Genomic DNA, 64,349 nt, shown 5'->3' with positions numbered 1-64,349 from the left:
AGCCCGCAGAACTCCGAGATCTCACAGAAGTCAACATTACGGAGATCCTCGACACCCATGTACAGCGGTTGAGTGCTCTTGCGAAACGACTGCGGCGTTATGGAGAATGTTCGAAGCGGAAGGAACAAAACCGGATGTTCAACATTAACGAAAGAGAGTTCTACAACTGCATCCGAAACGACAAGCCTGACTATGGAGAAGGCCTTCCGGAGATTGGCGAAGTTACACAGTTCTGGGCCAATCTATGGGAGAACCCTGTCCAGCACAGCGACGATGGGATGTGGTTGGCAGAAGAAGAGCGACAGTGTAATGGAGTTGGAGACATGACCGCGGTCGTAGTAACCGCTCAGGATATACGCGAGGCTACCCGGTATACCAGAAATTGGGCTGCACCAGGACCCGATTTCGTGCACAATTTTTGGTATAAAAAGCTCACGACGATCCACGGGCGGATGGCGGAATGCTTCAACATGGTGCTAGAAGACCCCACGCAGCTACCAGAGTTCATTACCAGGGGTATCACTTATCTTCTGCCGAAGGACCAAAACACAGCTGACCCAGCAAAGTACAGACCAATAACGTGTCTTTCGAGTCTGTACAAAGTGCTGTCGTCGGTGATAGCGAGGAGGATACAAACCCACTGCGATGCCAACAACGTGATGACCGAAGAACAAAAAGGGTGTCGCAAAAACACGCAAGGCTGCAAAGATCAGGTCATTATAGATGCAGTCATTGTGGGTCAAGCCACCGATAAGCAGAGGAACCTGAGCATGGCTTACATCGACTACAAGAAGGCGTACGACTCAGTGCCGCACTCGTACCTTCTTAAGGTGCTGCAGTTGTACAAGGTAGACGGGAACGTCATCAGGCTGATGCAACATGCGATGGGGATGTGGAGCACGTCCCTACAAATCACCGACGGAACAGCTGTGTTGCGGTCCAGAACTCTCAGCATCAGGAGGGGTATATTTCAAGGCGATACCTTCAGTCCGCTATGGTTCTGCCTTGCAATGAACCCCCTCAGCAGAGCACTCAACCAATGCAACTATGGCTACCAACTGAAAAGTGGGGGAAGGAGTACAAGAATAACCCACACCTTCTTTATGGACGACCTGAAGCTGTTTGCGGAATCAGTACAGAGGCTGCATCAACTGTTGCAGCTTGTGACGGTGTTCAGCAACGACATCCGGATGGAGTTTGGAATTGACAAATGTCGGTCAGTCCATCTTCGCCGGGGTCAAGTAGTGGACGCCAGCTGTTTCCGCGTCAACGAACAGGAGGAGATTCGGAATATGGTTGAAGGCGAAGTGTACAAGTACCTCGGCTTCCTGCAACTTAGAGGTATTCGCCACACAGCGATCAAGAAGGAACTGCAGGACAAGTTCTTGCATCGTGTCAACTGTGTTCTGAGGAGCTTTCTGTCAGCCGGCAACAAGGTGAAGGCGATCAACACGTTTGCTGTGCCCCTGTTGACCTTCAGCTTTGGGGTGGTAAAGTGGACCAAGACTGACCTCGAGGCGTTAGAACGAGCAGTACGAGTGGCGTTCACCATGCACCGCATGCGCCATCCAAAGTCGTCCATTGAGAGAGTCACCCTGCCACGCGCAGTAGGAGGAAGAGGCGTCACCGATATCCAGGCACTATGTGTCTCCCAGATCCAGCAGCTGCGGGCATATTTCGTAGAAAGCCAGAACCGTCACGAAATGTACCGCACTGTATGTGAAGCTGACCACGGTTACAGCGCCCTGCATCTGGCGCAGGAGGATTATCAGCTGAACTGCGACATCAAGACCGTCGACGAGATGATCGTAACGTGGAAGCAAAAGGAGTTGCATGGGACGCACCCCCATCAACTGGAACTCGAGCACATCGATAAGGCGGCGTCAAACGCGTGGCTGGTGCGGGGTGACCTGTTCTCAGAAACAGAAGGTTTCATGGTAGCCATCCAGGACCGGGTAATTGCGACGAAGAACTATCGGCGGTACATATTGCACGAGGACGTGAAGGACCGTTGTAGGAAGTGTAATTCAGTAGGGGAAACGATCGAGCATGTCGTTGCAGGCTGTTCAGTGTTAGCTGGATCAGCTTACCTCGATCGTCACAACGAAGTTGCCAAGATTGTGCACCAACAGCTTGCTTTAAAGCACAACTTGGTCGACAGATTTGTACCCTACTAGAAGTACCAGCCGGACCCGGTTCTGGAAAATAGTTGCATAAAGCTGTACTGGGATCGCGAGATCATTACGGACGTCCTCATTCGTGCCAACCGGCCTGACATTGTGGTTTTCGACAAAAGGATGAAGCGAGTAACTCTCATCGACATCGCTGTACCGTTAGACCATAATGTCCAATCAACGTTCTCCGGCAAGATAACCAAGTACCACGACCTAGCGGAGGAGTTGAAGCAGATGTGGCACCAGGAGGACGTCCGTATAGTTCCGGTTGTCCTCTCGGCAACCGGAGTTGTCCCTAAATCTCTCCTGAGGTCTCTAGACGAGCTGGAACTGAAGAAGGACCTGAACAGCATCCTGAAAGCGGTGATTCTTGGAACCTGTAGTATAGTTAGGCGGTTCCTGAATCATCACAACTGAAAGTACATCCAAAAGCAGACTCATTAGGATAAGCTAAAAAACCGGCTAATGAGATCCACAGAGCCTAATCCCCTTTGGCATTCCGATTGCCCGGGGTAGGTGAAAGTTTCCAGCAATTTTTGCTGAGAAGTGCCAAAACTCTATAATAATAATAATAATAATAATAATAATAATAATAATAATAATAATAATAATAATAATAATAATAATAATAATAATAATAATAATAATAATAATAATAATAATAATAATAATAATAATAATAATAATAATAATAATAATAATAATAATAATAATAATAATAATAATAATAATAATAATAATAATAATAATAATAATAATAATAATAATAATAATAATAATAATAATAATAATAATAATAATAATAATAATAATAATAATAATAATAATAATAATAATAATAATAATAATAATAATAATAATAATAATAATAATAATAATAATAATAATAATAATAATAATAATAATAATAATAATAATAATAATAATAATAATAATAATAATAATAATAATAATAATAATAATAATAATAATAATAATAATAATAATAATAATAATAATAATAATAATAATAATAATAATAATAATAATAATAATAATAATAATAATAATAATAATAATAATAATAATAATAATAATAATAATAATAATAATAATAATAATAATAATAATAATAATAATAATAATAATAATAATAATAATAATAATAATAATAATAATAATAATAATAATAATAATAATAATAATAATAATAATAATAATAATAATAATAATAATAATAATAATAATAATAATAATAATAATAATAATAATAATAATAATAATAATAATAATAATAATAATAATAATAATAATAATAATAATAATAATAATAATAATAATAATAATAATAATAATAATAATAATAATAATAATAATAATAATAATAATAATAATAATAATAATAATAATAATAATAATAATAATAATAATAATAATAATAATAATAATAATAATAATAATAATAATAATAATAATAATAATAATAATAATAATAATAATAATAATAATAATAATAATAATAATAATAATAATAATAATAATAATAATAATAATAATAATAATAATAATAATAATAATAATAATAATAATAATAATAATAATAATAATAATAATAATAATAATAATAATAATAATAATAATAATAATAATAATAATAATAATAATAATAATAATAATAATAATAATAATAATAATAATAATAATAATAATAATAATAATAATAATAATAATAATAATAATAATAATAATAATAATAATAATAATAATAATAATAATAATAATAATAATAATAATAATAATAATAATAATAATAATAATAATAATAATAATAATAATAATAATAATAATAATAATAATAATAATAATAATAATAATAATAATAATAATAATAATAATAATAATAATAATAATAATAATAATAATAATAATAATAATAATAATAATAATAATAATAATAATAATAATAATAATAATAATAATAATAATAATAATAATAATAATAATAATAATAATAATAATAATAATAATAATAATAATAATAAAAATAATAATAATAATAAAAATAATAATAATAATAATAATAATAATAATAATAATAATAATAATAATAATAATAATAATAATAATAATAATAATAATAATAATAATAATAATAATAATAATAATAATAATAATAATAATAATAATAATAATAATAATAATAATAATAATAATAATAATAATAATAATAATAATAATAATAATAATAATAATAATTTTGTCTGCACGAGGATGGAGACGGACATGTCCGGAGCGGTCTGTAGTTAGCCTCCATTTAGCCTCCAAAAATAATTTGCTGTTGTAGGGTTTTTGGAGGCTAACTACAAATCGTTGGAGGCTAACTTTTTGGGGCATTGTAGGGAAAAACCAAGAACGCCAATCGAAAGATCAGCTCCTTTCTAATCGGAAAACATATAAAAACTTTGAATTTTCCTTAAAAATAACGAGTTACAAACGAAAAACAATTTTTCCATAGTAACTTGCATGCAAGTTTGGAGGCTAACTACAAATCGTTGGAGGCTAACTATTTGGGGCCTTATAAAGCAAAACCGAGTACGCCAATCGAAAAATCAGATGATTTCCAATCAGAAAACATATAAAAATTTTTCATTTACCTTGAATATTACCAGTTTATTGAAGAAAAACAAATGTGTGACATGCAAATTTGGAGGCTAACTACAGAAATTATGAAAACCTTAAAAGGCTCAGGTTTTTGGCGGAATAAAGTCACAACCCGCAACTTGAAAGTTAGCAGGGACCCTGAGGAAGCGATTGACCTTAAGATATTGAAAATCAGTGTTGGTTTACAAAAAAATTCAATAAAATACGGATTTTGCAATTTTGTTCATAGATTTATCAGATTTTCAAGCACAAGCCCCCACAAAAGTTTGGAGGCTAAGGTTTTGGCAAACCGAAAGGTCACAACCCGCATATTGGGAGTTAGCTGGGACCCTAAGGAAGCGTTTGTGCCCAAGTATTTGAAAATTTGTGCCCAAGTATTTGAAAATCCATGTTTGTTTACTGAAAAAATTTCATGAAATACGGATTTTGCAATTTTGTTCATAGATTTATCAGATTTTCAAGCACAAGCCCCCACAAAAGTTTGGAGGCTAAGGTTTTGGCAAACCGAAAGGTCACAACCCGCACATTGGGAGTTAGCTGGGACCCTAAGGAAGCGTTTGCGCCCAAGTATTTGGAAATCCATGTTTGTTTACTGAAAAAAAAAACATGAAATACGGATTTGCAATTTTGTTCATAGATTTATCAGATTTTCAAGCATCAGATTTTCAAGCACAAGCCCCCACAAAAGTTTGGAGGCTAAGGTTTTGGCAAACCGAAAGGTCACAACCCGCATATTGGGAGTTAGCTGGGACCCTAAGGAAGCGTTTGCGCCCAAGTATTTGAAAATCCATGTTTGTTTACTGAAAAAAATTCATGAAATACGGATTTTGCAATTTTGTTCGTAGATTGATCTGATTTTCAAGCACAAGCCCCCACAAAAGTTTGGAGGCTAAGGTTTTGGCAAACCGAAAGGTCACAACCCGCATATTGGGAGTTAGCTGGGACCCTAAGGAAGCGTTTGCGCCTACGTATTTGAAAATCCATGTTTGTTTACTGAAAAAAAAAATTGAAATACGGATTTTGCAATTTTGTTCATAGATTTATCTGATTTTCAAGCACAAGCCCCCACAAAAGTTTGGAGGCTAAGGTTTTGGCTAACTGAAAGGTCACAACCCAAATATTGGGAGTTAGCTGGGACCCTAAGGAAGCGTTTGCGCCCAAGTATTTGAAAATCCGTGTTGGTTTACTGAAAAAATTTCATGAAATGCGGATTTTGCAATTTTGTTCTTAGATTTATCTGATTTTCAAGCACAAGCCCCCACAAAAGTTTGGAGGCTTAGGTTTTGGCAAACCGAAAGGTCACAACCCGCATATTGGGAGTTAGCTGGGACCCTAAGGAAGCGTTTGCGCCCAAGTATTTGAAAATCCATGTTTGTTTACTGAAAAAAAAAAACATGAAATACGGATTTTGCAATTTTGTTCTTAGATTTATCTGATTTTCAAGCACAAGCCCCCACAAAAGTTTGGAGGCTAAGGTTTTGGCTAACTGAAAGGTCACAACCCGCATATTGGAAGTTAGCTGGGACTCTAAGGAAGCGTTTGCGCCCAAGTATTTGAAAATCCGGGTTGGTTTACTGAAAAAAAATCTTGAAATACGGATTTTGCAATTTTGTTCTTAGATTTATCTGATTTTCAAGCACAAGCCCCCACAAAAGTTTGGAGGCTAAGGTTTTGGCTAACTGAAAGGTCACAACCCGCATATTGGAAGTTAGCTGGGACTCTAAGGAAGCGTTTGCGCCCAAGTATTTGAAAATCCGTGTTGGTTTACAAAAAAAAATCATGAAATGCGGATTTTGCAATTTTGTTCTTAGATTTATCTGATTTTCAAGCACAAGCCCCCACAAAAGTTTGGAGGCTAAGGTTTTGGCAAACCGAAAGGTCACAACCCGCATATTGGGAGTTAGCTGGGACCCTAAGGAAGCGTTTGCGCCCAAGTATTTGAAAATCCATGTTTGTTTACTGAAAAAAAAATAATGAAATACGGATTTTGCAATTTTGTTCTTAGATTTACCTGATTTTCAAGCACAAGCCCACACAAAAGTTTGGAGGCTAAGGTTTTGGCTAACTGAAAGGTCACAACCCGCATATTGGGAGTTAGCTGGGACCCTAAGGAAGCGTTTGCGCCCAAGTATTTCAAAATCCGTTTTGGTTTACTGGAAAAATTTCATGAAATACGGATTTTGCAATTTTGTTCGTAGATTGATCTGATTTTCATGCACAAGCCCCCACAAAAGCTTGGAGGCTAAGGTTTTGGCAAACCGAAAGGTCACAACCCGCATATTGGGAGTTAGCTGGGACCCTAAGGAAGCGTTTACGCCCAAGTATTTGAAAATCCATGTTTGTTTACTGAAAAAAATTTCATGAAATACGGATTTTGAAATTTTGTTCATAGATTGATCTGATTTTCAAGCACAAGCCCAACAAAAGTTTGGAGGCTAAGGTTTTGGCTAACTGAAGGGTTACAACCCGCATATTGGAAGTTGGCTGGGACCCTAAGGAAGCGTTTGCGCCCAATTATTTGAAAATCCGCGTTGGTTTACTAAAAAATTCATGATATGCGGATTTTGCAATTTTGTTCGTAGATTGATCTGATTTTCAAGCACAAGCCCCCACAAAAGTTTGGAGGCTAAGGTTTTGGCAAACCGAAAGGTCACAACCCGCATATTGGGAGTCAGCTGGGACCCTAAGGAAGCGTTTGCGCCCAAATATTTGAAAATCCATGTTTGTTTACTGAAAAAAAATCATTAAATACGGATTTTGCAATTTTGTTCATAGATTTATCTGATTTTCAAGCACAAGCCCCCACAAAAGTTTGGAGGCTAAGGTTTTGGCTAACTGAAAGGTCACAACCCGCATATTGGGAGTCAGCTGGGACCCTAAGGAAGCGTTTGCGCCCAAGTATTTGAAAATCCATGTTTGTTTACCGAAAAAATTTCATGAAATACGGATTTTGCAATTTTGTTCTTAGATTGATCTGATTTTCAAGCACAAGCCCCCACAAAAGTTTGGAGGCTAAGGTTTTGGCAAACCGAAAGGTCACAACCCGCATATTGAGAGTCAGCTGGGACCCTAAGGAAGAGTTTGCGCCCAAGTATTTGAAAATCCATGTTTGTTTACTGAAAAAAAAATCATGAAATACGGATTTTGCAATTTTGTTCTTAGATTTATCTGATTTTCAAGCACAAGCCCCCACAAAAGTTTGGAGGCTAAGGTTTTGGCTAACTGAAAGGTCACAACCCGCATATTGGAAGTTAGCTGGGACTCTAAGGAAGCGTTTGCGCCCAAGTATTTGAAAATCCGGGTTGGTTTACTGAAAAAAAATCTTGAAATACGGATTTTGCAATTTTGTTCTTAGATTTATCTGATTTTCAAGCACAAGCCCCCACAAAAGTTTGGAGGCTAAGGTTTTGGCTAACTGAAAGATCACAACCCGCATATTGGGAGTTAGCTGGGACTCTAAGGAAGCGTTTGCGCCCAAGTATTTGAAAAGCCGGGTTGGTTTACTGAAAAAAAATCTTGAAATACGGATTTTGCAATTTTGTTCTTAGATTTATCTGATTTTCAAGCACAAGCCCCCACAAAAGTTTGGAGGCTAAGGTTTTGGCAAACCGAAAGGTCACAACCCGCATATTGGGAGTTAGCTGGGACCCTAAGGAAGCGTTTGCGCCCAAGTATTTGAAAATCCATGTTTGTTTAATGAAAAAAAAATCATGAAATACGGATTTTGCAATTTTGTTCTTAGATTTATCTGATTTTCAAGCACAAGCCCCCACAAAAGTTTGGAGGCTAAGGTTTTGGCTAACTGAAACGTCACAACCCGCATATTGGGAGTTAGCTGGGACCCTTAGGAAGCGTTTGCGCCCAAGTATTTGAAAATCCATGTTTGTTTACCGAAAAAAATTCATGAAATACGGATTTTGCAATTTTGTTCATAGATTGATCTGATTTTCAAGCACAAGCCCCCACAAAAGTTTGGAGGCTAAGGTTTTGGCTAACTGAAAGGTCATAACCCGCATATTGGGAGTTAGCTGGGACCCTAAGGAAGCGTTTGCGCCCAAGTATTTCAAAATCCGTGTTGGTTTACTGAAAAAATTTCATGAAATACGGATTTTGCAATTTTGTTCTTAGATTTATCTGATTTTCAAGCACAAGCCCCCACAAAAGTTTGGAGGCTAAGGTTTTGGCTAACTGAAAGGTCACAACCCGCATATTGGAAGTTAGCTGGGACTCTAAGGAAGAGTTTGCGCCCAAGTATTTGAAAATCCATGTTTGTTTACTGAAAAAAAAATCATGAAATACGGATTTTGCAATTTTGTTCTTAGATTTATCTGATTTTCAAGCACAAGCCCCCACAAAAGTTTGGAGGCTAAGGTTTTGGCTAACTGAAAGGTCACAACCCGCATATTGGAAGTTAGCTGGGACTCTAAGGAAGCGTTTGCGCCCAAGTATTTGAAAAGCCGGGTTGGTTTACTGAAAAAAAATCTTGAAATACGGATTTTGCAATTTTGTTCTTAGATTTATCTGATTTTCAAGCACAAGCCCCCACAAAAGTTTGGAGGCTAAGGTTTTGGCTAACTGAAAGGTCACAACCCGCATATTGGAAGTTAGCTGGGACTCTAAGGAAGCGTTTGCGCCCAAGTATTTGAAAATCCGGGTTGGTTTACTGAAAAAAAATCTTGAAATACGGATTTTGCAATTTTGTTCGTAGATTTATCTGATTTTCAAGCACAATCCCCCACAAAAGTTTGAAGGCTAAGGTTTTGGCTAACTGAAAGGTCACAACCCGCATATTGGGAGTTAGCTGGGACCCTAAGGAAGCGTTTGCGCACAAGTATTTGAAAATCCGGGTTGGTTTACTGAAAAAAAATCTTGAAATACGGATTTTGCAATTTTGTTCTTAGATTTATCTGATTTTCAAGCACAAGCCCCTACAAAAGTTTGGAGGCTAAGGTTTTGGCTAACTGAAAGGTCACAACCCGCATATTGGGAGTTAGCTGGGACCCTAAGGAAGCGTTTGCGCCCAAGTATTTGAAAATCCGGGTTGGTTTACTGAAAAAAAATCTTGAAATACGGATTTTGCAATTTTGTTCTTAGATTTATCTGATTTTCAAGCACAAGCCCCTACAAAAGTTTGGAGGCTAAGGTTTTGGCTAACTGAAAGGTCACAACCCGCATATTGGGAGTTAGCTGGGACCCTAAGGAAGCGGTTGCGCCCAAGTATTTGAAAATCCGTGTTGGTTTACTACAAAAAATTCATGAAATACGAATTTTGCAATTTTGTTCGTGGATTTATCTGATTTTCAAGCACAATCCCCCACAAAAGTTTGGAGGCTAAGGTTTTGGCAAACCGAAAGGTCACAACCCGCATATTGGGAGATAGCTGGGATCCTAAGGAAGCGTTTGCGCCCAAGTATTTGAAAATCCATGTTTGTTTACTGAAAAAAAAATCATGAAATACGGATTTTGCAATTTTGTTCTTAGATTTATCTGATTTTCAAGCACAAGCCCCCACAAAAGTTTGGAGGCTAAGGTTTTGGCAAACCGAAAGGTCACAACCCGCATATTGGGAGTTAGCTGGGACCCTAAGGAAGCGTTTGCGCCCAAGTATTTGAAAATCCGGGTTGGTTTACTGAAAAAAATCTTGAAATACGGATTTTGCAATTTTGTTCGTAGATTTATCTGATTTTCAAGCACAAGCCTCCACAAAAGTTTGGAGGCTAAGGTTTTGGCTAACTGAAAGGTCCTAACCCGCATATTGGGAGTTAGCTAGGACCCTAAGGAAGCGTTTGCGCCCAAGTATTTGAAAATCCGTGTTGGTTTACAAATAAAATTTCATGAAATGCGGATTTTGCAATTTTGTTCTTAGATTTATCTGATTTTCAAGCACAAGCCCCCACAAAAGTTTGGAGGCTAAGGTTTTGGCAAACCGAAAGGTCACAACCCGCATATTGGGAGTTAGCTGGGACCCTAAGGAAGCGTTTGCGCCCAAGTATTTCAAAATCCGTGTTGGTTTACTGAAAAAAATTCATGAAATACGGATTTTGCAATTTTGTTCGTAGATTGATCTGATTTTCATGCACAAGCCCCCACAAAAGTTTGGAGGCTAAGGTTTTGGCAAACCGAAAGGTCACAACCCGCATATTGGAGTTAGGGAACGTTCAAAAATTACGTCCATGATTTGGGGAAGGAGGAGGGGTCTAGAAAAGTGTGACAGTACGTGTATTGGGTATAGGAAAAGTGCGAGACAGAGGGGGGAGGGGGGTCTAGAAATCCCGAAAAACGATGGACGTAATATTTGAATCTTGTGCTTGAAAATCAGATAAATCTACGAACAAAATTGCAAAATCCGTATTTCATGAATTTTTTTTAGTAAACCAACACGGATTTTCAAAAACTTGGGAGCAATCGCTTCCTTAGGGTCCCAGCTAACTCCCAATATGCGGGTTGTGACCTTTCGGTTTGCCAAAACCTTAGCCTCCAAACTTTTGTGGGGCTTGTGCTTGAAAATCAGATCAATCTACGAACAAAATTGCAAAATCCGTATTTCATGATTTTTTTTCAGTAAAGCAACACGGATTTTCAAATACTTGGGAGCAATCGTTTCCTTAGGGTCCCAGCCAACTCCCAATATGCGGGTTGTGACCTTTCGGTTTGCCAAAACCTTAGCCTCCAAACTTTTGTGGGGGCTTGTGCTTGAAAATCAGATAAATCTAAGAACAGAATTGCTAAATCCGTATTTCATGATTTTTTTTCAGTAAACCAACACGGATTTTAAAATACTTGGGCGCAAACGCTTCCTTAGGGTCCCAGCTAACTCCCAATATGCGGGTTGTGACCTTTCAGTTTGCCAAAACCTTAGCCTCCAAACTTTTGTGGGGGCTTGTGCTTGAAAATCAGATAAATCTAAGAACAGAATTGCTTAATCCGTATTTCATGATTTTTTTTTAGTAAACCAACACGGATTTTCAAATACTTGGGAGCAATCGCTTCCTTAGGGTCCCAGCTAACTCCCAATATGCGGGTTGTGACCTTTCGGTTTGCCAAAACCTTAGCCTCCAAACTTTTGTGGGGCTTGTGCTTGAAAATCAGATCAATCTACGAACAAAATTGCAAAATCCGTATTTCATGATTTTTTTTCAGTAAACCAACACGGATTTTCAAATACTTGGGAGCAATCGTTTCCTTAGGGTCCCAGCCAACTCCCAATATGCGGGTTGTGACCTTTCGGTTTGCCAAAACCTTAGCCTCCAAACTTTTGTGGGGGGCTTGTGCTTGAAAATCAGATAAATCTAAGAACAGAATTGCTAAATCCGTATTTCATGATTTTTTTCAGTAAACCGACACGGATTTTAAAATACTTGGGCGCAAACGCTTCCTTAGGGTCCCAGCTAACTCCCAATATGCGGGTTGTGACCTTTCGGTTTGCCAAAACCTTAGCCTCCAAACTTTTGTGGGGGCTTGTGCTTGAAAATCAGATAAATCTAAGAACAGAATTGCTAAATCCGTATTTCATGAATTTTTTTTCGTAAACCAACACGGATTTTCAAAAACTTGGGCGCAAACGCTTCCTTAGGGTCCCAGCTAACTCCCAATATGCGGGTTGTGACCTATCAGTTAGCCAAAACCTTAGCCTCCGAACTTTTGTGGGGGCTTGTGCTTGAAAATCAGATCAATCTACGAACAAAATTGCAAAATCAGTATTTCATAATTTTTTTTCAGTAAACCAACACGGATTTTCAAATACTTGGGAGCAATCGTTTCCTTAGGGTCCCAGCCAACTCCCAATATGCGGGTTGTGACCTTTCGGTTTGCCAAAACCTTAGCCTCCAAACTTTTGTGGGGGCTTGTGCTTGAAAATCAGATCAATCTACGAACAAAATTGCAAAATCCGTATTTCATGATTTTTTTTTAGTAAACCAACACGGATTTTCAAATACTTGGGAGCAATCGCTTCCTTAGGGTCCCAGCTAACTCCCAATATGCGGGTTGTGACCTTTTAGTTTGCCAAAACCTTAGCCTCCAAACTTTTGTGGGGGCTTGTGCTTGAAAATCAGATAAATCTAAGAACAGAATTGCTAAATCCGTATTTCATGATTTTTTTTCAGTAAACCAACACGGATTTTCAAAAACTTGGGCGCAAACGCTTCCTTAGGGTCCCAGCTAACTCCCAATATGCGAGTTGTGACCTTTTGGTTTGCCAAAACCTTAGCCTCCAAACTTTTGTGGGGGCTTGTGCTTGAAAATCAGATCAATCTACGAACAAAATTGCAAAATCCGTATTTCATGAATTTTTTTTAGTACACCAACACGGATTTTCAAAAACTTGGGAGCAATCGCTTCCTTAGGGTCCCAGCTAACTCCCAATATGCGGGTTGTGACCTTTCAGTTTGCCAAAACCTTAGCCTCCAAACTTTTGTGGGGGCTTGTGCTTGAAAATCAGATAAATCTAAGAACAGAATTGCTAAATCCGTATTTCATGATTTTTTTTAGTAAACCAACACGGATTTTCAAATACTTGGGAGCAATCGCTTCCTTAGGGTCCCAGCTAACTCCCAATATGCGGGTTGTGCCCTTTCGGTTTGCCAAAACCTTAGCCTCCAAACTTTTGTGGGGGCTTGTGCTTGAAAATCAGATCAATCTACGAACAAAATTGCAAAATCCGTATTTCATGATTTTTTTTCAGTAAACCAACACGGATTTTCAAATACTTGGGAGCAATCGTTTCCTTAGGGTCCCAGCCAACTCCCAATATGCGGGTTGTGACCTTTCGGTTTGCCAAAACCTTAGCCTCCAAACTTTTGTGGGGGCTTGTGCTTGAAAATCAGATAAATCTAAGAACAGAATTGCTAAATCCGTATTTCATGATTTTTTTTCAGTAAACCAACACGGATTTTAAAATACTTGGGCGCAAACGCTTCCTTAGGGTCCCAGCCAACTCCCAATATGCGGGTTGTGACCTTTCGGTTTGCCAAAACCTTAGCCTCCAAACTTTTGTGGGGGCTTGTGCTTGAAAATCAGATAAATCCAAGAACAGAATTGCTAAATCCGTATTTCATGATTTTTTTTCAGTAAACCAACACGGATTTTCAAATACTTGGGAGCAATCGCTTCCTTAGGGTCCCAGCTAACTCCCAATATGCGGGTTGTGACCTTTCGGTTTGCCAAAACCTTAGCCTCCAAACTTTTGTGGGGGCTTGTGCTTGAAAATCAGATAAATCTAAGAACAGAATTGCTAAATCCGTATTTCATGATTTTTTTTCAGTAAACCAACACGGATTTTAAAAAACTTGGGCGCAAACGCTTCCTTAGGGTCCCAGCTAACTCCCAATATGCGGGTTGTGACCTTTCGGTTTGCCAAAACCTTAGCCTCCAAACTTTTGTGGGGGCTTGTGCTTGAAAATCAGATAAATCTAAGAACAGAATTGCTAAATCCGTATTTCATGATTTTTTTTCAGTAAACCAACACGGATTTTAAAATACTTGGGCGCAAACGCTTCCTTAGGGTCCCAGCTAACTCCCAATATGCGGGTTGTGACCTTTCGGTTTGCCAAAACCTTAGCCTCCAAACTTTTGTGGGGGCTTGTGCTTGAAAATCAGATAAATCCAAGAACAGAATTGCTAAATCCGTATTTCATGATTTTTTTTCAGTAAACCAACACGGATTTTCAAAAACTTGGGCGCAAACGCTTTCTTAGGGTCCCAGCTAACTCCCAATATGCGGGTTGTGACCTTTCAGTTAGCCAAAACCTTAGCCTCCAAACTTTTGTGGGGGCTTGTGCTTGAAAATCAGATCAATCTAAGAACAGAATTGCTAAACCCGTATTTCATGAAATTTTTTTAGTAAACCAACACGGATTTTCAAAAACTTGGGCGCAAACGCTTTCTTAGGGTCCCAGCTAACTCCCAATATGCGGGTTGTGACCTTTCAGTTAGCCAAAACCTTAGCCTCCAAACTTTTGTGGGGGCTTGTGCTTGAAAATCAGATCAATCTACGAACAAAATTGCAAAATCCGTATTTCATGAAATTTTTTTAGTAAACCAACACGGATTTTCAAAAACTTGGGCGCAAACGCTTTCTTAGGGTCCCAGCTAACTCCCAATATGCGGGTTGTGACCTTTCAGTTAGCCAAAACCTTAGCCTCCAAACTTTTGTGGGGGCTTGTGCTTGAAAATCAGATCAATCTACGAACAAAATTGCTAAATCCGTATTTCATGAATTTTTTTTAGTAAACCAACACGGATTTTCAAAAACTTGGGCGCAAACGCTTCCTTAGGGTCCCAGCTAACTCCCAATATGCGGGTTGTGACCTTTCAGTTAGCCAAAACCTTAGCCTCCAAACTTTTGTGGGGGCTTGTGCTTGAAAATCAGATCAATCTACGAACAAAATTGCAAAATCCGTATTTTATGAAATTTTTTCAGTAAACCAACACGGATTTTCAAAAACTTGGGAGCAATCGCTTCCTTAGGGTCCCAGCTAATTCCCAATATGCGGGTTGTGACCTTTCAGTTAGCCAAAACCTTAGCCTCCAAACTTTTGTGGGGGCTTGTGCTTGAAAATCAGATCAATCTACGAACAAAATTGCAAAATCCGTATTTCATGAAATTTTTTTAGTAAACCAACACGGATTTTCAAAAACTTGGGCGCAAACGCTTTCTTAGGGTCCCAGCTAACTCCCAATATGCGGGTTGTGACCTTTCAGTTAGCCAAAACCTTAGCCTCCAAACTTTTGTGGGGGCTTGTGCTTGAAAATCAGATCAATCTACGAACAAAATTGCAAAATCCGTATTTTATGAAATTTTTTCAGTAAACCAACACGGATTTTCAAAAACTTGGGAGCAATCGCTTCCTTAGGGTCCCAGCTAACTCCCAATATGCGGGTTGTGACCTTTCAGTTAGCCAAAACCTTAGCCTCCAAACTTTTGTGGGGGCTTGTGCTTGAAAATCAGATCAATCTAAGAACAGAATTGCTAAATCCGTATTTCATGAATTTTTTTTTAGTAAACCAACACGGATTTTCAAAAACTTGGGAGCAATCGCTTCCTTAGGGTCCCAGCTAACTCCCAATATGCGGGTTGTGACCTTTCAGTTAGCCAAAACCTTAGCCTCCAAACTTTTGTGGGGGCTTGTGCTTGAAAATCAGATAAATCTAAGTACAGAATTGCTAAATCCGTATTTCATGATTTTTTTTTAGTAAACCAACACGGATTTTCAAATACTTGGGAGCAATCGTTTCCTTAGGGTCCCAGCCAACTCCCAATATGCGGGTTGTGACCTTTCGGTTTGCCAAAACCTTAGCCTCCAAACTTTTGTGGGGGCTTGTGCTTGAAAATCAGATAAATCTAAGAACAGAATTGCTAAATCCGTATTTCATGATTTTTTTTTTAGTAAACCAACACGGATTTTCAAAAACTTGGGCGCAAACGCTTCCTTAGGGTCCCAGCTAACTCCCAATATGCGGGTTGTGACCTATCAGTTAGCCAAAACCTTAGCCTCCAAACTTTTGTGGGGGCTTGTGCTTGAAAATCAGATAAATCTACGAACAAAATTGCAAAATCCGTATTTTATGAATTTTTTTTAGTAAACCAACACGGATTTTCAAAAACTTGGGAGCAATCGCTTCCTTAGGGTCCCAGCTAACTCCCAATATGCGGGTTGTGACCTTTCAGTTTGCCAAAACCTTAGCCTCCAAACTTTTGTGGGGGCTTGTGCTTGAAAATCAGATAAATCTAAGAACAGAATTGCTTAATCCGTATTTCATGATTTTTTTTTAGTAAACCAACACGGATTTTCAAATACTTGGGAGCAATCGCTTCCTTAGGGTCCCAGCTAACTCCCAATATGCGGGTTGTGCCCTTTCGGTTTGCCAAAACCTTAGCCTCCAAACTTTTGTGGGGGCTTGTGCTTGAAAATCAGATCAATCTACGAACAAAATTGCAAAATCCGTATTTCATGATTTTTTTTCAGTAAACCAACACGGATTTTCAAATACTTGGGAGCAATCGTTTCCTTAGGGTCCCAGCCAACTCCCAATATGCGGGTTGTGACCTTTCGGTTTGCCAAAACCTTAGCCTCCAAACTTTTGTGGGGGCTTGTGCTTGAAAATCAGATAAATCTACGAACAAAATTGCAAAATCCGTATTTTATGAATTTTTTTTAGTAAACCAACACGGATTTTCAAAAACTTGGGAGCAATCGCTTCCTTAGGGTCCCAGCTAACTCCCAATATGCGGGTTGTGACCTTTCAGTTTGCCAAAACCTTAGCCTCCAAACTTTTGTGGGGGCTTGTGCTTGAAAATCAGATAAATCTAAGAACAGAATTGCTTAATCCGTATTTCATGATTTTTTTTTAGTAAACCAACACGGATTTTCAAATACTTGGGAGCAATCGCTTCCTTAGGGTCCCAGCTAACTCCCAATATGCGGGTTGTGCCCTTTCGGTTTGCCAAAACCTTAGCCTCCAAACTTTTGTGGGGGCTTGTGCTTGAAAATCAGATCAATCTACGAACAAAATTGCAAAATCCGTATTTCATGATTTTTTTTCAGTAAACCAACACGGATTTTCAAATACTTGGGAGCAATCGTTTCCTTAGGGTCCCAGCCAACTCCCAATATGCGGGTTGTGACCTTTCGGTTTGCCAAAACCTTAGCCTCCAAACTTTTGTGGGGGCTTGTGCTTGAAAATCAGATAAATCTAAGAACAGAATTGCTAAATCCGTATTTCATGATTTTTTTTCAGTAAACCAACACGGATTTTAAAATACTTGGGCGCAAACGCTTCCTTAGGGTCCCAGCTAACTCCCAATATGCGGGTTGTGACCTTTCGGTTTGCCAAAACCTTAGCCTCCAAACTTTTGTGGGGGCTTGTGCTTGAAAATCAGATAAATCTAAGAACAGAATTGCTAAATCCGTATTTCATGATTTTTTTTCAGTAAACCAACACGGATTTTAAAAAACTTGGGCGCAAACGCTTCCTTAGGGTCCCAGCTAACTCCCAATATGCGGGTTGTGACCTTTCGGTTTGCCAAAACCTTAGCCTCCAAACTTTTGTGGGGGCTTGTGCTTGAAAATCAGATAAATCTAAGAACAGAATTGCTAAATCCGTATTTCATGATTTTTTTTCAGTAAACCAACACGGATTTTAAAATACTTGGGCGCAAACGCTTCCTTAGGGTCCCAGCTAACTCCCAATATGCGGGTTGTGACCTTTCGGTTTGCCAAAACCTTAGCCTCCAAACTTTTGTGGGGGCTTGTGCTTGAAAATCAGATCAATCTACGAACAAAATTACAAAATCCGCATTTCATGATTTTTTTTCAGTAAACCAACACGGATTTTCAAATACTTGGGAGCAATCGTTTCCTTAGGGTCCCAGCCAACTCCCAATATGCGGGTTGTGACCTTTCGGTTTGCCAAAACCTTAGCCTCCAAACTTTTGTGGAGGCTTGTGCTTGAAAATCAGATAAATCTAAGAACAGAATTGCTAAATCCGTATTTCATGATTTTTTTTCAGGAAACCAACACGGATTTTAAAATACTTGGGCGCAAACGCTTCCTTAGGGTCCCAGCCAACTCCCAATATGCGGGTTGTGACCTTTCGGTTTGCCAAAACCTTAGCCTCCAAACTTTTGTGGGGGCTTGTGCTTGAAAATCAGATAAATCTAAGAACAGAATTGCTTAATCCGTATTTCATGAATTTTTTTTAGTAAACCAACACGGATTTTCAAAAACTTGGGCGCAAACGCTTCCTTAGGGTCCCAGCTAACTCCCAATATGCGGGTTGTGACCTATCAGTTAGCCAAAACCTTAGCCTCCAAACTTTTGTGGGGGCTTGTGCTTGAAAATCAGATCAATCTACGAACAAAATTGCAAAATCCGTATTTCATGAATTTTTTTTAGTAAACCAACACGGATTTTCAAAAACTTGGGAGCAATCGCTTCCTTAGGGTCCCAGCTAACTCCCAATATGCGGGTTGTGACCTTTCGGTTTGCCAAAACCTTAGCCTCCAAACTTTTGTGGGGGCTTGTGCTTGAAAATCAGATCAATCTAAGAACAGAATTGCTAAATCCGTATTTCATGATTTTTTTTTAGTAAACCAACACGGATTTTCAAAAACTTGGGAGCAATTGCTTCCTTAGGGTCCCAGCTAACTCCCAATATGCGGGTTGTGACCTTTCAGTTAGCCAAAACCTTAGCCTCCAAACTTTTGTGGGGGTTTGTGCTTGAAAATCAGATCAATCTACGAACAAAATTGCAAAATCCGTATTTCATGATTTTTTTTTAGTAAACCAACACGGATTTTCAAAAACTTGGGAGCAATCGCTTCCTTAGGGTCCCAGCTAACTCCCAATATGCGGGTTGTGACCTTTCAGTTAGCCAAAACCTTAGCCTCCAAACTTTTGTGGGGGCTAGTGCTTGAAAATCAGATAAATCTAAGAACAGAATTGCTAAATCCGTATTTCATGAATTTTTTTTAGTAAACCAACACGGATTTTCAAAAACTTGGGCGCAAACGCTTCCTTAGGGTCCCAGCTAACTCCCAATATGCGGGTTGTGACCTTTCAGTTAGCCAAAACCTTAGCCTCCAAACTTTTGTGGGGGCTAGTGCTTGAAAATCAGATAAATCTAAGAACAGAATTGCTAAATCCGTATTTCATGAATTTTTTTTCGTAAACCAACACGGATTTTCAAAAACTTGGGCGCAAACGCTTCCTTAGGGTCCCAGCTAACTCCCAATATGCGGGTTGTGACCTATCAGTTAGCCAAAACCTTAGCCTCCAAACTTTTGTGGGGGCTTGTGCTTGAAAATCAGATCAATCTACGAACAAAATTGCAAAATCCGTATTTCATGAATTTTTTTTAGTAAACCAACACGGATTTTCAAAAACTTGGGAGCAATCGCTTCCTTAGGGTCCCAGCTAACTCCCAATTTGCGGGTTGTGACCTTTCAGTTTGCCAAAACCTTAGCCTCCAAACTTTTGTGGGGGCTTGTGCTTGAAAATCAGATAAATCTAAGAACAGAATTGCTAAATCCGTATTTCATGATTTTTTTTAGTAAACCAACACGGATTTTCAAATACTTGGGAGCAATCGCTTCCTTAGGGTCCCAGCTAACTCCCAATATGCGGGTTGTGACCTTTCGGTTTGCCAAAACCTTAGCCTCCAAACTTTTGTGGGGGCTTGTGCTTGAAAATCAGATCAATCTACGAACAAAATTGCAAAATCCGTATTTCATGATTTTTTTTCAGTAAACCAACACGGATTTTCAAAAACTTGGGCGCAAACGCTTCCTTAGGGTCCCAGCTAACTCCCAATATGCGGGTTGTGACCTTTCAGTTAGCCAAAACCTTAGCCTCCAAACTTTTGTGGGGGCTTGTGCTTGAAAATCAGATAAATCTAAGAACAAAATTGCAAAATCCGTATTTCATGAATTTTTTTTTAGTAAACCAACACGGATTTTAAAATACTTGGGCGCAAACGCTTCCTTAGGGTCCCAGCTAACTCTCAATATGCGGGTTGTGATCTTTCGGTTTGCCAAAACCTTAGCCTCCAAACTTTTGTGGGGGCTTGTGCTTGAAAATCAGATCAATCTACGAACAAAATTGCAAAATCCGTATTTTAGTAAACCAACACGGATTTTCAATTAGTCAGTCTTAATCGCTTCGTTAGGGTCCCAGCTAACTCCTTGTGGGTCGATTATGACCTTTTAGTTAGCCAAAACCTGAACCTCCAAAGATTTTCCTAATTTCTGTAGTTAGCCTCCAATTTTGCATGTCAGTGCCTAACGATATTTTGGTTTTTTTCTTCTATATTTGGTAAAATTTAAGATAAATTAAAAGTTGCTATATGTTTTCTGATTGGAAGTTATCCGATCTTCCGATTGGCGTACTCGGTTTTTCCCCAAAAGGCCCCAAACAGTTAGCCTCCAACGATTTGTAGTTAGCCTCCAAACTTGCATGCAAGTTACTATGGAAAAAATGTTTTTCGTTTAAAACTCGTTATTTTTAAGGAAAATTCAAAGTTTTTATATGTTTTCCGATTAGAAATGAGCTGATCTTTCGATTGGCGTCCTTGGTTTTGCCCTACAATGCCCCAAAAAGTTAGCCTCCAACGATTTGTAGTTAGCCTCCAAAAACCCTGCAACAGCAAATTATTTTTGGAGGCTAAATGGAGGCTAACTACAGACCGCTCATGTCCGGCAGATCAGGGATGCTGGAAATGTTCAACGAGAGATTCCCTCGCTTTGCGAACCAGCTTGACTTGAACAAACTGTACACACGACAGCGAGCAATTATGTCTCATAATATGCTCACAGCTGCAGAAGTGGAGTGCATCAAGCTGGAAGCGCAGAGGGAATTGGGAGAGGAGAGGATAAGATCGAGCGATACGTCGAGAAGGAGTTCTGATGGGCTGGATGCATCGAACGCGAGTGAGAGTCGTGATACGATTGCACCCACTGCTCCAGGACCAACAGCGGATATGCAACGACAGCAACTACGAGACGAACTAGCGCTCCACATGGCCACAGCAGTCACGCAGTTTCGTGGGACAGACCCCATGTCCCGGCACCGAATACCAAAGCTGCGGAATTCCTATCGGTTAACAAGTGCAGTAAGCATCCTAAACCAGGGTATTTTGTCACAGTACTTGGAGGCCGTACAGCACCTTGAGGATCTGCAGTTTACGGTGTATTCAGCTGCGGTGGCTGTTGTCAAGACGCTGGGACTGCGGACGCGCCCGCAAGGCGACGGTGAAGGTCGCACACGCCCCAGCACACAGAAACCCGCGTGGATGCGACGTTTGGAGAACCGGATCGCCACATTGCGGACCAAGATTGGTCGATTAACACAGTACAAGCAGGGGAATCGATCAACGAGGCTAGTTCGTTATGTTGCTGAAATTGTGAAGCCCGCAGAACTCCGAGATCTCACAGAAGTCAACATTACGGAGATCCTCGACACCCATGTACAGCGGTTGAGTGCTCTTGCGAAACGACTGCGGCGTTATGGAGAATGTTCGAAGCGGAAGGAACAAAACCGGATGTTCAACATTAACGAAAGAGAGTTCTACAACTGCATCCGAAACGACAAGCCTGACTATGGAGAAGGCCTTCCGGAGATTGGCGAAGTTACACAGTTCTGGGCCAATCTATGGGAGAACCCTGTCCAGCACAGCGACGATGGGATGTGGTTGGCAGAAGAAGAGCGACAGTGTAATGGAGTTGGAGACATGACCGCGGTCGTAGTAACCGCTCAGGATATACGCGAGGCTACCCGGTATACCAGAAATTGGGCTGCACCAGGACCCGATTTCGTGCACAATTTTTGGTATAAAAAGCTCACGACGATCCACGGGCGGATGGCGGAATGCTTCAACATGGTGCTAGAAGACCCCACGCAGCTACCAGAGTTCATTACCAGGGGTATCACTTATCTTCTGCCGAAGGACCAAAACACAGCTGACCCAGCAAAGTACAGACCAATAACGTGTCTTTCGAGTCTGTACAAAGTGCTGTCGTCGGTGATAGCGAGGAGGATACAAACCCACTGCGATGACCGAAGAACAAAAAGGGTGTCGCAAAAACACGCAAGGCTGCAAAGATCAGGTCATTATAGATGCAGTCATTGTGGGTCAAGCCACCGATAAGCAGAGGAACCTGAGCATGGCTTACATCGGCTACAAGAAGGCGTACGACTCAGTGCCGCACTCGTACCTTCTTAAGGTGCTGCAGTTGTACAAGGTAGACGGGAACGTCATCAGGCTGATGCAACACGCGATGGGGATGTGGAGCACGTCCCTACAAATCACCGACGGAACAGCTGTGTTGCGGTCCAGAACTCTCAGCATCAGGAGGGGTATATTTCAAGGCGATACCTTCAGTCCGCTATGGTTCTGCCTTGCAATGAACCCCCTCAGCAGAGCACTCAACCAATGCAACTATGGCTACCAACTGAAAAGTGGGGGAAGGAGTACAAGAATAACCCACACCTTCTTTATGGACGACCTGAAGCTGTTTGCGGAATCAGTACAGAGGCTGCATCAACTGTTGCAGCTTGTGACGGTGTTCAGCAACGACATCCGGATGGAGTTTGGAATTGACAAATGTCGGTCAGTCCATCTTCGCCGGGGTCAAGTAGTGGACGCCAGCTGTTTCCGCGTCAACGAACAGGAGGAGATTCGGAATATGGTTGAAGGCGAAGTGTACAAGTACCTCGGCTTCCTGCAACTTAGAGGTATTCGCCACACAGCGATCAAGAAGGAACTGCAGGACAAGTTCTTGCATCGTGTCAACTGTGTTCTGAGGAGCTTTCTGTCAGCCGGCAACAAGGTGAAGGCGATCAACACGTTTGCTGTGCCCCTGTTGACCTACAGCTTTGGGGTGGTAAAGTGGACCAAGACTGACCTCGAGGCGTTAGAACGAGCAGTACGAGTGGCGTTCACCATGCACCGCATGCGCCATCCAAAGTCGTCCATTGAGAGAGTCACCCTGCCACGCGCAGTAGGAGGAAGAGGCGTCACCGATATCCAGGCACTATGTGTCTCCCAGATCCAGCAGCTGCGGGCATATTTCGTAGAAAGCCAGAACCGTCACGAAATGTACCGCACTGTATGTGAAGCTGACCACGGTTACAGCGCCCTGCATCTGGCGCAGGAGGATTATCAGCTGAACTGCGACATCAAGACCGTCGACGAGATGATCGTAACGTGGAAGCAAAAGGAGTTGCATGGGACGCACCCCCATCAACTGGAACTCGAGCACATCGATAAGGCGGCGTCAAACGCGTGGCTGGTGCGGGGTGACCTGTTCTCAGAAACAGAAGGTTTCATGGTAGCCATCCAGGACCGGGTAATTGCGACGAAGAACTATCGGCGGTACATATTGCACGAGGACGTGAAGGACCGTTGTAGGAAGTGTAATTCAGTAGGGGAAACGATCGAGCATGTCGTTGCAGGCTGTTCAGTGTTAGCTGGATCAGCTTACCTCGATCGTCACAACGAAGTTGCCAAGATTGTGCACCAACAGCTTGCTTTAAAGCACAACTTGGTCGACAGATTTGTACCCTACTAGAAGTACCAGCCGGACCCGGTTCTGGAAAATAGTTGCATAAAGCTGTACTGGGATCGCGAGATCATTACGGACGTCCTCATTCGTGCCAACCGGCCTGACATTGTGGTTTTCGACAAAAGGATGAAGCGAGTAACTCTCATCGACATCGCTGTACCGTTAGACCATAATGTCCAATCAACGTTCTCCGGCAAGATAACCAAGTACCACGACCTAGCGGAGGAGTTGAAGCAGATGTGGCACCAGGAGGACGTCCGTATAGTTCCGGTTGTCCTCTCGGCAACCGGAGTTGTCCCTAAATCTCTCCTGAGGTCCCTAGACGAGCTGGAACTGAAGAAGGACCTGAACAGCATCCTGAAAGCGGTGATTCTTGGAACCTGTAGTATAGTTAGGCGGTTCCTGAATCATCACAACTGAAAGTACATCCAAAAGCAGACTCATTAGGATAAGCTAAAAAACCGGCTAATGAGATCCACAGAGCCTAATCCCCTTTGGCATTCCGATTGCCCGGGGTAGGTGAAAGTTTCCAGCAATTTTTGCTGAGAAGTGCAAAAACTCTATAATAATAATAATAATAATAATAATAATAATAATAATAATAATAATAATAATAATAATAATAATAATAATAATAATAATAATAATAATAATAATAATAATAATAATAATAATAATAATAATAATAATAATAATAATAATAATAATAAAAATAATAATAATAATAATAATAATAATAATAATAATAATAATAATAATAATAATAATAATAATAATAATAATAATAATAATAATAATAATAATAATAATAATAATAATAATAATAATAATAATAATAATAATAATAATAATAATAATAATAATAATAATAATAATAATAATAATAATAATAATAATAATAATAATAATAATAATAATAATAATAATAATAATAATAATAATAATAATAATAATAATAATAATAATAATAATAATAATAATAATAATAATAATAATAATAATAATAATAATAATAATAATAATAATAATAATAATAATAATAATAATAATAATAATAATAATAATAATAATAATAATAATAATAATAATAATAATAATAATAATAATAATAATAATAATAATAATAATAATAATAATAATAATAATAATAATAATAATAATAATAATAATAATAATAATAATAATAATAATAATAATAATAATAATAATAATAATAATAATAATAATAATAATAATAATAATAATAATAATAATAATAATAATAATAATAATAATAATAATAATAATAATAATAATAATAATAATAATAATAATAATAATAATAATAATAATAATAATAATAATAATAATAAAAATAATAATAATAATAAAAATAAAAATAATAATAATAATAATAATAATAATAATAATAATAATAATAATAATAATAATAATAATAATAATAAAAATAATAATAATAATAATAATAATAATAATAATAATAATAATAATAATAATAATAATAATAATAATAATAATAATAATAATAATAATAATAATAATAATAATAATAATAATAATAATAATTTTGTCTGCACGAGGATGGAGACGGACATGTCCGGCAGATCAGGGATGCTGGAAATGTTCAACGAGAGATTCCCTCGCTTTGCGAACCAGCTTGACTTGAACAAACTGTACACACGACAGCGAGCAATTATGTCTCATAATATGCTCACAGCTGCAGAAGTGGAGTGCATCAAGCTGGAAGCGCAGAGGGAATTGGGAGAGGAGAGGACAAGATCGAGCGATACGTCGAGAAGGAGTTCTGATGGGCTGGATGCATCGAACGCGAGTGAGAGTCGTGATACGATTGCACCCACTGCTCCAGGACCAACAGCGGATATGCAACGACAGCAACTACGAGACGAACTAGCGCTCCACATGGCCACAGCAGTCACGCAGTTTCGTGGGACAGACCCCATGTCCCGGCACCGAATACCAAAGCTGCGGAATTCCTATCGGTTAACAAGTGCAGTAAGCATCCTAAACCAGGGTATTTTGTCACAGTACTTGGAGGCCGTACAGCACCTTGAGGATCTGCAGTTTACGGTGTATTCAGCTGCGGTGGCTGTTGTCAAGACGCTGGGACTGCGGACGCGCCCGCAAGGCGACGGTGAAGGTCGCACACGCCCCAGCACACAGAAACCCGCGTGGATGCGACGTTTGGAGAACCGGATCGCCACATTGCGGACCAAGATTGGTCGATTAACACAGTACAAGCAGGGGAATCGATCAACGAGGCTAGTTCGTTATGTTGCTGAAATTGTGAAGCCCGCAGAACTCCGAGATCTCACAGAAGTCAACATTACGGAGATCCTCGACACCCATGTACAGCGGTTGAGTGCTCTTGCGAAACGACTGCGGCGTTATGGAGAATGTTCGAAGCGGAAGGAACAAAACCGGATGTTCAACATTAACGAAAGAGAGTTCTACAACTGCATCCGAAACGACAAGCCTGACTATGGAGAAGGCCTTCCGGAGATTGGCGAAGTTACACAGTTCTGGGCCAATCTATGGGAGAACCCTGTCCAGCACAGCGACGATGGGATGTGGTTGGCAGAAGAAGAGCGACAGTGTAATGGAGTTGGAGACATGACCGCGGTCGTAGTAACCGCTCAGGATATACGCGAGGCTACCCGGTATACCAGAAATTGGGCTGCACCAGGACCCGATTTCGTGCACAATTTTTGGTATAAAAAGCTCACGACGATCCACGGGCGGATGGCGGAATGCTTCAACATGGTGCTAGAAGACCCCACGCAGCTACCAGAGTTCATTACCAGGGGTATCACTTATCTTCTGCCGAAGGACCAAAACACAGCTGACCCAGCAAAGTACAGACCAATAACGTGTCTTTCGAGTCTGTACAAAGTGCTGTCGTCGGTGATAGCGAGGAGGATACAAACCCACTGCGATGCCAACAACGTGATGACCGAAGAACAAAAAGGGTGTCGCAAAAACACGCAAGGCTGCAAAGATCAGGTCATTATAGATGCAGTCATTGTGGGTCAAGCCACCGATAAGCAGAGGAACCTGAGCATGGCTTACATCGACTACAAGAAGGCGTACGACTCAGTGCCGCACTCGTACCTTCTTAAGGTGCTGCAGTTGTACAAGGTAGACGGGAACGTCATCAGGCTGATGCAACACGCGATGGGGATGTGGAGCACGTCCCTACAAATCACCGACGGAACAGCTGTGTTGCGGTCCAGAACTCTCAGCATCAGGAGGGGTATATTTCAAGGCGATACCTTCAGTCCGCTATGGTTCTGCCTTGCAATGAACCCCCTCAGCAGAGCACTCAACCAATGCAACTATGGCTACCAACTGAAAAGTGGGGGAAGGAGTACAAGAATAACCCACACCTTCTTTATGGACGACCTGAAGCTGTTTGCGGAATCAGTACAGAGGCTGCATCAACTGTTGCAGCTTGTGACGGTGTTCAGCAACGACATCCGGATGGAGTTTGGAATTGACAAATGTCGGTCAGTCCATCTTCGCCGGGGTCAAGTAGTGGACGCCAGCTGTTTCCGCGTCAACGAACAGGAGGAGATTCGGAATATGGTTGAAGGCGAAGTGTACAAGTACCTCGGCTTCCTGCAACTTAGAGGTATTCGCCACACAGCGATCAAGAAGGAACTGCAGGACAAGTTCTTGCATCGTGTCAACTGTGTTCTGAGGAGCTTTCTGTCAGCCGGCAACAAGGTGAAGGCGATCAACACGTTTGCTGTGCCCCTGTTGACCTACAGCTTTGGGGTGGTAAAGTGGACCAAGACTGACCTCGAGGCGTTAGAACGAGCAGTACGAGTGGCGTTCACCATGCACCGCATGCGCCATCCAAAGTCGTCCATTGAGAGAGTCACCCTGCCACGCGCAGTAGGAGGAAGAGGCGTCACCGATATCCAGGCACTATGTGTCTCCCAGATCCAGCAGCTGCGGGCATATTTCGTAGAAAGCCAGAACCGTCACAAAATGTACCGCACTGTATGTGAAGCTGACCACGGTTACAGCACCCTGCATCTGGCGCAGGAGGATTATCAGCTGAACTGCGACATCAAGACCGTCGACGAGATGATCGTAACGTGGAAGCAAAAGGAGTTGCATGGGACGCACCCCCATCAACTGGAACTCGAGCACATCGATAAGGCGGCGTCAAACGCGTGGCTGGTGCGGGGTGACCTGTTCTCAGAAACAGAAGGTTTCATGGTAGCCATCCAGGACCGGGTAATTGCGACGAAGAACTATCGGCGGTACATATTGCACGAGGACGTGAAGGACCGTTGTAGGAAGTGTAATTCAGTAGGGGAAACGATCGAGCATGTCGTTGCAGGCTGTTCAGTGTTAGCTGGATCAGCTTACCTCGATCGTCACAACGAAGTTGCCAAGATTGTGCACCAACAGCTTGCTTTAAAGCACAACTTGGTCGACAGATTTGTACCCTACTAGAAGTACCAGCCGGACCCGGTTCTGGAAAATAGTTGCATAAAGCTGTACTGGGATCACGAGATCATTACGGACGTCCTCATTCGTGCCAACCGGCCTGACATTGTGGTTTTCGACAAAAGGATGAAGCGAGTAACTCTCATCGACATCGCTGTACCGTTAGACCATAATGTCCAATCAACGTTCTCCGGCAAGATAACCAAGTACCACGACCTAGCGGAGGAGTTGAAGCAGATGTGGCACCAGGAGGACGTCCGTATAGTTCCGGTTGTCCTCTCGGCAACCGGAGTTGTCCCTAAATCTCTCCTGAGGTCCCTAGACGAGCTGGAACTGAAGAAGGACCTGAACAGCATCCTGAAAGCGGTGATTCTTGGAACCTGTAGTATAGTTAGGCGGTTCCTGAATCATCACAACTGAAAGTACATCCAAAAGCAGACTCATTAGGATAAGCTAAAAAACCGGCTAATGAGATCCACAGAGCCTAATCCCCTTTGGCATTCCGATTGCCCGGGGTAGGTGAAAGTTTCCAGCAATTTTTGCTGAGAAGTGCCAAAACTCTATAATAATAATAATAATAATAATAATAATAATAATAATAATAATAATAATAATAATAATAATAATAATAATAATAATAATAATAATAATAATAATAATAATAATAATAATAATAATAATAATAATAATAATAATAATAATAATAATAATAATAATAATAATAATAATAATAATAATAATAATAATAATAATAATAATAATAATAATAATAATAATAATAATAATAATAATAATAATAATAATAATAATAATAATAATAATAATAATAATAATAATAATAATAATAATAATAATAATAATAATAATAATAATAAAAATAATAATAATAATAATAATAATAATAATAATAATAATAATAATAATAATAATAATAATAATAATAATAATAATAATAATAATAATAATAATAATAATAATAATAATAATAATAATAATAATTATAATAATAATAATAATAATAATAATAATAATAATAATAATAATAATAATAATAATAATAATAATAATAATAATAATAATAATAATAATAATAATAATAATAATAATAATAATAATAATAATAATAATAATAATAATAATAATAATAATAATAATAATAATAATAATAATAATAATAATAATAATAATAATAATAATAATAATAATAATAATAATAATAATAATAATAATAATAATAATAATAATAATAATAATAATAATAATAATAATAATAATAATAATAATAATAATAATAATAATAATAATAATAATAATAATAATAATAATAATAATAATAATAATAATAATAATAATAATAATAATAATAATAATAATAATAATAATAATAATAATAATAATAATAATAATAATAATAATAATAATAATAATAATAATAATAATAATAATAATAATAATAATAATAATAATAATAATAATAATAATAATAATAATAATAATAATAATAATAATAATAATAATAATAATAATAATAAAAATAATAATAATAATAATAATAATAATAATAATAATAATAATAATAATAATAATAATAATAATAATAATAATAATAATAATAATAATAATAATAATAATAATAATAATAATAATAATTTTGTCTGCACGAGGATGGAGACGGACATGTCCGGCAGATCAGGGATGCTGGAAATGTTCAACGAGAGATTCCCTCGCTTTGCGAACCAGCTTGACTTGAACAAACTGTACACACGACAGCGAGCAATTATGTCTCATAATATGCTCACAGCTGCAGAAGTGGAGTGCATCAAGCTGGAAGCGCAGAGGGAATTGGGAGAGGAGAGGACAAGATCGAGCGATACGTCGAGAAGGAGTTCTGATGGGCTGGATGCATCGAACGCGAGTGAGAGTCGTGATACGATTGCACCCACTGCTCCAGGACCAACAGCGGATATGCAACGACAGCAACTACGAGACGAACTAGCGCTCCACATGGCCACAGCAGTCACGCAGTTTCGTGGGACAGACCCCATGTCCCGGCACCGAATACCAAAGCTGCGGAATTCCTATCGGTTAACAAGTGCAGTAAGCATCCTAAACCAGGGTATTTTGTCACAGTACTTGGAGGCCGTACAGCACCTTGAGGATCTGCAGTTTACGGTGTATTCAGCTGCGGTGGCTGTTGTCAAGACGCTGGGACTGCGGACGCGCCCGCAAGGCGACGGTGAAGGTCGCACACGCCCCAGCACACAGAAACCCGCGTGGATGCGACGTTTGGAGAACCGGATCGCCACATTGCGGACCAAGATTGGTCGATTAACACAGTACAAGCAGGGGAATCGATCAACGAGGCTAGTTCGTTATGTTGCTGAAATTGTGAAGCCCGCAGAACTCCGAGATCTCACAGAAGTCAACATTACGGAGATCCTCGACACCCATGTACAGCGGTTGAGTGCTCTTGCGAAACGACTGCGGCGTTATGGAGAATGTTCGAAGCGGAAGGAACAAAACCGGATGTTCAACATTAACGAAAGAGAGTTCTACAACTGCATCCGAAACGACAAGCCTGACTATGGAGAAGGCCTTCCGGAGATTGGCGAAGTTACACAGTTCTGGGCCAATCTATGGGAGAACCCTGTCCAGCACAGCGACGATGGGATGTGGTTGGCAGAAGAAGAGCGACAGTGTAATGGAGTTGGAGACATGACCGCGGTCGTAGTAACCGCTCAGGATATACGCGAGGCTACCCGGTATACCAGAAATTGGGCTGCACCAGGACCCGATTTCGTGCACAATTTTTGGTATAAAAAGCTCACGACGATCCACGGGCGGATGGCGGAATGCTTCAACATGGTGCTAGAAGACCCCACGCAGCTACCAGAGTTCATTACCAGGGGTATCACATATCTTCTGCCGAAGGACCAAAACACAGCTGACCCAGCAAAGTACAGACCAATAACGTGTCTTTCGAGTCTGTACAAAGTGCTGTCGTCGGTGATAGCGAGGAGGATACAAACCCACTGCGATGCCAACAACGTGATGACCGAAGAACAAAAAGGGTGTCGCAAAAACACGCAAGGCTGCAAAGATCAGGTCATTATAGATGCAGTCATTGTGGGTCAAGCCACCGATAAGCAGAGGAACCTGAGCATGGCTTACATCGACTACAAGAAGGCGTACGACTCAGTGCCGCACTCGTACCTTCTTAAGGTGCTGCAGTTGTACAAGGTAGACGGGAACGTCATCAGGCTGATGCAACACGCGATGGGGATGTGGAGCACGTCCCTACAAATCACCGACGGAACAGCTGTGTTGCGGTCCAGAACTCTCAGCATCAGGAGGGGTATATTTCAAGGCGATACCTTCAGTCCGCTATGGTTCTGTCTTGCAATGAACCCCCTCAGCAGAGCACTCAACCAATGCAACTATGGCTACCAACTGAAAAGTGGGGGAAGGAGTACAAGAATAACCCACACCTTCTTTATGGACGACCTGAAGCTGTTTGCGGAATCAGTACAGAGGCTGCATCAACTGTTGCAGCTTGTGACGGTGTTCAGCAACGACATCCGGATGGAGTTTGGAATTGACAAATGTCGTTCAGTCCATCTTCGCCGGGGTCAAGTAGTGGACGCCAGCTGTTTCCGCGTCAACGAACAGGAGGAGATTCGGAATATGGTTGAAGGCGAAGTGTACAAGTACCTCGGCTTCCTGCAACTTAGAGGTATTCGCCACACAGCGATCAAGAAGGAACTGCAGGACAAGTTCTTGCATCGTGTCAACTGTGTTCTGAGGAGCTTTCTGTCAGCCGGCAACAAGGTGAAGGCGATCAACACGTTTGCTGTGCCCCTGTTGACCTACAGCTTTGGGGTGGTAAAGTGGACCAAGACTGACCTCGAGGCGTTAGAACGAGCAGTACGAGTGGCGTTCACCATGCACCGCATGCGCCATCCAAAGTCGTCCATTGAGAGAGTCACCCTGCCACGCGCAGTAGGAGGAAGAGGCGTCACCGATATCCAGGCACTATGTGTCTCCCAGATCCAGCAGCTGCGGGCATATTTCGTAGAAAGCCAGAACCGTCACGAAATGTACCGCACTGTATGTGAAGCTGACCACGGTTACAGCGCCCTGCATCTGGCGCAGGAGGATTATCAGCTGAACTGCGACATCAAGACCGTCGACGAGATGATCGTAACGTGGAAGCAAAAGGAGTTGCATGGGACGCACCCCCATCAACTGGAACTCGAGCACATCGATAAGGCGGCGTCAAACGCGTGGCTGGTGCGGGGTGACCTGTTCTCAGAAACAGAAGGTTTCATGGTAGCCATCCAGGACCGGGTAATTGCGACGAAGAACTATCGGCGGTACATATTGCACGAGGACGTGAAGGACCGTTGTAGGAAGTGTAATTCAGTAGGGGAAACGATCGAGCATGTCGTTGCAGGCTGTTCAGTGTTAGCTGGATCAGCTTACCTCGATCGTCACAACGAAGTTGCCAAGATTGTGCACCAACAGCTTGCTTTAAAGCACAACTTGGTCGACAGATTTGTACCCTACTAGAAGTACCAGCCGGACCCGGTTCTGGAAAATAGTTGCATAAAGCTGTACTGGGATCGCGAGATCATTACGGACGTCCTCATTCGTGCCAACCGGCCTGACATTGTGGTTTTCGACAAAAGGATGAAGCGAGTAACTCTCATCGACATCGCTGTACCGTTAGACCATAATGTCCAATCAACGTTCTCCGGCAAGATAACCAAGTACCACGACCTAGCGGAGGAGTTGAAGCAGATGTGGCACCAGGAGGACGTCCGTATAGTTCCGGTTGTCCTCTCGGCAACCGGAGTTGTCCCTAAATCTCTCCTGAGGTCCCTAGACGAGCTGGAACTGAAGAAGGACCTGAACAGCATCCTGAAAGCGGTGATTCTTGGAACCTGTAGTATAGTTAGGCGGTTCCTGAATCATCACAACTGAAAGTACATCCAAAAGCAGACTCATTAGGATAAGCTAAAAAACCGGCTAATGAGATCCACAGAGCCTAATCCCCTTTGGCATTCCGATTGCCCGGGGTAGGTGAAAGTTTCCAGCAATTTTTGCTGAGAAGTGCCAAAACTCTATAATAATAATAATAATAATAATAATAATAATAATAATAATAATAATAATAATAATAATAATAATAATAATAATAATAATAATAATAATAATAATAATAATAATAATAATAATAATAATAATAATAATAATAATAATAATAATAATAATAATAATAATAATAATAATAATAATAATAATAATAATAATAATAATAATAATAATAATAATAATAATAATAATAATAATAATAATAATAATAATAATAATAATAATAATAATAATAATAATAATAATAATAATAATAATAATAATAATAATAATAATAATAATAATAATAATAATAATAATAATAATAATAATAATAATAATAATAATAATAATAATAATAATAATAATAATAATAATAATAATAATAATAATAATAATAATAATAATAATAATAATAATAATAATAATAATAATAATAATAATAATAATAATAATAATAATAATAATAATAATAATAATAATAATAATAATAATAATAATAATAATAATAATAATAATAATAATAATAATAATAATAATAATAATAATAATAATAATAATAATAATAATAATAATAATAATAATAATAATAATAATAATAATAATAATAATAATAATAATAATAATAATAATAATAATAATAATAATAATAATAATAATAATAATAATAATAATAATAATAATAATAATAATAATAATAATAATAATAATAATAATAATAATAATAATAATAATAATAATAATAATAATAATAATAATAATAATAATAATAATAATAATAATAATAATAATAATAATAATAATAATAATAATAATAATAATAATAATAATAATAATAATAATAATAATAATAATAATAATAATAATAATAATAATAATAATAATAATAATAATAATAATAATAATAATAATAATAATAATAATAATAATAATAATAATAATAATAATAATAATAATAATAATAATAATAATAATAATAATAATAATAATAATAATAATAATAATAATAATAATAATAATAATAATAATAATAATAATAATAATAATAATAATAATAATAATAATAATAATAATAATAATAATAATAATAATAATAATAATAATAATAATAATAATAATAATAATAATAATAATAATAATAATAATAATAATAATAATAATAATAATAATAATAATAATAATAATAATAATAATAATAATAATAATAATAATAATTATAATAATAATAATAATAATAATAATAATAATAATAATAATAATAATAATAATAACAATAATAATAATAATAATAATAATAATAATAATAATAATAATAATAATAATAATAATAATAATAATAATAATAATAATAATAATAATAATAATAATAATAATAATAATAATAATAATAATAATAATAATAATAATAATAATAATAATAATAATAATAATAATAATAATAATAATAATAATAATAATAATAAAAATAATAATATTAATATTAATAATAATAATAATAATAATAATAATAATAATAATAATAATAATAATAATAATGTTTGTTTGTTTATTTGTTTATTTCCGACATTTTACACCGGAAGGGTGCATTCATGTCGCACGGTCTAATTCACATTTTGATTACTATTTGTTATTCTATTACAATTGTTCGCAAATCTCGTATCGCAAAAAAAAATCACTCATTTGCAATTTGTTATTCTAAGTCTACAGTAGCTTGTACAATTCCGAGTCGCGCAAAAATTTCAGAATCCTAGTTGTTTTTTCTTCCTCGTTTGATAAGGCGTCTCGTAAACTCGTCGTTCCAATATTATTCTCCTGTCGCTCCCTTTCATATTTTCTACAATTCAAAATCACGTGTCGCACGTCCAGTGTAGTTCCGCAGCACTCGCATGTTGGTGGGGGTTCCTTCTTCAGAAGGAACGTGTGTGTCAGGCGTGTATGGCCTATCCGCAGGCGTGTAAGCACTCGCTGGTCGGCTGCATTGCCGTGATCTGTCCACCGGTACGTATCGTGTTTGATTTCTCTCAGCTTCGCCTCTCGTGTTTCGAACCAGTTGTTCTCCCATCGTTGTCGTATCGCTTGCTTTATCGTCCTTAACGCGTCTTCACCCGGAATCGGCACTTCAACTGCTGGATCTGTTCTTGCCTCATTCGCTAGTCGATCGGCTGCCTCGTTACCAGGAATGCCGGCGTGTCCGGGAATCCAACAGAATCGAACTGACTTATTTTGTGCAATGTTTTCAATCTCTTGGATCCACGGGTGTTTTGATGTTCCTGTCTCGAGAGCGAACAAACAGCTTGCTGAATCCGTGAGGATCACTACTTCTCGATTCACATTTGAAGTGCAGTATGCGATGACTTGTTTGAAAGCATCCGTAGGGGATAGTTCATCATGCGGTAAATACACAGAACAATAGACGCATTTCCTGTTGAGGTTTCCAACAGATACATCCATTGTGATAGCACATACATCTCTGGTGGTTAGTTCAGAGATGAGTGTTGCAACTATTGCGTTGTTGACAAGCACACAGGCTCGAGGCATGACACGCGAGTTTGCCATTTCATGTTTACTGAAAGTGGCAAACACCGGGTTCACAAGGTTTCCTAGATAGAAATTTCCCTTACGAAAGTAAGGTTCTTGTACCATTTTGCATAAGTCTGCAAAGATTGATCGTGGCTATTCTTTTATGCTGAAGATTGATCTGAGCTATCCTAACCGTAGCCACTATCCAAACTAGGTAAGATTAAACTCTTCGCAACAACAGCACAACAAAGAACAGCAACAATAAAACCAAATCGGTATCGATTGGAAAACGCCAAAGGCGAAATTTTCTACGCACAATTACCGGAACATGGTGGGGTGCTCACCCGGAAGACCTCATAAAACTTTACAAAACGACTATTCTCTCTGATATTGAGTATGGCTCTTTCTGCTTCCACTGCAACAAACTGCCCATTGTAAAAAGGCAGTTTGTTACAAGTTGGCATATTTGATTCAAAGCAGCAGTTGTATGTTTTTGAGTGTCCAAATTTACTTTGGTCAATCAATTAGCATTGAATCGATTTGGCCTAGATCCACTCGCCACTGCGAGCATAACAAGCCACATATAGCCCTGACATTGAATACTTTTCAAGTTCAAGGGGAGAAAACTTTGCATACACCATATGCGACAATATTTATAAACACTCTTCCTCTAGAATGATCACCGATAGTTTGGCGTTTAGCTGAGAGTTGTTTATGTTTGGAGAAATATCGATCGGACGCGCGATCAAAACGCAATGCGTGTTGCAAGCGACAGTCCGTCTTGAGTTTTCTTTTTGTTCTTCCATTTAGAACAGATTACCTCTTACGGAACGTGGCCTATGTATCGATGGATAAAGACATCTACTGATTCATTTAAGGCATAGATTTAGCCACTCGTTCAAAGCGAGAACCTGGGGTAAGGAACAATCGGTCCGACTGTGATTATGAGTATTCGTGCTACAGAGGTTCTCGAACGAATTTGAGTACGAGACATTTTCTTCATATATTTGAGTACGAATCAGTCAATTGGGAAACATCATTTACATCACGCCCAGTTAACACAAAGTCGTAAATGATGTTGAATAGGATGCTAAAGTGGAGGCCATATGCGTACCTGCTTCCATTTAATTGCGTGTAAAGTGTACGCATATCGCCTCCACTTTAGCATCCTATTCAACATCATATGCGATCGTGTGTTGACTGGGCGGATTAGATCTTATCCCCACCACTTTGTATTAATAGTGTTTGGGTCCACACTTATTTTATTTGTAGTGGAATTTTATTTATGGGTAGGGGTTGCAAATATGGACTAGAATACCCCACCATATTTCATGAATAACTATGACGAACATGAACGAATATGAACCCGATCTCTCCCTTCCATTCATCACGGATAAATATTCCGAAGTTTAACGAATACAGATCCGATCTCTCCCTTCCATTTATCACGGAAAAATATACCGAAGTTGAACCGATCTCTCCCCACCACTCTTTAGGGATATTCTGTAGGACCCGTATCCCGATCAAGACCGATCGTGGATCCGATCTCTCTCTTTCATTCGTCACGGATAAAAATTCCGAAGTTGAACCGAACTCTCCCCACCACTCTTTAGGGATATTCTGTGGGACCCGTATACCGATCAAGACCGATCGTGGATCCGATCTCTCCCTTCCATTCGTCACGGATAAATATTCCGATGGAAGGACGAGAAAAACTATCGGTTTGAAAATATACTTTTGGTGTGTAGAAACGGGTTGGGTTCCAATAGAATCGAAGTTTACATTAGATTCAATGTTTGTTTTTAACTCGCCATGAAAAATCAAAGTTTATCCCGAGCTCAAGATGTTTTCTAGGCGCAGGGGCTGAAACGCATGCAAGTTCGGGGGGAAAATTTTGGAATGCGATTGGTCAAATGAACCGTTTGAGTTCATGTAATCAACCAAAAGGGGAAATATGATGAATATGATTGGTCAAATGAATCTCTTTGATTCAAAAAGACATCATATGGGGAAACAGCACAATTGAAAGAAGGATATATGCACATCTCTTTCCAGCTCAGGAACTCCAGGATTCTTTTCTTATTCCAGAGTGGGGATGATTGAAAAGTGTAGTGCATATGTATTGTAATGAGAGTTGATGTGTAGGTTGAAATCTCAGGATATAAAAACCGCTGCCGGACCCTTGATCGAGGAAGTGCTTAGAATTTTTTTCAAGAGTTGTTATTAAGAAGTTGAGTCGTTACAGAGCTTAGGGAGTTCTTAGGAAGTGATATTGAAGTGTATAGTGAAGACATAGCATTAGACTAGGAAGTTTGTTTTTTGTTTGTGAAAAAAAGAAGAAAACAGGAAGAGTAATCATTAAGCTCCTGAAAATCTGACATGGAAAACGCAGCTAAGTATAAGAACTAATAAATAACCTATTTTAAGGATTCATTTAGCTTTTCCACAAAATATCACATCCGAAAAGTACATTTTTTAATTTTTTTTACAATCGCTCGAGATTGGGGCGATTGCAAGTTGGTGACAGCGGAAACTTCCGCAATATTTTTTCGGATTTGGTACGCCATTTTTGACCAGTGTATAAAATCAAAACCAGTGATCAGTGATTTTTTTTTTTGTGAAATTCGGAAGGAAAAGTGATAAACTTAGTATAATTTTGAATGAATCAGGATTACTTTTGCCAGGCAATACAAGTTAATCCCTTCGTTCCGCTCCATAATTAGACCCTACCCAAGGTAATCTAAAGTGGATACCGGACGACTGCACACGGATAACCTATTGCCAGAAAAAAATATACATAGCATTAACAAGAGTTTCAAACAGTGTGTCTCATCGATTCGATCCGTAAACGGACCCTTCCGGTAATCTGTTACGGATACCGTTTCGAGCCTCAACGGATTACCTGTAGAGCTCTGGCCTGTTTTTTGCTAACCAACGACAAGAGTCATCCTGTTTTATTTTTTTCATTTTTCGTTATACTACTGGTCTATTTTATTCCGATTTTCAAAAAAAAATATACATATACATATCTATACAATTATTTATGTGAAAAAAAAGAAAAGTAAATTTGATAATAACATTTTTAAATCAAATAATTTTTTTTGTTTTTATTCTTCCAGGTTTATTTTAAATTTAACCCGATATTGTTTCTTTCCAGATTTTTTTTCAAGAGTGTCTGCACATTATTTTTCGTTTCTCGTTAGTGAAAAAGTTTTTGTTGTGCGCGATTTTAACCGTTAGTTTAAAAATAGTTAATAAAATCTTTGTGAATTCATAAAATGAATAATTCAATAATAATTTGGTAAGTACCGATTATTTTCCTAAACAAATTCTATTTTTTGCATATTTCTCAACTGGATCGTTTCATTCTACAAAATGTCTATTTTGGAAAATATTGAATCCTACATTACGGGCGAATTGAATAATTTGAAAAAATCAATCAATCGCTCAAGAAGTACGGAGAATACTAATGAAAAAATAACATATTTTAAAGATAGGTGGGAAGAATATGACAGCATTGTTAGGAAATACATGACAAAGGCTGATGAAAGTCAACAGAGTAAATTATTAGAAAACCACAAAAGGGTAAAAGCAAAAATTGAAGAAGCACTGAGTTTTCTGAGCAATACCATAAGAACAAATACCCAAAATACGAATTTATCCAATGAAGGTGATGAAGAAAATGCATCTGGAGGAAGTGAAGAAAAAGTATCAAATACTCTTGATCCTGGTTTTTCAAATTTATTTAATAATAACTTTAAAGCAGCTTTTCAAATGCATAACACAACTGGAAATTTTTCTTTTCCAATGCAACTTGCTATTCAATGCATTCCTGAATTTACTGGATTGCCTGAAGAATTAGATCCTTTTAAATACCAATTAGAATATTTCGCAGCACAAATTCCACCTAATGAGAGTCATGCATCATTAATTAATGTAGTTCTTCTAAAATTAAAAGAAAAAGCTTTGAAATGCATAAACAGAATTAAAGGACAAACATGGCCAGAAGTGAAAAGAAACCTATTAAAAGAATTTTCAATAATTTCATCTGCAGAAGAAATTTTACAAAAAATTGAAACTCTTGAACAAGGATATAATGAATCTTTCAAACACTATAAAGAAAGAGCACTAGAAATTCTGGAATCTATTCAATCCATAGAACCCCTAGGACAAGCTCAACCTTCATTCCCCGAACGAAGTTTGAAAATTCATTTCTTGAGCGGATTACGCAATTCAAACTTAAAGCAATTAGCTAAAACCCAAAGAGGACAATCTTTTAAAAATCTTTTACTTTTCTTACAAGAAGAATGTATAGAATGTGAGCAAATGGAAGATATAGAACAACGACTTAAATCATGCAGAATCTCTAAACAACATTTGAATACAAATTACACGAATTTCAATGATAGTTTCAGAAATCAAGCGTCTAGTTCAAATCAATATCGTACAAACAATTACGGCAAGAATTACAATCAATCAAATTTTAGGAATAATTTCAAAAACCAAAACTATCATTACAGTTTTGATCAAACATGCAGAAGTAATAATTCCAAACAATATTTACCCCAAAATGTCGGCAGAACTAATCAAACTTTTAATCATCCACAATACTACCGAAATAATTATTCACAACATGTTCAATAGTTTTCCAAGGATAATAAAACCAACTTTGGGAACCGAATGAATCCACGAAATCAAAGATTCAACAGGCAATATAATACCAAATATCAAATTCCCAGTTATAATCATCAGAAAAACTGAAATATGGGGCTTTCAATCATATAAGCGTCCGAAATCCCCAAAATACAAAGAAATTATTCAATGGACGCTTAATCGATAACAATTCGTTCAAAAATTACATTCATAACTATAGTAGCAAAAGAACGCTTAATATCCCTAATAATTATATAAAAATGTTCTCCAATTTAAATCAACCTCATGAAATTTTACCAATATTATATACAAAAAGAAAACAATTCTTTTTAAGAATGCCAATGCCAAACAAACCACAGAACCAAATTAAATTCTTACTTGATTCAGGAGCATGTAAAAATTTAATCCTAAAAAAATGTTTATACGCGTGTGGAATTTATAATATTAATAGAAAAGATAAAATCTCAATAACAGGAATTTGTAGTACTTCCCAATCAACTCTTGGTTCAATAAAGTTACAACTGCTTTTGGGAAATTCAGTTTACATTACAAAATTTTATGTTGTAGAAAATCTTCCTGTTTCGGGAATTATTGGAGCTAATTTTCTAAAACAACATACTTTGTTAGTTAGTCAAAATTTTGATTATATTGTATTAAAGAAACCTACTGAAATCAAAAACATTGAAATTCCTGAATATTATAAGCAAATAAGAGATGAACTAGAAAACGATAATTTACAGAATATTTTTAATCAAGAAAATCACTTTATAAATTATTACAAACAATCCTCACATTATATAGAAGACGATAATCAATATCAAATAGAATTAGATCTAGATCATGATAAGGATTGTGATCTAGTAGAATTTAAAAACCTTAAACCATTAGATGGAAAAGAACGTATTAATAAATTATTGTCCATTATTAATTTGAATCATCTCGAGCAAGATTTATATGGAGATATGAAATCAACAATTAATCGTTTTAATAAACTTTTTTATATTAACGGAGACAAGTTAACACATACAAACATGGCTACACACGAAATCGAAACAACCACAAATATACCAATTAACAAAAGACAATATAGAATGCCAGAAGCAACTAAAAAACACATCGACGAACAAATAGATGAAATGCTAAAATTAGGCATTATAAAGCCAAGTAAAAGTCCATGGAATGCTCCAGTTTTGTGTGTGCCCAAAAAAAATGACGCAAATGGAAATAAAAGATACCGAATTGTAGTAGATTATAGAGCATTAAACACAATAACAAAACAGTTTGTATTTCCCATTCCTTTAATAAATGAAATTCTAGATAACATAGGTGACAGTCGATACTTTTCTTCAATAGATTTAAAATCTGGATTTTATCAAATTCCAATTAATCCTAAAGATGCTCCAAAAACAGCATTTTCCACATCAAAAGGCCATTTTGAATTCAATCGCATGCCAATGGGATTGAAAAACAGTCCATCAACATTTCAAAGATTGATGAACACCATTTTATATGAAATTCAGCCAGTAAAAGCTTTTGTTTACCTGGATGATATTGTTATATTCGGTAAAACAATTGAAGAGCATAATGAAAATCTATACAAAGTATTAGAAGCACTTGAAAGACATAATTTGAAATTAGAACCAGAGAAATGCAATTTATTAAAAACTGAAATCAAATACCTAGGACACATTATCGACAAAAATGGAATAAGACCTACAGATGAAAATATTAGGTCAATTCAGAAAATGGATCAACCAAAAAACGTTAGAGGCGTTCGATCGTTCTTAGGAACAGTAAACTTTTATGGTAAATTTATTCCTAACATGGCAGATTTAAGAAAGCCTTTGAATAATTTGTTAAAGAAAAATGTTAAATTTATCTGGAACGAAGAATGTGATGTGGCATTTAACAAGTTAAAAGAAGCATTGATTTCAGAACCTATTTTAGTCAGACCAAATTATGATGATACATTTGTTATCACAACTGATGCAAGCAATTACGCTATTGGAGCAGTTTTATCTAATGAAAAAACCAATGATCATCCCATAGCTTATGCAAGTAGAGCATTGATTGGTGCCGAATTAAAATATTACACAATTGAGAAAGAATTACTTGCGATTGTATGGGCTATTGACTATTTTAAACATTTTGTTTTCAATCAAAAATTTATTGTGTACACGGACCACAGGCCATTGATTGCCATATGGAGGCTAAAAGAAAACTCTCCAACACTTTCTAAACTGAAGCTGAAAATTCAAGGTTTAAATTGTGAAATAAGATACAAGCAAGGTAAGGAAAATGTAGTTGCAGACTTCTTATCCAGGCTTGAACAACCAAAAGGTAAACAGAAAATTAGTAGTCAACTATATAAAAATGAGGAAGTATCAAAACAAGAGTCTAATTTAATTGGAGTTTTGACACGTTTTCAAAAAAGATGTCAGATTCAGAATAATACTGTTAAATCTCCGTCACAGCATTTGTCGGATAATAAAAGTGATTCGGAGAAAACTGATGACAAGCAAAGCCCAAGTGATGATCAACAGAATCATAATCAGATACGAAGCCGTGACGATGATACAGCATTTAACGATCTAACGAAGATCAATATCAGTTTTGATGATTCATTAAATGTGGAACAAAATAAAGATGAGGAAGAAACTTTGGATTCTGAAGTTGATTATAATTTGCTTAAATTCAATAAAAATAAAATGGAATTGGATGAAGTTGATGCTACAATAGTCATTTTAAATAGCAGGACTGCATTCAAAGAACTGCGTGAATTAATTGATCTACCACATGGGTTTAAAGATTTTCGTACAGGCGACATAATTTCCATGCCAAAGGAAAAACTCTGGGGGATTATTATGAATGGATCGAAACAATCCATTTTGGACTCTGGCGATTTATTCAACAGTTTGAAAAACATCTTGAAAGATATTTTGAGCATTTCAAATTCTGTCACAAACATTCAACTTATTGCATTCAGAAAAATAAAAGCTGCTCAAAATTTAGATATGTTGTGTCATATTGCAAAGAAATTCAATATTTTCTTTCATTTACATAGTCCCAATTCAGAAAGAATCTTTGTGGAGCCAAGAAATAGAGAAACAATCCTGAAAGAATTTCATGATGCTCCACTAGGAGGCCATGTTTGAAGTGAAAGAATGTTTAAACGTTTAAGCCCATTGTTTGTTTGGGAAAATATGAAAAAAGATATTCAGAATTATGTTAGACAATGTGACTCCTGCCAAAAGAATAAAATATGGCACACGAATCGTATACCAATGAAAATCACAACAACTTCAGAAGAACCTTTTCAGAAAATCTACATGGACATTGTGGTTTTACCAGTATCCGATGAAAGTAATAGATATGGTTTGGTAATACAAGATGATTTAACAAGGTTTTTAACTGTGGTGCCAATGGAGAATCAGGAAAGTTACACAGTTGCAAAAGCATTCGTTGAAAATTTTATTTGTCGTTTCGAGACTCCTTTAGAATTAGTCACCGATAACGGATCAAACTTTGTAAGTTCGTTGATGAAAAATGTGTGCAAAATATTGAAAATCAAAAAGATCACAACTAGCGCATACCATCCACAAGCTAATTTAGTGGAACGATCGAACAGGGAATTGAAAATTTACCTCAGACAGTACATTGGAAGTAATCCGTTAATTTGGGATCAACTGCTTCCATTCTTCACATTCGAATATAATACGACAATCAATTCTTCAACGGGCTATTCCCCATATGAATTACTTTACGGGAGAAAAGCAAGAATCCCAAGTTCTATTTACTGTTCAAATAATAATGAATTGAATTACGCAGATTATTCTGATGAACTTAAGGCAAATTTCAGAAATATTCATAGTAAAGCTAAAGAAAACTTGATTGCCTCTAAAATGAAGGGAAAGGAAATTTATGATCAGCAATCTAGTAATTGGCAACCAATGTGGGGAGAACTAGTTTTGATTAAAACCAATCCAATAGGAGCTGGTAAAAAGCTGCAAAAATTATGGCGAGGTCCATATGAAGTTGTAGATTTGCCAAGCGAGCAAACTTCAATTATTAAAGTTGGAAATAAGCTAGAAAAAATCCATAACAATCGCTTAAGAAAATATATTGATTAAGTCTCAATATAAGTGAAGTTTGTGATTTTGTTTAATATACAGGAACAAATACAACTGGTTGAACAAAAAGACAAATCAGAACTTATATTTTTTTCATAGATAAACACAATAAAAAAAATAAACATTTGCATTATAATTAAAATTGAAAAAGAGATATTGTATAATTTTCAACATTTATCAACATTGAGATTTTAATAAGAAAAACATATAATAACAGGTTTGAGAGGTACACTAGCGGCTATTACGAGAAAAGTTTGGTAAAAAGAAATGAATACACTTACTGTTTTTATTCCTGCATCAGGCACGCTATCAATGCTTAAATAATGCTTTGAACAAAAGACAAGGTCTTATAGATTTACAAACCTATTCATCGATAAATAATTTGATCGAGAATCTAAGCTACTCATAATAACGAACATTGATGCATGTTTAAAATGTTTAAAAAAATAAATGAAGTTATGGACAGTTTTATCGAAAATGGATCAGTGATTCCTATAATGAATGGAATACGTTTGGAAAATGGACGGACATATTCGATCATTCAAAATAAAATATTCACAAGTCGAGCGATGAATAATCCTAATTTGAAAGAAGCATGAAAAATAATAACAATGGGATAGACACACGAAAGTAGAGGCTAATACAAAACCATTATAGAAAAAACAGTACGACACAAAGTCATGTGAGCAACCAAGGTACACCAAGGGATATAGATAAGGATGAAAATATACATCGGAAATAAATTTAAAAAAAACATGGCATATAATTTAAACTATGTTTTTGGCGAACGAATTATCACTGAATAATTAACAAATGCATGCACGGATTTTTCCGAATAAACGTCGAATTCTGTACCATTTTGAGCGAAATTAAGAAAATAGTTTTAATCAATTTGTTTAGTTCGTTTGCGAAAATGAATGTTTGGACAAGGTTGTGATCAGACCAGGATGAGTGTGCAGAGTATATTGAAAGAGATGTTTGAGAATGAAAAATATGCAATTGTTTTGTCCACATTACGAAGGTACAGAATATCAAAGGTTTGGTAAACCTAACTACCCAGGAATGCAGCATTCCTGATTTCATCAAGGTACTGTATCCATTGATACACATAGTTCATGAATGAATAATAAATAAGCCATTAAACAATAATCAATACCTTGGGTCCAGAAATAAAAAATAAATAAATCAATGGTCCGGTCTGGTAAACCAAGCTACCCTCAGGAAAAAAAGAATTCCTGATTCATCAAGACACTGAATTCAGTGATACTTGAATGAATAACAAAAAAATCATGACCATGGAAAATGAAAAAAAGAAGAAACAATCCTAAAAGAAAGCGTTAAAATGAACAGAAAAAAAAATGAAAAATGGTTTGGTTTGGTATACCCAGCTACCACCAGGAAAAACAAACTTCCTGATCTCATCAAGGTACGGTACTGTGACAGTACAATAAAGTTCTTGAATGAAAAAAAAAACAGCCAAATATAGCTCGCAAAGATAATAAGAAGAATGATGATCTTGTTTATTCCAAAGTTTTTTAATACGAAAGAGATCATTTCAAAGTATCAAGAATATAAAAAAGTTCAATATTAACATGCATCAATGACTCAATCGATAAGTTATTGCCTGAAAACAAAATGTTAGAAAAAAATAAAAATAAAAAAGCGCTGAAAAAATGTAATAAATCATTTATTTTTCTACAAAAAGAAGACGCATAGAAAAGTTTTATTTGATTTTCAACAGTACAAACAACAAAAACGTTAGGAAAGAGACGAAGAGGTGATATTTCAAAGGCAACGGCCACGGGAAGAAGAAGCAATCGTGCAGATCATGTAATGGAACGATTATGGGTAAGTAATCGGTAGACTAATCAACATATTTTTTTAGGAGCAATTATAAGAGCTAAGTTCTCTTTTAACAAAAAGTAGAAAAATGAGAAAATATCGTCAAATAAAATAATGTGGGAATATGGGAATTATTTCTACGAAATTAATTTTTAATTGTTAAATTCAAAAACATTTAAATGAACGTTTTAAATAACTGTTGTTTGTTAAATATGGATATTTATATATTGTTTTACATGTTTCACATAAAACATTAGGAAAGGATATTTATTTTAATTTCAACCATTTTAAATGTTGAAAGGGTAATTTTTCTTTCATTTATACTGGGAAATGAAATTTTTTTTTGTGTCATTTAGGGGATTTGTTGGAAAATTTTATAAATAATTCTTTTAAATATGGAATAAAACATATATAAATTGTAAAGTGCTCATGATTCATAGGAATAAAAGTCATTTGAAGATTTAGGACGGTTTAGAATCATAAGTCATTAGTAGGGTGCCAATGGAATGTATGGGAAAAATTTGACCATCGAATTTCAAAAACGGGTAGTGCTCAAAAGTTTCGTCTCCTCAAAAAAAGTCCCCATGCAAAATTTCAGCTCAATCGGACTTCGCTAAGGGGTGGCCCAAAGCGGTCAAAGTTTGGCTGTTTTGAAACACGAAAAATATCCCAAGGTAGGGGTACATGAAAATTTCGAAATCGAAAATTTTTTTTTGATGCCAAATGCCTTAAAAGTGCATGAAACGTCGAGATCTGGTGTTATCTCAAAAATTTTTTTTGGAAAAAAATGACTTTTTGGACTTTTGAGTTGGGGGAGTGAAATGAATTTGAAATGGAGGATTTGAATTTAGTTGCTGAAATATTCAAAGCAATAGTACTGGAACATGTCTTATATCATCGTTGGCAACTGCTAGCATATTATATATCATATATCGCTAGGGTGGTTCACTTATTTTGCATTAGGGTGGTCCTTTTTATAGAAAAATTTAAAAAATATGATAATAGTATTAAACAATCACTTATATACCTGTAAGTCATTTTCAATGTTGAATATATATAATATTTCATTTGGGTGGCTCATTTATTTTTAATTAGGGTGGTTCATTGAGATGGAAATTAAGAACAAGAAAATATTTCCAGAAAACTTACCAGTCATATTTTTGTATAGTTTAAAACCATGATCCTTTATTGGCATGTAACACTTTGTTAAGATATTTCTAGTCCAACATGTGGAAAGGGCGTAACAACCATTGCGATTTTCTGCTTCTCCTGTCCCTCCCGGGCATATCCCCAATTATTCATAAAATCTTTAATTTTCTATTTTAAATTTTGAATCTTTTTTTTTTTTTGGGTGCTTCACTTATTTTGCAAAAGGGTGGTCCTTTTTGTAGAAAATTAAATAAAAAAACGATAATAGTATTTGTATTGTATTTTCCGTTAGGGTTGTTTTTTTTTGGAAATTAAGATCAAAAAATACTTCGAGAAAATTCAACCAGGTTATTTTTTTCGTATAGCTTCAAGCCATGATTTTCTACAAATCTTTCGGTGACTTATCTATAATGAGATATTCTCTAATTATTATATCTCCTTTCGTTCTATTGCATTAATCACGGTATCAATATAGTGATTAAAACCGATTTACAGAATTGAATATTGTGGTACGGACTACCAAAGGGATTTATTTACTAGAGAGGTTCATCTCATTGTAAGATTTTGAAAAGTTTTGTGAGACTAAATTCAAATATTTGGGTAAATATTTATTCAGCTGTTTCTATGAGGAAGAAGAGTTAAGTTGGAAGAGTAGAACTGTTTCTTGAACCCCTAAGATGGGGAAGTTTTTCATTAATGCGGTATTAGCAGATATAATTTACTTTTGCAATGGTCATGGCCAAGCGTGTCCGTACTGAGCGAATGAAATTAATGCTCTATTGATTTACACCACCAAAATTATCGTATTCATGCAATCTTCCTATCTTAACTGATAGAAGGATGTGGAAATAATTTAAATGTCTTTTCGAACTGTCAAAACACCTCAACGCAGTTCCGCACGGAGCGTTAAAATTCACCCGAGTGAAATTCTCTCCGTGTGCTCAGTGTGGTACTGCGGTGCGGTTTTTTGACAGTTCGAAAAGACATTTAAATTATTTCAACATCCTTTTATCAATTAAGATAGGAAGATTTCATAAATACGATGATTTCGGTGGTGTAAATCAATAGAGCATAATTTTCATACGCTCAGTGCGAACAAGCCTGGTCGTAGTAAAAGGGAAGTAACGGAAGAGTGGGAACGTTTTTGTGATATTTACTAAATTCATGCTGATAGGTTTTTGGTACATTACATTAAATTACATCTGATTTTTTGAACTTTTATTTTCCTTTTCTTTTTTGCTATTCCTCTGCGTAATATCAGTTTCCAACAAAGATTCCGGATAAGAGAGAGCACATAAGACGGCGCACGCTATGTCTCAACTAGCAGATTATAAAAGTTGAATGTACATCGGGTTTCTTTCCACAGAATGTCAGAATTCATGCTATATTATCATATGCAGAAAGTTTTAAAATATTTCATCGGGGAAATTTTGATTTTTTCACCTTTTTAGATGTTTTTCATACAAATTTGCATGAAATTCTCATTTTCGGCCAATTTCTCTCCCATACAAAATGTATGGAAAAATTTTCACCGATAGAATATTTTGAAACCTTCTGCAAATGAAAATATAGCTTGAATGCTGATGTTTGGTGGAAAAAAAATCCGATGTACATTATTTTTTTATAATCTGCTGGTTCAGACATAGCGTGTGGCGAAACAAAAATTAAATTTTGGTCTGTCTCAAAAGCAAAGTTATGTGTCTCTGACAGTTTTTGGGTCGCTGAATCCGAATCCGGGCTCAGATTTGCTCCAGCACGTCACAATTTTGAGCTATACCCCGATTTATAGGGCAAAATATGCGATTTTGGGCTTTTGGCTCAGTGTGGTACTGCGGTGCGGTTTTTTTACAGTTCGAAAAGACATTTAAATTATTTCAACATCCTTCTATCAGTTAAGATACACTGAGAGGAAAATACATTTTAGTTTCACTGGAAAAACTCAAGTGACCGTTCAAAAATGATGTATTCAGTGAGTTCAAATGAATTAAGTAAAATTCGCTTGAAAACTTAGTGAAACTCCAAAGAAAAGCTGTTGAAAATTTGGTACCGTAATCCGGGGTAACATTGATCAGAATTTTCGGTCTTTCTTAAATAATTCTCTTGTCAAAGCAAATGTTACATGTTTTATATTTTTAAAAGAAGTACTGGCCCTCTGAGTTTGTGTTAAGCTACTCGAAAAAGTATTGTAAAACTTTAAAACATGTTTAAAAGGGTTTTTAAATCTAATTTTCGATTGTGTTGATTTGGGGTAACATTGATCATGTCAGTGATCAATGTTCATTTGTGTTGAAAATACCCTTACTTATTAAATTCGGGGTCGCTGATTTCGAATATGTTGTCTAAATTCTTACAAATAATGTACTTTTTAAGTTATTTTAGGATTAAAATCCTCTAAACCACGAATAACGCCTGAAGGTAGGCAATGGCTTAAGGAATTGATAGTCGACTTTTAATAAATCGTAAATTTTACTGAAAAATAGCATGAAAATTCGTTTATTAAATTCAACTCTAGGATATCATATTGAAGTAATACAGTGATTACGAACCTCATATTATATCTAGTATTCACGCCAAGCATGAATGTTTGACAGTGTATCTCATTGCGTTACGAAACACAGTTTTGGAAAAATTGATTTAATTCAATGTTTATGAAATTCAATTTTCATAAATTACATGTCGTTTAATAGCTAAATGATAGCAGATTACGATATACCATTTTATAGTAGAAACTGATTCAATGTAAAATGCTTGTTTGAACATTTTATGAGGTGGGTCAAGCCGATCAATGTTACCCCGCTGATCAATGATACCCCGGATTACGGTACTGTATTGTATTGTAAAATGTATATGATTTTCTAGTGGGTTTTACTGAAGTCGAATGTATGAAAAATGAAGCGAATTATTGTCAGCCATCACTAACGAACCAAGCATGAGTGTGATGATGGCAATATGTTCAGTGATTTTTATGTTTCCATCCTTACTAGGGAACCGTTTGGGGGTCTCCGATAAAACGGAGACAAACCAATTTTTTTAATAATCTCGAAATAGACAAAACAAAAACAAAAATGGCCAAAAGTTGTTCCAAATATACTGAAAATTTACTAAAATTTTATTAAATTTTGTAGTGAAAAATTTCACTTGAATGCTACTGGATTTTTCCAGTGGAATATTTTCACTAACCAACCATGTAAGTTTCAAATGTTTAGTTAGATGGAAAAAATCTACTTATTATTTCCAGTGGAATTGAAGTGATTTTTTCGCTCAGTGTAGGAAGATTGCATGAATACGATAATTTTGGTGGTGTAAATCAAAAGAGCATAAATTTCATCCGCTCAGTACGGACATGCTTGGCCTTGACCATTGCAAAAGTAAATTATATCTGCTAATACCGTATTAATGAAAAACTTCTTCATCTTAGGGGTTCAAGAAACAGTTCTACTCTTCAAACTTAACTCTTCTTCTTCATAGAAACAGCTGAATAAATATTTACCCGAATATTTGAATTTAGTCTCACAAAACTTTTCAAAATCTTACAATGAGATGAACCTCTCTAGTAAATAAATCCCTTTGGTAGTCCGTACCACAATATTTAATTCTGTAGATAGAAATCGGTTTTAATCACTATATTGATGCCGTGATAAATGAAATAGAACGAGAGGAGAGATAATAATTAGAGAATATCTCATTATTGATAAGTCAACGAAAGATTTGTAGGAAATCATGGCTTGAAGCTATACGAAAAAGATTACCTGGTTGAATTTTATGGAAGTATTTTTTGATCTTAATTTCCAAAAAAACAACCCTAACGGAAAATACAATACAAATACTATTATCGTTTTTTTTTTATTTAATTTTCTACAAAAAGGACCATCCTTTTGCAAAATAAGTGAAGCACCCAAAAAAAAAGATTCAAAATTTAAAAAAGAAAATAAAAGATTTTATGAATAATTGGGGATATGCCCGGGAGGGACAGGAGAAGCAGAAAATCGCAATGGTTGTTACGCCCTTTCCACATGTTGGTCTAGAAATATCTTAACAAAGTGTTACATGCCAATAAAGGATCATGGTTTTAAACTATACAAAAATATGACTGGTAAGTTTTCTGGAAATATTTTTTTGTTCTTAATTTCCATCTCAAAGAACCACCCCAAATAAAAATAAATGAGCCAACCCAATGAAATATTATATATATTCAACATTGAAAATGATTTACAGTTATATGAGATTTTTTAATACTTTTATCTTTTTTTTTAATTTTTCTACAAAAAGGACCACCCTAATGCAAAATAAGTGAACCACCCTAACGATATATGATATATAATATGCTAGCAGTTGCCAACGATGATATAAGACATGTTCCAGTACTATTGCTTTGAATATTTCAGCAACTAAATTCAAATCCTCCATTTCAAATTCATTTCACTCCCCCAACTCAAAAATTTTCTAAGTCCAAAAAGTCAATTTTTTTCAAAAAAAATTTTTTTGAGATAACACCAGATCTCGACGTTTCATGCACTTTTAAGGCATTTGGCATCAAAAAAAAAATTTCGATTTCGAAATTTTCATGTACCAAAACAGATAAACTTTGACCGCTTTGGGCCACCCCTTAGCGAAGTCTGATTGAGCTGAAATTTTGCATGGGAACTTTTTTTGAGGAGACGAAACTTTTGAGCACTACCCGTTTTTGAAATTCGAAAATTCGATTTTCATTGGCACCCTAGTCATTAGTCATGAATAATAAGGCAACTATTCAAAAACATCAAGCTAAACCTAAACCATGCAAACATGGATGTTTGGTACATTGAAGAAAAAGTTCCAGAAATCAACAACTTCAGAACACTAAGCACCATCGGAACCGTATTAACATGGATGTACGGTAATTGAAAGAAAAAGCTCCAGCATCAACAATGATATCATGATTGGCGAGTCGAGTAGGTTGGTTTGAAGGGTAAACTGAGTATCGAACATCGAACATCAGGGTCAACGGATCATATCTTCTACAGTCAAAACATTTTTTTTAAAGAAGATGTCAATATGAGGATTTCAACCTCTTGAAACGGAAAATGATAACAAATACTTTACAACAGACCGGATAATATTTTACAAGCACATCAACTGTTTACGATAATACTAAACCTGGGAAGCGAATACTTCAACCGGTATATATAAACAGATGATTCAATAGCAACTCTACTCTACAAGTTGCATTTTGCCACTTGCCTAGAACAATTTCCACCAAAGCAATAGTCAACATGTTCTTAGCTGAACAAGTAACAACGAAACCATCAAATAGAAGAAGTATGCCATAGAATACGTTAACAACAGATACATCAACCATATCAAAAAAAAAAAAAAGACACATTTTCTGACTGTCGTCACAAACATAAATCTGAACAGCATCCTAAGGCAGCAAGAACTAAACATCAATTTTGACATATCAAGCAAAAAAAAGTTCAATCGTGAAAACACGTTTTTCATCACAACGATTTCAATTGGATTATAATTTGGAAATGAAAAGCCAGTATGAAAGAACATCTTGTTCTCAACTGAACAGCTATTTATGCAAGTTGGCACGAAGATTTATGTTTCTCATGGATTTACCAGTAATAGGTAAAAAAAATAAAATAAAATAAAAGAATCATGAAGAAGTCCCAAACAAAACAATTTAGCGCAACCAAAAAAGGTCAACCGATAGAAGGAATCGAGGAAGTTGCATGAAGATCGAGTAACAATGAACGAGAATCAACGAGACAAAAAACGACGTACCTAGGAGGATATACTTGGTTTCCGCCCTAATGACTCACTGAAAGACTCAGCCATGATCGGCAACATAGAGACAGACAACTGGATTGATCAAGATCAAATTATTTTTATATCACAATATTACGGCGAAGACGGTAGCGGAATACGGAATCAACAGTTGCCATTGAAATCAAAAGTATACGGCTAAGTTTAAAAAATATAAATACCAAAAAAAATTGATTTCTTAAACTTCTAAAGATCAATCTAAGCTGACAGCCAGAAATATTATTGAATCAGATTTATCAGAAACAAAAAAAAACGAAGAGCACTATAAAACTATTCATAAGCAGAAGGAAAGCAGTATGTAAGTCAACTCTTATTACAAACCACAATTTATTTTAAAAAGAAATGATTATTTCAATAAACAATCATTTTTTTTTTGGGGGGGGGGCGGAAAGGATATGCAACAAACTGCCCATTGTAAAAAGGCAGTTTGTTACAAGTTGGCATATTTGATTCAAAGCAGCAGTTGTATGTTTTTGAGTGTCCAAATTTACTTTGGTCAATCAATTAGCATTGAATCGATTTGGCCTAGATCCACTCGCCACTGCGAGCATAACAAGCCACATATAGCCCTGACATTGAATACTTTTCAAGTTCAAGGGGAGAAAACTTTGCATACACCATATGCGACAATATTTATAAACACTCTTCCTCTAGAACGATCACCGATAGTTTGGCGTTTAGCTGAGAGTTGTTTATGTTTGGAGAAATATCGATCGGACGCGCGATCAAAACGCAATGCGTGTTGCAAGCGACAGTCCGTCTTGGGTTTTCTTTTTGTTCTTCCATTTAGAACAGATTACCTCTTACGGAACGTGGCCTATGTATCGATGGATAAAGACAGGAATCCATCTACTGATTCATTTAAGGCATAGATTTAGCCACTCGTTCAAAGCGAGAACCTGGGGTAAGGAACAATCGGTCCGACTGTGATTATGAGTATTCGTGCTACAGAGGTTCTCGAACGAATTTGAGTACGAGACATTTTCTTCATATATTTGAGTACGAATCAGTCAATTGGGAAACATCATTTACATCACGGATTAGATCTTATCCCCACCACTTTGTATTAATAGTGTTTGGGTCCACACTTATTTTATTTGTAGTGGAATTTTATTTATGGGTAGGGGTTGCAAATATGGACTAGAATAAAGCCTGCGCACTTTAGAATCGGTACACTTTCAATCGGCTGCAGATCAAAAACGGTTTAACCTACAAAAAAATGTTGTAAGAAGCAAATGAAGCTTATTTATTGTATTTTGTAGGAAAAATATGAAAAAATCAGTTTTTATCTCTTTAAGATAAAAGTTTGACCTGATTGTGAAATATATGCCATTTTATTCTGCACAAACCAATGATCGTCAGTATTTTCAAATTTCACAGCTTATGGGCTGATATTTCCACAAGAAACAAAATTATACTCATCAAACATATGCTCAAAACAAGTTATGACATTAAAGTCTTGACAAATATGGTTCACAAGACCATAATAAACTTATAGCCTCATTGCCCATTCACTCTATATTCAAAACATAATTTTACTCAAAGTAATTTTTTATGAAAAAATATTTCCTGAGATCGTTTTTTGGATCTACAATTCCCCAATTCAAGTGGCCCAACCCAATTCATATCGAAACCTGGATTATTTTTGGAATTATTAGCAGTTTTCCCTCACAGTAGTCGGAAATTAACAGTCATGAGGCTGACTCCTCATAATAAGCCTAAAATAAAATAGTTTTCATGGATAAAACACTGAAAACCATATAGATTATGGAACTATAGATGTTATTCTATGACCACAAAAAAAACTTCTCAGTAGATTCAGTTTTATTAAAAAAAATCGTTAGATATTTCACGCCATCAAAACACATCCAATGAATTTCGTCAGCAATAGTCCATACAGCTTTCGAGCCACGATTATTTATATTGTTCTGCATCAAATCATTGGTTTCTTGTATACCAATACTATTCGTATAGTATCCTTCCCGTATGCGTATTTGCTGAACTAAAGTTTAAAACAACTTTTTCAACCTTAAATATCTATACAAGCCTTTGATTTTCCATAAAACCCTTCAAAGGCTTACCATAGCTATATTGGAAATTTTAAAACACTCATGGAATGTTTTACCTCCCTTAATCAACAATCATAATACCAACAACTATTCTATACTGCGTAATTGGTGGGTTTGGTAATTATATATTCCTACACAAATCTTGAATCTGACAATGATTGGTTTTTGATCAATGTGTGCAGAAAAAACTGGCACTATTTACGAATTCAGTTCAATAGTTCATCTAAAAATATGAAAACAGCAAATTTTATATTTTTTCCTACAAACTACAATAGATAAGCTTCAATTGCTTCTAACAACACTTTTTTCCAAGTGACACCGTTTTTGAGTGGCAGCCGGTTGAAAGTGTACCGATTCTAAAGTGCGCAGGCTTTACCCCACCATATTTCATGAATAACTATGACGAACATGAACGAATATGAACCCGATCTCTCCCTTTCATTCATCACGGATAAATATTCCGAAGTTTAACGAATACAGATCCGATCTCTCCCTTCCATTTATCACGGAAAAATATACCGAAGTTGAACCGATCTCTCCCCACCACTCTTTAGGGATATTCTGTAGGACCCGTATCCCGATCAAGACCGATCGTGGATCCGATCTCTCCCTTCCATTCGTCACGGATAAATATTCCGATGTTGACCCGATCTCTCCCCACCATTTTTTTTAGGGACCCGAATTATCCCGATGCTGAACGAAAACTTTTTTTTTGTCATGGATAATTATCTTGGACGTGGTCGGATTGAAAAATAGAAAAAGGCCCCTTTAGGGTCGGACTTCATGAGGATGGTTTGCCTTCAAATTATAAAATGATGGGTTCGATTTTTATGGGAACACAAGTGATATGGAATGATGTTTAGTTTTTAAGGACGAGAAAAACTATCGGTTTGAAAATATACTTTTGGTGTGTAGAAACGGGTTGGGTTCCAATAGAATCGAAGTTTACATTAAATTCAATGTTTGTTTTTAACTCGCCATGAAAAATCAAAGTTCATCCCGAGCTCAAGATGTTTTCTAGGCGCAGGGGCTGAAACGCATGCAAGTTCGGGGGAAAATTTTGGAATGCGATTGGTCAAATGAACCGTTTGAGTTCATGTAATCAACCAAAAGGGGAAATATGATGAATATGATTGGTCAAATGAATCTCTTTGATTCAAAAAGACATCATATGGGGAAACAGCACAATTGAAAGAAGGATATATGCACATCTCTTTCCAGCTCAGGAACTCCAGGATTCTTTTCTTATTCCAGAGTGGGGATGATTGAAAAGTGTAGTGCATATGTATTGTAATGAGAGTTGATGTGTAGGTTGAAATCTCAGGATATAAAAACCGCTGCCGGACCCTTGATCGAGGAAGTGCTTAGAATTTTTTTCAAGAGTTGTTATTAAGAAGTTGAGTCGTTACAGAGCTTAGGGAGTTCTTAGAAAGTGATATTGAAGTGTATAGTGAAGACATAGCATTAGACTAGGAAGTTTGTTTTTTGTTTGTGAAAAAAAAGAAGAAAACAGGAAGAGTAATCATTAAGCTCCTGAAAATCTGACATGGAAAACGCAGCTAAGTATAAGAACTAATAAATAACCTATTTTAAGGATTCATTTAGCTTTTCCACAAAATATCACATCCGAAAAGTACATTTTTTAATTTTTTTTACAATCGCTCGAGATTGGGGCGGTTGCACCACTCAGCAGCAAACTGCCACCTAATAAAGCTGGAACAAATTCAATATCGTTGTTTGCGTATTGCCCTCGGTTGCATGCACTCAACGCATAATGCGAGCCTAGAGGTCCTGGCAGGGGTGAAACCTCTCCAGAACCGATTCTGGGAGCTCTCGTTAAGGTTACTTATCAAGTGTGGGGTGAGCAACACACTTGTTATTGAAAACTTCGAAGAAATGCTCAGTCTGAACACTCAGTCAAAATTCATGAGAATCTATCTTTTCTACATGTCATCTGATATAAGCCTCCCAGGTTATAATCCACCTCGTGTACACTTCACTAATGACAGTTCCTCTGTTAAATACGATCTGTCCATGAAACAAGCTATTCATGGAATACCAGATCAACTTCGATGTATATCTATTCCTCGCATTTTTAACGAAAAGTACCAAAATGTCAATTCCTGTAAGAAATTCTTCACTGATGGGTCTCGCATAAATGGATCCACTGGTTTCGGTATCTTCAATGAAAATTTCACTGCCTTCCGCAAACTTCAGGAACCTTGTTCGGTTTATGTTGCTGAGCTGGCAGCAATCAACTTCGCTTTGGGGATGATTTCCAACATGCCCGTAGACCATTTCTTCATCTTCTCGGATAGCCTTAGTTCGATTGAGGCACTCCGGTCGATGAAACCTGTAAAACATCCATCTTACTTTCTTACAAAAATAAGGGAGCAGATGGGTGCACTGGTCGAAAGATCATACAAGATTACCTTTGTATGGGTCCCCTCACATTGCTCAATTTATGGCAATGAGAAGGCGGACTCTCTCGCAAAGGTGGGCGCACAGGATGGTGAGATCTATGATAGAAGAATTTCACATGATGAATTTTTCAATTTTGTTCGCCAGAGTTCTCTTCAAAGTTGGCAAAATGATTGGCGAGATGGCCAGCTGGGACGGTGGTTACATTCCATTATTCCTAATGTTTCTTTGCGAGTGTGGTGGTATGGTTTGGATGTAAGTCGCAATTTTATTCGCGTGATGTCAAGACTTATGTCCAACCATTACTCGCTAGACGCGTATTTACACAGGATTAACCTCGCGTTGAGCAATGTTGGTACTAAGTGCGGTTCCGGTTATGATGACATCGACCACGTAGTTTGGCAATGCCCGGATAATGACGCCTCCAGAGCGCTACTATTGGATACCCTTGAGGCCCGAGGTAGACAACCCTTTGTTCTTGTGAGAGATGTGTTGGGGACCCGCGATGTCACATACATGGGATGTATTTTCGACTTTCTTCGCTCTGCTGGTATAAAAGTTTAATTCGCTTGTGTTTTCTTCTCCAGTTTTTTGTCTCTGTTTTGTCCTCTTTGTGTTACCAAGCTGCTCCTGGCCATCCGGAAGACCAAGTCCCAGAACAAGTTGGTACCAACACCACAAGGCACCGAATACGCTAGCAAGATGCGATTCACCACCGGATGAGCAGCAGTGAAACCTTTGACCCAATCCTTACCCTGTCCATCCCTCAAAATGTGACCTTCTAACCTCGAGCTGCCACGAGTACCCTGGCTTCCACCCTTTACTAACAGATATCATTAAAAAGTTATTACTCTGTATAATGTATACTATTAAGTACAAAGAAAGATGCTCGGCTCCGTAAAGCGTTATACGCGATTGAGCCCCAAATAAATGAACCAGATAAAAAAAAAGACACTACACAGCTATCAAGGCTGATCGAGAAAAGAAGTTAATATTGATGATCAACTTCATACGGACTCGAACAGCCGTCCACTTATGCTTGGGCACTTAAGCCCACCCGTCACGTGGCCCTTGTTTGCTCATTTCCATTCCGTATCGAACAACTTTAAGTCCAACCCGAATGAGCTAATAAAGTTAAGTTTGCGAAATTGTTTGAAATCTAGCTGAGTTTGTGTTTTAGTCGCTTCCGTTTGACGGTGCTGGGTAATTCACTCCCATTGTAGTTTCCGTTTTGGGTTTTAGTTCCGCTTCTTACTCAGTTAGAATTTCGAGCTTCCGCGTTTGGCGATTTTGAGCAAGCTTAAGGTTCTCTTTTTTGCGTTTAAAAGGGGAGAGTAGTAGCGAAATCCCGGAGTTAGAGTAAGTATTTTTTGTATAGTTTCGATAAACTTTAGCCAGCGACCGTTCGAGAGTCCCCTGAGGGAAAGAGTCAACAAAAGTCGGTCAAATTCAACTTGAACTGGTGGTCTCTCATCCATGAGAGTGGCGCTTAAGCCGCCAAGTTTTTAACACCTCGAGCGCTATTCTACGAACGGTTGCATTATACGAAGCAGTCGCTTTCTTGGCTTTCTCGACTGGAAGCTTGATCGGTGCGATCTGCGTACCTGCTGGGCCTCGCCTGATGTGGATCGATGCGCTTGACGCGTCCACATTGCACTGATGTTTAAGGACAACAGAGAGCTCCTCCGCGGTGGTGATCTCATCCATGTTCTTGCACTGGAGAGTCGCCTCCGGCGTATGAGCCCTCACCCGTACCTTTTCACCTAACACTTCTTGTGCTAGTGCCGTATAAGAGGAGCCCTTGTTGACGGCATCCTTCTTAAGCAGTAGCATCATCTCTCCTGTCCTAGTGCGCCGGATGCTTTTAACATCCGCGCCTAGTTCCGAGAGACGATCCTCACTCCGCATAGCCCGCAGCACATCTGCGTAGCTGTTACCCTCTGTTTTGAGGACCAGTGCGTCGCCTTTCGTGCGCTTACGTGCCGGCTTCGCTTTGGTTTTACTCAAAACCTTCTCTTTTTCACTCCGCCTTTTCTTACCAACCGTAATCCAAGGGTTCTCCTTCCCTTGGACCGGTTGGTCACCGACCCTCGGTGTGTCATACTCTGACATTTGAGGGGATTCCACCCTCGCCGCTTGCGTAGGTGATCTGACCAGTCCGCTTCTCGCGAATGGGTTGATCACCTTACCCTCCGTTTTCTCTATCTCCTTGATTAAATATGAATCCATCTCTGTTGTAAGGGTCCCCCTTAGAGCCGCTGTCCCTCACTGCCACTGAAGTAGTCACCCAAGGACCCCGGTGGCTATCTATGCAAGCAGGGAGGCCACCCACGGGTTGGAACAGGCCCTTATGGGACCTGAGCTCGGAGCCAGGATCAGCGCAAATCAGGATGCTTCAACTGAACCTACCTCCACCCAGTTAGTTTCCTAAGCTGGGTACAGATCGGAAACGTACTCTAAGACCTGCCAAGGTTTTATGGGACGGAAGACAGCTCCGACATTAGCCCATCCGTCGTTTCAGGTCAGTGTCATCCGGCCCTACTAAGTGGATAGAATGCCGTCGCCACCAGCACTCCTCTACTCCGCGGTCATCTAAGAGTGTACCATCTCATTGATTAGTTTCATCGCGCGCGCCAGTATGCCGTAATCAGGAACTTACTGGTATTGCACCTGATGTGCCCGAGGCACCCCTGACCAGGCTACGGCACTTTGGAAGCGGTGCCGACCAGAGTTGGTGCTTCCGGATGTGTGGTATTTCTGAAGAGGCCCAGCAGAGCCCACTGCTGAACCCCCACCACGCCTAGACAAACTCCCCTTGAACAATTCGTGTGCAGCGCACATGATGCTCGGCCACCTTGCGATGCCAAAGGTGGTGAGTCCTCACTGGTGTCAGAACATGTTTCGCCTAAGAAAAGCCGTCTTAAGCTCCCACCGTCTTTTTTTTTTTTTCCTCCCAACCTCCCCAGCAGAGAAAACCGATTGGAAAAACTCTGCTACACCTTGATGCCTCGATCCCCCTGGTACCACTGATATGCGACTGCTTCAGGGGGGGGCAATGCGCTCATGCGCTCTTCTGCTACTGTGCTCATGCACTTTTTGTCGCTCCTAATCTATACTCATACACGTCTCGTATTTTGCTTACTCCGGTTGGTGTTGGCTCGCCATTAAGCGGACAACATGCTTAGTTTCAAATTTGTTATTCTACACGTTCTAATGTTAGTACCTAACATCGCCATTCAGCGACACATAGGTACAACATACACACAATTTGTTATTCTAATACCACGCAAGGCATTCGGATCCTACTAACTTGCTCCGAATGGTGTCCTCCCCGTGCCGCCGTTGCGCCATTTAGCACTCCAGCTTTCCGCGCACGACTCGTGTAGTCCCCGACGGTGGATCTACCCTACGCCGACAAAGAGTTCCCCGGCAGTGGAACATCTTCCGAAACCGTTTCTTCCCAGACAGGTGCCGAGGTCTATCCTGCGATTCCGGTTGGAGACTGGCTTCCGTTTCACAGGCGCCCCGACGACCAAATTCCGGTGCTTCTTCGCGATAGACTCGGTCTAGTCCCCGGCGGTGGCCCTAGCCTACTCCGACGGAGAAAAACCCCGGCGGTGGAAGTTCTCCCGATACCGATGTTTCTATCCCGACCAGTAAGGTGCCGAAGTCGGTCCGGCGATTCCGGTTGGTGGTGGACTTCCGGTTCACCGGCGCTCCGACGACCAAAACCGGTGCCACGTTACGGACGACTCAGTCATGTCCCCGGCGGTGGATCATGCCTACCCGGATCGCGTTCCGCCGCTCTCTGGTCTTCGCGCCACTTCCTCTGCAGCGCGGACAGCATCCTCGTTACTGCTCTGTCGACAGCGTTCCACGTGTTTTCATCGCGACACATCTCTTCGACAATGTTGTCGACTGTCACTCCGCCCAGCAAGACGCGAATTTCTTCGAACCTGGGGCATTCGAAAACGACATGTTCCGGTGACTCCTCCACGTTAACACACTCCGGGCAAAAGGGCGAAAGAGCATGCCCAAACCGGTGCAGGTACTTCCTGAAGCAGCCATGGCCGGACAGGAACTGCGTCAGATGGAAGTTCACCTCCCCATGCTTCCTATTCACCCACGCTGACACGCTAGGGATAAGCCGGTGAGTCCACCTGCCATTCGCCGAATTGTCCCACTCTTGCTGCCATTTAGCCAACGAGTTCGCTCTGACGATATCTCTTACGCTCCTGGTACTTCTGCGTTGGTAGCATTCCACGTCTTCGGCGATGGTGATGCAAATGGGCATCATTCCCGCGATAACACATACTGCCTCCGTCGAAATGGTTCTGTACGCGCTGGCGACCCGAGTGGCCATGAGTCGGAATGCGCTGTCTAGCGCTCTTCGATTCCGCTTCGTACTCAGTGCTTCAGCCCATGCTGGGGCACCATACCTGAGTATTGAGCCTGCTACGCTCGCCAGAAGACGCCTCTTACTACTTCGTGGTCCCCCGACGTTCGGCATGATCGTCGCTATAGCATTGACAGCCTTCGCTGCCTTTCCGCAGGCGTAGTCAACGTGCTCCTTGAAGTTAAGTCGATCATCGACCATCACTCCTAGATGCTTCAAAGCTCGTTTCGATGTGATAACATGCTCTCCGACTACGATCTCCATCGTTTGGACTGCTTTACAGTTGCTGACCAGTAGCACCTCCGTTTTGTGATGGGCAATCTGTAGCTTGACCCCAGTCATCCATCTTTCAACAGTGGACATTGATTCCGTCGCCAGCATTTCAACTTCTTCAAGAGTCTCTCCCATTACCGTCAACACGACGTCGTCTGCGAAGCCCACAATGACGACTCCTTTGGGAAGTTTTAACGACAGTACGCCGTTGTACATGGCATTCCAGAGTGTTGGGCCTAGTATGGACCCTTGTGGAACACCTGCCGTTACTTCTATAGACCTCTGCCCTTCGTTGGTCTCGTACACCAGTACCCTGTTCTGGAAGTAGCTCCGTAAAATCTGGCACAGATAATCGGGAACCCGCATACTGTGTAGCGCTACGGCGATAGCCTCCCAGCTGGCACTATTAAACGCATTTTTGACGTCTATCGTTACCACAGCGCAGAATCGATCACCTCTCCGTTTTTTCTTGGACGCCTTCTGGGCATTCTCGATGACTACCTGAATCGCATCCACCGTCGATTTTCCCTTACGGAATCCGAATTGCATCGCTGACAGTCCCCTCTCACTTTCGACGTATTCTGTCAACCTGTTAAGGATGACCTTCTCTAACAGTTTTCCTAGGGTATCCAGCAGGCAGATCGGTCTATACGATCCTGGGTCCCCCGGCGGCTTTCCTGGTTTCGGTAGAAGCACCAACTTTTGAACCTTCCAACCGTTTGGGAAGTAGCCTTCATCCAGGCATTTTTGGAGCACCATCCTGATCATGTCCGGAAACGCCAATATCGCCGTTCTAACTGCTACGTTCGGGATCCCATCCGGACCGGGAGCTTTCCCGATCTTGAGCCCCTTCGCAATTACCAGCAACTCTGCATTGGATATCCGAGCACCTTCGTTGGGTTCTTCTGCATTCTCTGCGTATGGTGTGGGAGGCCAAAACGTTGGGCCATGGTGCGGAAAAAGACCTTCCACGATCCTCCTTAGTTTGTCCGGGCACATTTCCACGGGTACTGCTGGACCTTTGAGCTTCGATACCACGATTCGGTACGCGTTGCCCCAGGGGTTGGCGTCGGCTTCTCGACACAACTCTTTGTAGCAGTTCGACTTACTCAGCCTTATCTCGCGTTTAAGAGCGGCTCGAGCTCCCCGAAAAACGGTTCGCCTTGCTTCTCTCTCAGCTTCATTTCTGGCCCTCTGGAAGCGTCTCCTAGCACGGAGGCAAGCAGCACGGAGGGTACTGATCGTCGCGTTCCACCAATACGCTGGCCGTCTTCTGTTTCTGGGCTCTATCTTCCTCGGCATTGCTATGTCGCATGCCGTAACAATCGCTTCCGTTAGTTCACCTGCATCAAGGGTTGCACCGTCGTATGGCCGCAGCGCCTCGACAAAGACTTCCTTGTCGAACTCTTTTGTCTTCCACCTTCGTTCGCATGTTCGCGTTCTCCTCGTCGAAGTAGAGGCTCGCCGGCCAATACTGTAGAGGATCGCCTGGTGATCACTGTTGGAATATTCCTCGCTGACTCTCCAGTTCATGTCTTCCGTGAGCGACGGACTACAGAACGTAACATCGATGATGGATTCACGGCCGTCTCTGCGGAATG

The 64,349-nt window shown here is 38.0% G+C and overlaps 2 protein-coding genes across 2 annotated transcripts; both read left to right on the top strand.

Moving 5' to 3' along the window:
* Nucleotides 1-4,424: 4,424 nt before the first annotated feature.
* On the top strand, nucleotides 4,425-29,500 carry LOC134290565 (uncharacterized protein DDB_G0287625-like; the record flags this gene model as incomplete). Its single annotated transcript, XM_062857727.1, has 2 exons — nucleotides 4,425-4,455; nucleotides 28,908-29,500. Coding segments are annotated over exons 1-2 (624 nt in total), but the record flags the coding sequence as incomplete, so codon positions are not given.
* A 4,758-nt stretch (nucleotides 29,501-34,258) lies between these two features.
* LOC134291239 (uncharacterized protein DDB_G0287625-like) lies at nucleotides 34,259-34,837 on the top strand (the record flags this gene model as incomplete). Its single annotated transcript, XM_062858741.1, has 1 exon — nucleotides 34,259-34,837. A coding segment is annotated over one exon (579 nt), but the record flags the coding sequence as incomplete, so codon positions are not given.
* Nucleotides 34,838-64,349: the final 29,512 nt, after the last annotated feature.

This window comes from Aedes albopictus, chromosome 3 (genome assembly GCF_035046485.1).
Source record: "Aedes albopictus strain Foshan chromosome 3, AalbF5, whole genome shotgun sequence".
Classification (NCBI taxonomy): Eukaryota; Metazoa; Arthropoda; class Insecta; order Diptera; family Culicidae; genus Aedes; species Aedes albopictus.
The sequence above is the reverse complement of the archived record's forward strand: the minus strand, read 5'-3'. Positions and strand labels throughout refer to the sequence as shown.